Genomic DNA, 63,461 nt, shown 5'->3' on the forward strand with positions numbered 1-63,461 from the left:
TGGTTGTGCAGCAGGAGTGGAGTTGAGGGTGTCAGGGGGACTCTGATAGATTATCACCACTACCCCCTTAGCAGAGGCTCTGTAAGCAGCGCTAGGCAGCGCATAAAGCAAAGCCAGTTATTCTGGATTTTCTGCATGCTGAAGCTTCTCTCTCTCTCTCTCTTTCAGTTTGTTTCTTTCAAATAATGACTTTGATTCCTTTTGCATTATTAAAAGTCAAGGTTTAATATGGAAAATTTAGACAGTATGAGCTCAAAAAGAAGAGAGTAACATTCAGTCATCTTCCAACTACCCAGAGAGTCACTGCTAATAAATACCAGAGGTCCAGACTTCTGTTGTCCCTTCTGCAGCCTTCCTCTGGGCTCTTCCCCAACCCCAGAGGACAGGTCCCGAGTGGTCCAAGCCTCCCAAGCAGTCCTCTTCTCTAGGGATTGGTTGAGCAGTGGATGACACTGGCCAATGATGCCCGAGAAGAGGCTGCTGGGGAACTTCACCCAGGACACGCTGGTCTGTTTTTCCAGGTCTGGGTCTGGTTGTGATGGCAGGAATGCAGCAGCCATCTTGGCACCAGCCTGAGGATGATGCCAACGAGTGGTGGAAAATAGAACAAACAGCAGAGTAGCAGAGCTGAACTCCACACACGGTGTCTGGAGTAGAAACAGACAATCCGGTTCCTTGTTTTTAATCTGGGCCTGGGGAGCAGCAGGGAGAGGGGCACTCTCTGCTCTTGGAACGAACCTGAAGCATTCTCACCATCACATTTTTATATACTGATGGAGATTCTCTCATCGACTGGCCTCTACCTAGGCTCCCCAGCACACTTCCTATGAGGTCTGTGTTCATGTCTGTTTTGTCCAAATTTGGCAAGTATCCTCCTAAGTCAGCTATCGGCCCTTGATAGCACTTGCCCTCCACGTCTGATAGGTTCATCCTCTCGGCTCCCCCCACTCCCCAGGTGATGTCTGGTCATCCTGGTCTGTCTTCAGTAAGAATCTTGTCAGGTTAGGTTAGCCAGGATCCCCCTTACATCTGATTTACATCTTAGTAATATCCCACCTGCTGCCCCCCACCTGCTCCTTGGTTATAAAGTCCTACTTGTCCTTGCTGTGTTCAGAGCTGAATCTAATCCCCCACCCACTCCCCACAAGATCCCGTAGCAATGGCTCTATTGCAACGGCCCCTCCCCTTGAAGAAAGTCTGCCTTATTGTGCTTATAAAGACTCATTAAAGAACTGTTCTCCTTAAAAGTTAGAATACTATTTTTTTCTTTAAGATTCACCCATCCTTGGGGCACCTGGGTGGTTCAGTGGGTAAGCATCTGCCTTCAGCTCAGGTCATGATCCCAGGATCCAGCCCCACGACAGGTTCCCTACTCAGCGGGGAGTCTGCTTCTCCCTCCCCTCCCCACCCATGCTCATGCTCTCTCTCTCTCACAAAAAAATAAATAAATAAAAATCTTCAAAAAAAATTCACCCATCCTTCACTTCATGAATTTAATTGGTTCTTAAAAATTCGGCTCCTAAGAGCTGGGAAACATTTTTTTCTATAAAAATTTTTAAAGTTTTTTTCTCTTATAGTAGTAAAACTAACATATAAAATCAATCATTTTGGGGCACCTGGGTGGCTCAGTGGTTGAGCGTCTGCCTTTGGCTCAGGTCATGATCCTGTGGCCCTGGGATCAAGTCCCGCATGGGGCTCCCTACAGGGAGCCCACTTCGCCCTCTGCCTGTGTCTCTGCCTCTCTCTCTGTATCTCTCATGAATAAATAAATACAATCTTTTAAAAAATTAAAAAAAAAAATTGATCATTTTAACCACATTTATTTTTTGATAATTTTAACCATTATATTATATTATATTACTTATTTGAAACAGAGAGGGAGAGGGAGAGAATCCTCAAGCAGATTCCGTGCTCAGCGTGGAAACCGACACAGGGCTCCATTCACGACCCTGAGATCATGACATGAACCAAAATCAGGAGTCAGACACTCAACGGACTGAGCAACCGACTGAGCCACCCAGGCGCCCCTCATTTTAACCAATTTAAAATGTGCAGCTCAGTGGCATTTAATACATTACAGTGCTGTGCAACCATCACCACTATTTCCAGAACGTTTTTTCAATCGTGCCAAAGAGAATCCTTGAACCCATTAAGCAGTCCTTCACTGTCACCTCCTTCCCTCAGGCCTTGGCCACCACTGATGGCTTTTCTGCCTCTATGGATTTGCCTACGCTGGACATTTCCTGCAAACGGAATCCTACACTATGTAGCCTTTTGAGCATTGGCTCAGAACTCCTTTTCCTCCCAGTAGGAGCAGAGTCAGCTGAGGGAGGGTTTGGGGCTATTTTAGGCTCTCCATCAGACACTGTCCCCTTCCTTCTCCAATATTGATCATCAGGTTTTTTCTCAATTTTATGTGAAGTTTTTCTGACTCCTATACCAAAATTCTGGGTCTGCTCTCCACTCCTGACTCTTGTGGAATTCACAGATGCTCCCCCCACCGAAACCAGTGGTCACATCCATCATTGCCCAGCAGAGAGGCTTCTAGGAAGGACCATTTATAGTATCTATCACAACAGCAGGGGCACATATTCTTTGATTAGCAATTTCACCTCTGGAAGTATGTCCTACACTCATGTGTCAACATGAGCTGGGGTGTGACAGCGCGTAAGGCCACTCATTACAACACTGTAATGGTAAAGGGCCAGAAATACTACAAACGCCTGTCCAGTAGGGGCTTGGTTGAAAAAGTCCTCAGCTACCCAGGTACCCCACTATGTGACTTTTTGTAAAAAGACTAAAGACACTCTCTTAGAATTCCCAGAAACCTTAGTAATAAAAGAAAGGTGCAGAACAAGTGTCTGGGGGTGCCTGGGTGCTCAGTGGGTTAAGCGTCTGCCTTTGGCTCAGGTCATGATCTCAGCATCCTGGGATCCAGCCCCGCATCAGGCCCCTGCTCAGCGGGAAGCCTGCTTCTCCCTCTCCCTCTGTCTGCTGCTCCCCTGCTTGTACTCATGCGCTCTCTCTCTCAAACAAATAAAATCTTGTTGAGGACTTTGAGATAGGGAGCTCAGTCTGGATGACCCGAGTGGGCCTGGTGTGATTACAGGGTTCTATAAAGAGAGAGGCAAGAAATTTGGAGGAGGGAGGTGGGAGCAGGGGGAGGAAAGGCCATAGGATGGGCCATATGAAAAGGGATGCCAGCAGCACTCCTAGAAGCTGGAGAGGCAGGGAATGGATTCTCCCCTGGAGCCTCCAGAGGAGGAGCCTCCAGCCCTGCTAACACCTTGATTTTAGCCTAGTGAGACTCTGGACTTCTGACCTCCAGACTGTGAGAGAAGAATTTTGTGTGTTAAGCCACTAAGTTTGTGGTGATACAATTCCTCCATCCAAAATATGCTATTCAGGGATGCTTGGGTGGCTCAGCGGTTGAGCATCTTCCTTTGGCTCAGGGTGTGATCCTGCAGTCCCAGGATCGAGTCCTACACCGGGCTCCTTGCGGAAAGTCTACTTCTCCCTCTGCCAGTGTCTCTGCCTCTCTCTCTGTGTTTCTCATGAGTAAATAAATAAAATCTTAAAATAAAATGTGCTATTTAGGGGCACCTGGGCGGCTCAGTGGGTTAAGCGTCTGCCTTGGGCTCAGGTCATGATCCTGGGGTTCTGGGATTGAGTCCTGCATCAGTCTCCCTGCTCAGTGGGGAATCTGCTTCTCTCTCCCTCTGCCCTTCCTTTCTGCTTATTCTCTCTCAAATAAATAAATAAATAAATAAATAAAATCTTTAAAAAATGTAGGATCAGACACTTAACCCATTGAGACACCCAAGTGACCCCTTGACTCAGGTTCTTGCTCCCACACCTTTGGTTTTGTTCACACAAAACAGCCTGTCTCCAATTCCTATGAAAGACCTCCCCTGCACACAGACACTTGAGGTGTAATAAATTAACTTTAAGAAAGTATTTGGGGCTGGGGGCTGGACAGGGGTTCATGTAGTAGCAATGTGGCCAACCTCCCATTTATCTCTCCTTGCCATCCCTACCACTTACCCCTTATGGAGGCTGTTCACACTCTCCCTTCTACCCTGAGTGAATCCCAAGAACTTCTTGTTTTCTCTTGTACAGCAGCTCATGCCTCATGCTCCAGTTTAGCATCCTGGCCCGTGGTCTTTCCTGCCAAGTACTTCCCCAACAGGCAGGTCTCACTGTTAGAGGAATTCTGGTGCCTGCCTCCAAGGTCAGAGTCTGTTGTAAAAGAAATGGGTCAGTTGTATCTGAGAAGCTCTGCCTCTGGGATGTTGGGCTGTATCCTCCCTGGTCTGAGGGATTCTGGTGCCTGCCTCCAAGGTCAGAGTCTGTTGTAAAAGAAATGGGTCAGTTGTACCTGAGAAGTTCTCCCTCTGGGATGTTGGGCTGTATCCTCCCTGGTCTGAGGGCCGTCAGTATGGCTTGCACAGATGTGGTTTCTGCTCTCCTAGAACCTTTTCCTCCTTGTTTTTGACATTTTGCTTTCTTTGGTGGGGTACTGGCTCCCCTTCTCTGATGTCCTGTCAACCTCCGATGTCCTGTCAATGCCAGGCCCCAAGTCTTGGCAGAAGGTACCAGGAACTTGCATCCTCCAAGTTTATGTCTACCATTGTTTCTGCTCCTCAGAGTGCCCTGAGCAGCTGAGTTCCAGCCTCGGCTTCTCTTCTGGACAAGGCTGGCAGCTCTTTCTTGTAACCACAGGGATTCCACTGACATGGAGATTCAGAAGTTCAAGGCCAGAGGTCAGATTCTTACAAAACTTTGCTGGCACTTGCAATAGTCTGTGTGGCCCCACAATGACAATGCAGGAAAGGGTTAATCTTGCCCAAAGTGAGATTTAGCCCTTTCCTTTGCCCCTGGCTCTGGGAGGAAGGGAATCTCTAAGCCCCTGGGAGTATCCTGGCTGATAAGAGTCTTATTTTGCCTGGGGCTGTGGGCAGCATCAGTGAGTCTATCCTAACAGTGTGATTTATAGTGAGGCTTTGCCCTAGGGAGGTGCTGGAGACTAAGTCAGTTCCATGGGTGGTCAGCCAGTGTCTGCAATGATGGACTCCCCAATAAAAACCCTGGAAACCAAGGCTCAGCTGAGCTTCTTCGGTTGGCAGGACTCTGTGTTGACACATATCATTGCCAGGAAAAGTCAGTACTGTCAATGCAAGTGAAAGGTGGTGCCAAGACTCTTCTGGATGGTGCCTCATGCAACTTTTCATGCTTCTGATCTTAATCTCATACTTTCGTTGTAGTAAACTGTAACCATGAGCACAACCACTTTCCTGAGTTCTGGGATTCCTTCCGGTGAATAACTGAACCTGAGAGGGAGGGGTCGTGGGGACAGCTGGACTTGCACCTGCCACTGTGGGTCTTGAGGTCTGGCGTGAGAAGGGTGGCCACTCTCTTTGAAGGGAGACTGCATCCACTGGGCCAGGGGTCCAGCTGCAAAGTCCATTCCTCCCCAGCCCCAGTCTCTCTCCAACAGTGGTGACACTGTCACCTTGTCACCTGGTGCTGTTTGTCTGTGGATCCCGGGAGGAGCTGGCATCGGGGTTCACAGCTGTATAGATGACATGCTAGAAGGCAGATATTCAAACTTTAGCCTCAGGGCCCTTCCAAACACTGAAGTTCAGGGTGCAAACAGCTGCAGACCTGTCCCCTCCCATCTCCCTGGAAGCCAGGGCAGTACTTCTTAAGGTATGGTCGTGAGTGGGGAGGGATGGGGCATCTATGGAAATGTAGATCCCCAGGCCCCAGCACAAGCCCACCAGACCAGACTCTCAGAGGGCAGGACATAGGAACCTGCATTTTGGGCAAACTTTTCAGGGAAGTCTGCCCAGTAGGAAAGGTTGGGAACCACTGCTCTAGGTATTTGGAGAAAAGATCCAGGACCTGGCTCCTGACACCATGCTGGCTTTTGGTTAAGTGCTGTGGGTGCCCAGAGGTGTCTGTCCCCTCCTTGGGAATGTCCATGCAGACTCCACACCCTCCTCATCTCCACCACCATACTTACGCCATTAGCAGTGGAGCTGCGTCGGTTCTGACCTAGGGAAAGAAGAGGAGAAGCTGTCAGGAATGAATGACAATGCTGGAAAGCATGGCAAGAGGACACATGTGGGTGTCAGAGCCCCTTGAATTCTCAGCCCCAATTCTGCCATTGACATCGAGGAGCCACTCCCCACAGTGGTTATTCGTAAAACAGGACTGGGGTATATGTCTTACCCAGCTATTCATGTAGTTATTAAGTATAAATAGATATTTATTCAGCATGGGTTCTAGAATACGATAGAAGCCCTCAAATCCCAGCCCTGTTCTTTAGGAGCTGTGTGACCTCAGGCAATTGACTCTCTGTGCCTCGGTTTCCTCAACCATCAAACAGGGATTTATTTAGCAAATAGGAAATGTCTACTTTGTGCCAGGTGCATGCTAGGTGCTGCAGGGACAGCTATGAGCAAAACAGACACAAATCCCTACTCTCATGGAGTTCAGATTAATCATAGTAATAGTATCAGCGGCAATAGTTATTAGAGCCTACCTACAGCCAGCATGTGGCTTATGACGAGCCAAATGCTGTGCCAAGCACTTTACCTGTATGATGAGGTACAGTTACTCCCATTTCACAGAGGAGGAAACGGAGTCAAAGAGAGTCGGTCATTTGCCCTTGATGACACAATTAATAAAGCAGTAGAATGAGGGCCCTGGAGATGCCATACTTCATAAATACTTCCTCAAGTGTCTCCTGTGTGCCCGGCCCCCAGTGGGAGGTGGGGCTGGGGACACAGCCATGACCATGACAGTTCTAGCTCTGCTCTTCTGGGGATCACAGTTCCCTGGAGAGACAGACAAGTCCCCACACAGTGGCATCCCAGAGTGGGCAAGGGCTGGGATGGAGGATGGGGAAGACCAGAAAAGGTGCTAGGCTCACTCTGGGAGATCAGAAAGGGCTTCCTGGAGGAGGCGGCCTCCAGCGGGGCTGTGAGGAGGCAGTTTTGTTTAGCGGTTGAGGGTATAAGCTTTGAGGGCAACAGAACCACCCTCTCTGCCTGACCTTCTGGCTGTGCGCCTGTTGGCAGACCTCATCTTTCCAAGCAAACATTTCCTTGTCTCTACTGTGGGGCTCATGGCAGGACTCACTTTGCAGGGTGGTAGTGAGCATTTGAGAGAGGCATTGCACAGAAAGTCCCTGGCACCACAGGTATAAAGTGCTCTGGAAAATGTAGCTCTTCTTTTGCAGCCAAAGGACTTCACCAGAAGGAGACATGGGGAGGGTGCTCCAGGCAGGGGGACAGCCTGGGTGGATCCCTTGTGTCAAGAGCATCAGGCCTGGGGATCCCTGGGTGGCGCAGCGGTTTTTGGCGCCTGCCTTTGGCCCAGGGCGCGATCCTGTAGACCCGGGATCGAATCCCACATCGGGCTCCCGGTGCATGGAGCCTGCTTCTCCCTCTGCCTGTGTCTCTGCCTCTCTCTCTCTCTCTCTGTGACTATCATAAATAAATAATAAAAAAAAATTAAAAAAAAAAAAAAGCATCAGGCCCTTGGAATGCCTCGGTGGCTCAGCAGTTTAGTGTCTGCCTTTGGCTCCGGTCATGGTCCTGGGTCCGGGAATTGAGCCCCACATGGGTTCCGTGCGAAGGGCCTGCTTCTCCCTCTGCCTGTGTCTTTGCCTCTCTGTGTGTCTCTCATGAATAAACAAATAAAAAATCTTAAAAGAAAAAAAAGAGCATCAGGACCTTCAGAGGTGGGGATCAGAGTGCCAGCTGCTACCCTTACTCCCTAAACATTTGTAAAAGGAATCACCGATCCGATGAACAAGAGCCTCTGAACTTAAGTGTCCTCACGTGTAAAATGGGTGAACCTCATGGTACTGAGAATTCAGCGGGAGGCTGCCATGCATGGGGCTTAGTATAGATCACAATAGGCGGCCAGCCATGGCAGTTGTAATGCTAATTCACTGCTGAGAGGCAGGAGATGTGCCAAAGAGGAGGGACTCACGGGAGAGTCTGCGCAGCAAGAAATATATCAGCAACCCCAGGACCACAATGATCCCGGCCACAGCTCCGCAAATGATGATGGTCACAGTGGACAAGCCGTGCTTGTTGGGAGGTTTTTCTGCAAGAACAAAAGGAAGCAGAGTTAGGTTCAGAGGCTTCTGGGGTCTTCACCTGCCCTTAAACATTACTCCTCATCCTTTAGGGAAGCTACTGCTCTGTCTCTCAGTCTATATGGTTAGGAGGACCTGACCCCACCCCCGGGTTCCTAGGACAGGACTTTTACCCAGGTCTGGCCAGTCAGAGCATTTCATTCTCTGAAGCTATTGTGATTGATTCATAGGGAGGCTGTGACCCCAGTTAAGCCAATGACAGCCAGCCCTGGGGACTTTGGCTAGAGCTACTGGAAGTGGTATATTCTCTCCCCTGGGATTACTAGATGGGTGAGATGGGAGGCTGTAGCTGCCAAGGGACAGCTCACCTCCCTGAGAACACAGAGAAAAGCAGAGACAAGAGATGTAAAGGGAAGTTCCTGGGTTTCACAGTTGGAGCATCTGGATCCAACCGTACCTGAAGGTGCATTTTCAATAAAGTCCCGTTTTTGCTTAGACTGATTTGAGTTGTCCTTCTATCAATTGCAGTTGATAGAGACTCCTGACTAATATACTTGGGAAGGCCTTTCTGAGACCCTGGGGACAAGCCTCCTGCAACTACCCAACCCTGGGTTTGCAGAGGGGGTTATCCAGCAGGCTGTACAATAGTTTCAGTGGTACAGATGTTAACAGAGACTAAAGCTGACTGCATTGGTCCTTTCATGAGGGGGATTTGGGGGGATGGGAATCAGAAAGCATTCTTGTGTCTGAGGACTCTCTTAACCAGGGAGCACTTCCAAACTCCTCCCTCAGAGGGAATCCTGCTGGGACTTCCTCCTTCGGTCCCTCTATTCTTACCACCCAAGGGGCTCCTCACCTCTGACCAGGATGCTCAGTTCTGCCTGGCCAGTCCCTAGGGCGTTGCTGACACGGCAGATGAAAGTCGTGTTGATTGACTCGTCCACGGTATGGATCAGGAGCTGCGAGCCCTGGGCCACAGCAGAGGGCGGCAGGGGACCCACAGTCCTGGGAGAGACAGATGGGTGAAGTGGCAGGTGTGAGCTCTCACTGTGTACTCATGCTGTCTCTGATCAAAGTTGAGAGCAACCCTGGAGTTCCCCGACTCTTCCACTCACACCCACATCCAACCCATCAGCGGGTCCCACCCATCTCACCTCCAAAACCTCTCTAGACTCCAGCCCCTCTGCAGGCCTCCCCGGCCACCACCCCAGTCTGATCCCCCAGCTTCTGGGCCACCTTGGCTACCTTTTCATGGGACTCCCTGCCTCTACCCCACCCCCACCATACTGTCCCCTATGAGCAGCTGGAGAGATCTTGTGAGTACTAACTTTTCACATCCCTTCTTTATTCAGAGCCTTCCTGTGGCTTCCGCCTCACCCTGCATAAACCCAAAGTGCTAACACAGCCACAGACCCCATCCACTGGCTGCAGATACCTCGGACCACACTGTTACTCTCCCCTTTGCTCTGTATCCACAGTGGCCTCCGAGTTCATCTTCCAACACTCCAGTTAGGCTTCCACTGCAGGGTCTTTGCACATGCTGTTCCCTCTGCCTGGAATGCTATTTCCCCAGGTATGTGCACGGCGCATCCTCACTTCCTTCAGGCCTGGGCTCAGACGTCACCTTAGCGACAGCCTTCTTGGCCAGCTTATTGCAACTGCAAACCCCCCCCCCCCCCCCGCCCGCTCTGCTTTACCTCTTCCCAGCATTTATCCCCATCCGACACACTACACCTCACAATGTTATTTTGTTTATTGTTTCCCTCCCCTGCTAGGACGGAACACCAGGAGGGGAAGGAATGTGGCCTGTCTCATTTACCAGGGTGTGTTGGCCAGTGGGATCTGGCACACGGTAAACAGCAGACCCATTTCAGTTTAATGGACAGAGAAGATGCAAGCACGGAGTTCTGGGCGCTTGGCAGAGCTGGGATGGAAACCCAGCCATGTGGGCTCAGCAGCCTGGATCACGGCGCTTTGAGGCAGGATGGGGAGGCGTCAGCCAACACCACTCACTGGAAGACCCGAGGCCACGATTCCTTAGAGGCACAGCTGTGCCCATCCACCGAGCCAGGCAGGTGGGGATGATCACCCCTGCGGCATCTGCATGCTTGCAAGAGGGACGGAGCCCCCTATCTCCCTTGCAGGGGGCGTTAAATAATTGATGGCATGCACATAGGATGGAACGGAATCCCAGCAGCACCGCAAAGGGGGTTGCGGGTACTCTGAAGTGCATAAGAGGTAAAACAAACAAACAAACAAACAAACAAAAACATCCTGATGGATGGAGAGAGGGATGGATTGATGGACATGATTGAGCAGGTCCAGGAAAGTATGAGTGGAAGAAATCCACATGGGGGGTTTCTGAGCGCTCCCTGGCAAAGTCTTACAGCTTTTTTTGTATGTCTACAAATTCTCCCGATGAGATGCTGGGGAGCACGGGGATGCGGCCCTGCGAGCTGACATGGAAAGGCGTTCCCGAGACGGAGGGAGAGAAGCGTAGAGAACAGAAGGCGGGAGGGGTATGGGGTAACGGTGGATGTTTCTGGGCACTTGACTACACATTCTTAGTTTTTTCTTTTTGCTCATAACTGGATTGTCTGAAGTTTCTATAACGGCCATAAATTTGTTTGTAATTAGAACAAAAGCCCAATGCGAATTATGTAAAACTATCGATTCCTTTGCTTTTTGCTTCCCCCACTCTTCCCCCTAGCCTTGGTATGAATCCAAGGAGATCTGAGTGCTCTGAGCCTCAGTTTCCTCATCCAGAGAATGGGGACAGCACCCGCTCTGTCAGAAGTGACTGAGCAGGTTACATGAGGTGACCTGAGAGGTGGCACAGTCCCGAGGTTAGGAGGTTGAGCCAGATGCTGATTTGAGAGCCACTTCTACGCCCTTGTGGCCATGGGACCCATGCAGATGATGGTGGTTACTGGGGCCCGGCTTAAAGAACCCCGGGCGCGGCGATGATGCTGCCTGTGCGCGGAGTGTGGGGAATCACACGGGACGAGGTGGCCACCGGCACACAGCAGGCCACGCAAAAGAGCAGGTGTAACAGCGAACCTGAACCGACCTCTCATAAACTGTTCATACAAGACAGAAAGTTCACTGGGGCCTAAAGTCGACTTCTCTCTTTTTACTTTCTTGTACCCACTTTCTTCCCAAGACCCAGGGGTCCAGGCCCCAAATTCTCCTCCCTCAGACCCAGGAATCCAGGCCCCCAGGCTCTCCTTCCTCAGACCTGAGGGTCCAGGCCCCCAGCCCCCTCCTCCCTCAGACCTGGGGGTCCAGGCCCCAAACTCTCCTCCCTCAGACCCAGGAATCCAGGCCCCAAACTCTCCTCTCTCAGACCCGGGAGTCCATGCTCTCAGCCCCCTCCTCCCTCAGACCCAGGGGTCCAGGCCCCAAACTCTCCTCTCCCAGACCCAGGAATCCAGTTCCCCAGGCTCTCCTCCCTCAGACCTGGGGGTCCAGGCCCCAAACTCTCCTCCCTCAGACCCAGGAATCCAGGCCCCAAACTCTCCTCTCTCAGACCTGGGAGTCCATGCTCCCAGCCCCCTCCTCCCTCAGACCCAGGGGTCCAGGCCCCAAACTCTCCTCCCCCAGACCCAGGAATCCAGGCCCCCAGCCCCCTCCTCCCTCAGACCCAGGGGTCCAGGCCCCCAGCCCCCTCCTCCCTCGGACCCAGGAGTCCAGGCCCACAGCCCCCTCCTCCCTCAGACCCTGGAGCCCAGGTGCACCCAGGACTCACGTGCTCCAGTTATAGCCTGTGGGCTCTGGTTTGCTGCGGACGTCACAGTTCAGAGTGACCTCACTGTGGCCCATGTATAAAGTGCCATCATAGCCGGAGATGGAGACTTCAGGAGGGTCTGAGGGAAATAGACACACAGGTTCAGAGACAGGGACTCCTCAGAGGGGCCTAAAGATACGTGGGGTCATGGCATAATGAGAAAAGGCCTCAATGGGCTTCAGGAATAGCCCAAGACAGAGAGGCCTTTGAGGAGTCTGGGGCAATGGATCTCTTCAGAGAACAGCAGGCCAAAAGTCCTTGGCAGGGTGGGGGGTAGGGGGGTGCTGAGAAGGCTTCTGGGGACCTGCTCCTCTGTACTCATTTTCCTTGGTAGCTAGGTCCTGGTATTCTGTGGGTCTCCTGTGAGAAAAGGCCTCTTAGGTGCCCATAACCCACAGGAACATATATTCAAGGCTCTGACAAGTCCTGCCAGGAAGAATCCTGGATGGCTCTGCTTCAGCTGCTGCTTATCCATCCCAAATGTGATCGACAGGGAGGACTTTTCAAAGTCCCCATGGGCAAGGTCAATGAGACAGAGTGTTTTTTTTTTTTTTTTTTTTTTATGGGGAGGAGCCAGTGTTGATCCCTCTTCCCTCAGACCCAGTGGCAATGTTGCAGGTGTCCAAGGAAGACAGTGCCTGAGGGATTCAGTGTAGCAGCTGCCCAAGAGGGAATATTCAGAAACCCAGTGTAGACAATGGTAAGGCAGTGTAGAAAATGGACAAGGGAGTTGGGGTAGACAGTGCAGTAAACAGTGTAGCAATGCGGGCAAGGTCAGTGTAGACAGTTGCCTAGGGAAGCAGGTGGAGGCAGTGGGCATAGGCCGTGTTCAAGGGAGTTGGGAGAGACTGTGGGGTGTCACTGTAGACAGTGACCAGGAGAGCCAGGGTAGACAAACCAGGGTGCAGTGTGGACTGTCGCCTAAGAAGCTGGTACAGACCATGAAGGATAGTGTTGTTTGTGGCCCAGGGGGCCCCGTGTAGACGATGTAGTGGTCCTTGTGCTTGCTCACGTTTGGGCACACTCACAAGGCACAGCGAGAGTCACGGGCAGCAGGACGGGCTTCTTCAAGCTCTCATGTTCCACTCTGCAGGTGACATTCTTGCCGTCCACCTTGCTCGAGGGGATCAAGGTTAAGAGGCTGATGACGGTGAACGTGCCAGGCAGGTGTCCAGGCACCTGGCTCTCACTGGCCTGGCCGTCCAGGTGTGGCCAGGAGATGCGGGCGGGTGGGCGACCCTCACTGGAGACACAGCGGGCCACGGGCACAGGCTCTGGGCTGAGCGGGCTGAACGGGACCTCCTCGGGCTCTGCCTTGTTCTCGGGCTGGGCTGCGGACAGGAGGGGAAGGGACCGGTCAGTCCTCACCTGCGGTCTTTCAACAAACATCACAGCAGCGGGGGTTGGAGGGTTGGGGGAGAGGGGCAGCTAGCTGAGAGTACAGGCGGGCCAGGTTCAAATCCCAGCTCTGTCCTTGAGCCGCTGGGTGGCTGTGGGCACATGTGCTTCTCCATCTGTCCACGGGAGATAATGACAGGATCATAGGCAATGAGAATATAAAATGGTACTTGGCACCATAAGTGCTCAGTAAACACTATTATTATTAGGAATTGAATACACTGTCTGGCTGTATCACGGGTGATGATAGGACCCAGCCCTGCCTTCAGGGGCTACACCGTCAAAGGGGAAGACAGATTTCCTGAGAGTGTGGCAACCCGCAGTGGGCAAGGCTGGGGTGGGGGAATCCCAAAAGGGGTGCCGCAGCGTTGGTGGAGTGAAGGAGGGCTTCATGGAGGAGAGGAGGGCTGAGCAGTGCTCTGCAGGTTGAGAAGGGAAGACAGGCTTAAGGTCACACAGTTCTATGGGACAGAGCTGGGCTTTCACGTGAGGTCTCACTCTAAACCCTTCATCATTATTCTGGTGATTCCCAAACCTGGAGCTCCACTTGCTTCCTTCCTCATTATTGCTTGTTTTTGTTGCATTATTATGGGTTGGAGATTTCTCTTATTTTTTAAGATTTTATTTATTCATGAGAGAGAGAGAGAGAGAGAGAGAGAGAGAGAGAGAGAGAGAGGCAGAGACAAAGGCAGAGGGAGAAGCAGGCTCCACACAGGTAGCCCAATGTGGGACCCGATCCCAGGACTCCAGGATCACGCCCTGGGCCAAAGGTGGCGCTAAACCGCTGAGCCACCCAGGGATCCCCCTGGAGATTTCTCTTAAATATGACTCATGGTTGTGGGTTTTTTGGTGTGTGTGTGTGTGTGTGTGTGTGTGTGTGTGTTTTCTTTTTGGTAAAATACTGGTACTTTTAATGTTACATAACTTTCCAAAATAAAAGTGACAACAGTATGCAATAGGCATCTGTAACGAACAGGTTATTAAAGGAAATTTTAAATTAAAATCAAGTTGGAAATTTAAATTAGTCATCTCTGGCTAATGCAGAGAAAAAGAAGTCACTGTGCTGGGACTGATCTAGTAGATAATCTAGTTTTCCACATCTGTGAAAGCAAATTCACTCGATCACTTGGGCTGAACGACAATTTGTTTTGCTTTTCCTGACTTGTATTCCACTTAGCACTTCTTCCTCTTTTTTTTTTTTAAGATTTTATTTATTTATTTGACAGAGAGAGAGAGAGAGAGAGAGAGAGAGAGAGAGCACAAGCAGGGGGAGTGCCAGGCAGAGGGAGAGGAAGAAGCAGGCTCTCTGCCAAGCAAGGAACCTGATGTGGGTCTTGATCCCAGGACCCTGGCATCATGACGTGAGCCGGGAGGCAGACACTCCACCGGCTGAGCCACCCAGGTGCCCCACGGGCACGTCTGATAGATTTCACAGCTGAACCCAATATTAAAACTGCAGCCAAATACGCTTTTCAACACATTATCTTCTCATTTACAAAATGCCATGCAAGTTTATTCACAATCTGAACACCGCCCCCTCCCAAAGTACCAGCGAGGAGATGGCCGAGAACACGACTCCTTATGGAACCTCCCTCCCAGCCCTGCCTAACCTGAGGACTATTTTAAAAGGAATGGCCTAAAATCTTAGCTTTCACTTTCTTTGAGTCTCATCATCTTTTACAAAACAGAACAAAAGACATAAGCAAGGCTTAGGGGCTGGCTGCAATGCAACACCTTTTTAATTGACGTACAGTAGAGGAGGGTTGGTCTGCTGGCATGGAGTTAGGGAGGGATTAATTCCACACACGAGAAGCTGTGTTTCCAGTTGCTTCTGATTCACATTAGGGGTCACGATAGACTCTGCCGAATGTGGCCTACAGCCCAAGGGAAGCTCTCACAAAGTTGAGGAGACTGATTAGTATTTTTCTTCATCTGCTGCTTGATATTTCCCAGTTGTTACTAAGACACCCAGTGTGCCGACATTCTGAGCCCCACCAACATCATCCCTGTAATCTTCTATCATGATGGCCTCCTCAGATTCATGGCCAGCACCCTGCAATGCCTCCACAAAGGACATTTTCTCTGGTTTTCCCACTACAGTGGCCTCGGTGTCTGTGGCCTACTCTAAAGCCGTCAGGAACAGGCCAGGCCCGGGGCTAGACCCTCTCTCCTCTTGCAATACTTGGCTTTGTAGATTATTATCAGAGGCACCCCATCCGGGAGTAACCAGGACACCCAATTCAGAATTTGATAATCAAAGTGTTCTGGTGCCAAGCCTATGACCACAGCATTAGGATCACTTGTTCGTATTTCTCTGAAATCAGGTAGGGGCTGATCATCTATTAGTAGGATGTGTCCAACCTGTTTCTGCTCTCCGAAATTTTCTTTTTTTTAGAGACACAGAGAGTGAGTGAGGGCTTGTTCTGAGGGTAGGGGGTGGGGCAGAGGGAGAGGGAGAGAGAGAATCCCAAGCAGATTCCATGCCCAGCATGCAGCCCGACATGGGGTTTGATCTCATGACCCTGAGATCATGACCTGAGCCGAAATCAAGAGTCAGACACTCTATTGACTGAGCCACCCAGGCGCCCCCCTGCTCTACTAAATTTCTGGCTGTAATCAGAGAAGTGAATATTTCATCTTCAGAGATCTCAAACACCAAATTTTTCAATCTTTCCAATAGGTCTTGCTTGCTCTCTCTGGTTGTATTGGTCACACACCTAACCATGACAGAGGTTAACCATATAACCTTTTATGAGCTTCCTCTGCGCCTGACACAGCTGCAATTTGAGCGCGAAGTGTGCCACCGAGATCCACCAAAAGAGCTTTAACCCACAGTGTGGAGCACTTCCCCCAGCTTCGTCCTCAGCAAAGGCCCCTGCTAACAGGAAAGGCAGCATGGTGGTGGTGGTGGTGTCCTTGAATCCAGCCCCAGGGTGCCAGTGACGCAGCTGCTAGAAGCCGGGAACTGGGCCCAGGGCCGCTCACTGGTTCTGTTTTACCCTCATCCCGAACTGTAAGACCTGAAGTCCCAGGTTTGCTGAAATGACAAGCACCACCCATGGTTGGGTGCTGTGTGCCCGGCCCTGGTTCCAAGCACTTGATTGTGCAGGAGTCACTCTTGTAAGGTCTGGATCAGTTCCTGGCCAGCAAACGCTAAGTACATGTCAGCTTTCACTGTGATCCTCGTAGTGATCTCCATTTCACAGAGGCATAGAGACTTCCTACTCAATTTCAAAGAGGAAATATTCTGTATTATTATTCCTAGTGCTCAGGAAAATGAACCACGAGTCTTCTACAATGCCTGGGGATGTCTGGGCCCCTCTGGGGAAAGCCTCCTCTACCGGTGTCAGAGTCACTCTCCTTCTGGTTGGTATAATTCAAATTCCTTATCAAAGGGAGAAACAGGGGGATCCCTGGGTGGCTCAGTGGTTTGGTGCCTGCCTTTGGCCCAGGGTGTGATCCTGGAGTCTTGGGATCGAGTCCCACATCGGGCTCCCTGCATGGAGCCTGCTTCTCCCTCTGCCTGGTCTCTGCCCCTCTCTCTCTGTCTCTCTCATGAATAAATAAATAAAAATCTTTAAGAAAAAAACAAACAAAGGTAGAAACAGTGGTTGACAGCCATCAGGAGCTCACAGCTGGCCTCTGTTCTAAGGTTCAGCTGGATAAACTCCAGAGACTAACAGGACAGCTTTGTGAGGGCAGCACTCTCGTCACAAAGCATATTCTACAGGCGAGGAAAGGGGGAATCTGAGATGAAAGCACTTGCTAAGGGATGCCTGGGTGCCTCAGTGGTTGAGTGTCTTCATGCTCAGGGCATGATCCTGGGGTCTTGGGATCAAGTCCCCCATTGGGCTCCCTGTGGAGAACCAGTTCCTCCCTTGTGTGTGTCTCTGCCTCTCTCTCTGTGTCTCTCATGAATAAATAAATTTAAAAATACGTTTGTTTTTTTAAAGAAAGCACTTGCCCAGCTAGTAGTAGCCAACTGGGAAGCAAGCCCTGGCCTCCCTGCTTCCCAGGCCCCTGCTGGGACTTCCCCGGACTCCCCCTGTTCCCCATTCCTACCCACCCTCCTCCATGCTCTGCCCTCAGCTTGCAAGAGCTTTTAAGATCTTACCCTCCAGGATCCCAACTCTCCTCCTAGCCTCCAGCCCCTTCCCTCTCTGACTTCCCTCGCTGCATCCCCCCCGCCCCCCCCACTCTGGCCCTCCCATCACTGCCTCATCTCCTCCTTTTGTCCCCACAGAATCTGACCCTCCATCCCTGCACCTCCTTCCTCCAGCCCTACCCCCCCTTTAATCCCTGCTCCTCTGCTCACCCAACACCCGGAGCCAGGTATGGGCACCCCTGCTGCCCTCGGGGAACATGGCGAAGCGGCAGGTGTAGTTGGCTTCATCATCTGCGCGCAGTCCCCGCAGGGCCAGTGACCCGTCCCGCAGCTCCTCACCGGGCCTGGCAGCCACAAACTCCAACCGCCCAGGCTCCGGGAAGCTGGGGCCCTGCGTGGGGTGGAAGACCGCCACATTGAAGTCCTCTCCTGCCGCATCCCGCCGGGTCCAGGTCACCTGTGTCACGTGCACCGCATGCTCCAGTGGCGGCAGTTGGCAGGACAGCTCTGCAGTGTCGCCCAGGAGGCCATGTACCTGCGCCGGCGCCAGCACACCCACGGTCACAGGCCCTGCAGGGGAACACAGGGCAGGGTCAGACCCGGCGTTGGGAGGTCTGGATGCCGAGGGGCACCGCCCACTGGCACCCCCACCATCCCAGTCCCTACCCGGGCCTGCAACCATCCCCACAGCTTCACTGTGCTGTTATTACCGTATTTCCCCAATCTCAGCATCATCGATGCTTTAAATTGTGGTCCATATTGTGGTTAAAAACTTAAATCTGCCATTTAAACCATTTTAAGGTGCCCAATTCTGTGGCAATGAGTCATGTACGTAACTATTACTACTATCTAGTTCCAGAACGTTCTCATCGGCTCAGTGTTGTCAATGTCACTGGGATGCTGTCATTTACAGGATGTCCAATTGAGGGGTAGAAAAAAGGAGGCAGAAACTTTAAATCTTAGAATCTATGAAATATGGTAATATTAGTATTAGTATTACTATGCATGGACCCTGATTGGGAGGTTTATAGGGGATCCTGGCACAAGAAGGGAGGCGATTATAACCCAAGGATTTTGGATCCCTTCCAATCTCTGTTGTGAGGCTTCAGGCAGGTTATTTAACCTCTCTGATTCTTTCCCAGCTTGTAATGTGGGACTAATAACAGTTAGCACAGGTTGCTTTACACAGGTCAGGGGCTGTTCTGAGTGCTTCACACATCTCTTAGCATTTAGTCCTTAAACAGCTCTTTGAGGCCAGCACTACTGTCAGCCCCACTTTATAGACGGGGAAACCAAGGCAGAGAGTCGTTTGCTCCAGGTCACAGAGAGGGTAAATGGCAGAAGTGGGATTTGAACCCTGCAGTCTACACTTGGCAGTCTTGACCTTTAACCCACCAGGCTCCCTATTAAAATCTTTCAGCCTCAGCACATAGTAGGTCTTCACTATGTCTTGGCTTTTATTGCTATGAATAAACACGGTGATATACATTCTTATTTTTAATAATAAAGATAATGGAGACAGTGGGAAGGAGTTAAGTTCTTTGAACCCCGGTACTGCTACTCAGCAACTGTGGGTCTGTGTGCAGGTGGTTTCACTCCTCTGAGTCTAGTTTTATCATCTGTAAATTGGGGGATGGTTATAACATCATAGGGTTATTGAATGGACGAGACAGTGAAATCTACGTGGAGGGATTAGCATGTCCCAATGGCTCTATCAAGGTGAATGTTATAATAATTGTGTTATGAGGAAGAAGAAGCTGGGAGGTGATGGACAGGGGTGCTTAGAGCGTGCTGGGTGGAGGAGGGCATGGTTTGGACACAAGCAATTGTGGAGTGGTGAGCATGCTAACATGGGTTTGAATCCCAGCTCTGCCACTGCTGAGCTGCATGGCTCTGGGCACATGGATCTCCTTCTCCGGTACTTTCCTCCAGCAAACAGCAAGTTTCCTCCCTGCCAAGGTGCCATTAAGATTGAGTGAAGTCTAATAACCACACTTTGGTGCCTATCTGTGCCAGACACTGAGCTGCTTTCTGACACGTGGCCTCCTGCAACCCTCTCCATTGCCCCAATGAGATGTGCACTAGTTTTTTCATCCCTACTGGACAGAGAGGTGAGGTGCACCTCTGAGGGTTAAGCCACTTGCCTAGGCTAACGGAGGAGTAGCATAGCCTAGGGCCAACCCCGGGCCTGATCTACCCTGCACCTAGGATCCTGGGCACCAGGCTCTCCTGCCCTGGTCAAGGGGGCCCTGACCACTATTTTCATTTACTCATCGGACCTGCTACTTCTTGCTGGTGCCTTGGGCAAATTACTTCCCCTCTCCATGCCTCAATCTCCTCATCTGTAAATGGAGGTCACAGTGGGACCCATATTGGAAATCTCCTTAAGAGATTTGGGTTGGTGGCCCTCTGTGAACTCCTCAAACTGTGGAGTTCCTCTTTTCTGGAACTGTGCCTGGTGTTCTGGGAGTCACCTTTTTGGTGAGATAAGGGACCGTGGCTTCCCCAAGTCTACATTCAGTATTAAAACTGTTCATACGAATTATCAATATCACTATGCTACCAAGTGCATCCAACTTTGCTCAGCATCCTCCCAAGACACAGTCATAAAAAGTGTCTGCCCCCCACCCCCTCCCAGCTACCCCAATCCCCAACACATTTTATGGAAACACAGAGCTTAGGAAACTCTCCTGAGCTCTCACAGGCATTAAATGCCAAAAGTGGGATGCCTGGGTGGCTCAGGGGTTGAGCGTCTGTCTGCCTTCAGCTCAGGGCATGATCCCTGGGCTCAAGTTCCTCATCTGGCCCCCGGCAGGGAGCCTGCTTCTCCCTCTGCCTATTTCTCTGTGCCTTTCATGAATAAATAAATAAAATCTTTTTTAAAAATGCCAAAAGCTGTTTTGAAACCAGGGCCCGCTGGAGTTCAGAGCTGTATCCCCAGGACTTGGAACACTGACAGACACATAGTAAGCGCTGAATGCATGCACACGTGCATGAATGAATGAATGAATGAATGGCCATGCTCTTAGAGCCATACATTTGGGGTCAGAAGGGGGAAAGGGTTATGTGCCACCGCCCTCTTATCCCCCCTCCCCCATCAAGCATTCTCTGTGGGGATCAGCGGGCCAGGGTTTGGTATCTGGTGGGGGGAAGAACCGGTGAGCAGTCACAGGACTTGAGGTGGCGGCCCGTGAGTCACCCTCCGCAGTAATTTTCCTGGACCCATGGCAGCGAACTCGCTTTCTGGGAGCCTGAGGGCCCGCCGGTTTCCGCAGCCGGGGGCGGGGGGAGGCCGAGCATCCCGCTGGTGGAGAGGGAGAGGGGGACCAGCGGCCGCTGGCCCGCCCGGGGGTGACTCACCGGCTTCCGTGGGTGCCCAGGGCAGCAGCGGCAGCAGCCACAGCAGCGGCGGCGGCCACATAACTGGGTTCCTCCGGGTGCCCCTCCGGCACAGCCTCTTCCCCGGATCTCGGGGTTCGCGCTCCCTCCCCGGCCGCCGCGGACGCCCAGCCACTGCCCAGAGAACCGGGCAGCCTAGTAGCACCGAAACCCCGCGGGCGCTGAAAAGCTCCCACCGACCCGCACCCCGGCTCTCCGGCGCCTGCAGAGTAGGGGCGGGGCGGGGCGGGGCGGGGCGGGGCGGGGCGGGGCGGGGCTGCCCCTGCGCGCCTGCGCAGAAGAGGCCGCAGGCTGGCTGGGGCCGGAGCCGTCGCGTCAGGGCGCTGGAGGTCCTGCCGGGTGCTTTTGTCGTTTCTTGTTGAAGTGTACCTAACAGAGTGTTGTATTAATTTCTGGCTTCCAGTAGAGTGATCCAGCACTTCTGTACCTTTCTCCGAGCTCACCGCAACAAGCACACTTTTTTAAACTGCTATTTTTTTTTTAAGATTTTATTGATTTATTCGTGAGAGACAGAGACAGAGAGGCAGAGACAGAAGCAGCTCCCCGCAAGGAGCCCGATGCGGGACTCGATCCCGCGCCCCGAGATCGCGGCCTGAGCCGAAGACAGATGCTCAATCACTGAGCCGCGCAGGCGTCCCAATTTTTTTTTTTAAGATTCTATTTTTTCATGAGAGAGGCAGAGACATAAGTAAAGGGAGAAGCAGCCTCCCTGCGGGGAAGTCCCCGTGGGGGACTGAATCTCAGGACCTCAGGATGACGACCGGAGCCAGGCAGACGCTCAACCACTGAGCCACCCAGGTGCCCAACAAGTGTACTCTTAAGGCCCCTCGCCTGGTTCCCCCTCTTCCCCTTCCTTCTCTCTATTTAACAACCTGTCCCCCCCTCTCCCTCTGTGTTCTGTTTCTTAAATTCCACCTAAGTGAAATGGTTCATATTTGTCTTTCTCTGACTGACTTACTTCACTTTTTAAAGGTCAAGTTGGCTAAGTGCGAGAGCAGACATTCCGACCTACAATCCAGACAGATCCCACGTTCTCAACCACCAGGCATAAACTCTCTGGATTTTGGAGGCAGACAAGGCCTGGGCTTATATAGGGCAAGCTGCTCCTCCTTGCCCTCCTAATCTGAAAAATGGGCATGATAACAGTACTCACTTCACAGGAGGGTTTATGAGGCTTAAACAAGCAACTGTTTAGCCCAATTCCTGTATTACCCAATAGACAACAGCTATAACAATAACAACTAGTATCAATGTGTTCACAGTTATCATTGAATAATCATGTCGGTGAGAATGATGTTCCACCCATTCTTTGACATAAATTCATTGAATCAGGTACTATTCCTGGCACGGGGAGGCAGCAGAAAATAATACAGACACAAATCTTCGCCTTTGTAAAGCCCGCCTTTTGCTGGAAGGAAACAGATGTTAACAGGTTAATTAATACAGAGAACACAACCCTGTCTGGTGGCGATGATGGTCAGAGAGCAACATACAACAGGGAGAAGGATGAGAGGATGAGAGATTGAGAGAGAGAGAGAGAGAGAGAGAGAGAGCATGATAGAGACAGATGAGAGGAATAGAGACACCTTGCAGAGACAGTGACTGGGAGGTAGGGAGCAAGAAAGAGAGAAACAGATATGAAAAAAAGAGACACAAGATGAGAGGCCAAAAGAGAGGAGAGGCAGACACAAGGACAGACAGCCAGATGAGAGAGAATTAAGAGGTGACAGAGAGACTCAGAGAGCCATGTACTCAGACACAGAGCTTGGGAGACTCCCTGGTCCCCAGCTCTGCCCATCCTGGCTATGGTCCCCACCAGGCCCCCTAGCAGCTCTGACCCTTGTTCTATGACATCCCTATATCTTTCTAGACAATTCCCCTTTTAGGTTTGACCAGTTTGGTGTTTTTGTTTTTTTTTTTTTGTCTCTTGCTGATGTCTTTTACTTGGACCTAGTGCTCCCTCAGGGTGTGTGGCTGTGGGTGGGTGGCTCTGATGCCTGATGTCTCTTGTCCTGGGTGCAGGTAAATTTCTGAATGGAAACATGGAGGCTGGTCTCTGTGAAATCTCTGAATTTTCTCCTCCTCCTCCTCCTTCTTCTTTTAAAGATTTTATTTATTTATTTATTTATTCATGAGAGACACGGAATGAGAGAGGCAGAGACACAGGCAGAGGGAGAAGAAGCAGGCTCCATGCAGGGAGCCTGATGTGGGACTCGATCCCGGGACTCCAGGATCATGCCCTGGGCCAAAGGCGGGCACTAAACCACTGAGCCGCTCAGGGATCCCCTCTTCTTCTTTTTTTAAAATGTAAATCTTATTTTATTTAAATTCAATTAATCACCATATAATATATTATGGGTTTCAGAGGTAGAGGTCAGTGATTCATCAGTCTTATATAACACCCAGTGCTCCTTGTATCATGCTCCCTCCTTAATGTCCATCACCTAGTTACCTCATCCCTCCCCCAGGCTGTGTGAGCAGCCTTCAGTTTGTTTCCTATGATTTAGAGTCTCTTATGGTTTGTCTCCCTCTCTGATTTCATTTTATTTTTTTCCTCTCTTCCTCTATGATCCTCTGTTTTGTTTCTTAAATTCCACATATGAGTGAGATCATATGATAGTTGTCTTTCTCTGACTTCTTTCGCCTAGCATAATATCCTCCAGTTCCGAGACACCTGGGTGGCTCAGTGGTTGAGCATCTGCCTTCAGCTTAGGGCATGATCCCAGGGTCCTGAGATCGAGTCCCACATTGGGCCCCCTGCATGTGGGAGCCCAGCCTGCTCCTCCCTCTGCCTGTGTCTCTGCTTCTATGTCTCTCTCATTAATAAATAAAATCTAAAAAAACCCTCTAGTTCCATCCATGTCATTGCAAATGACAAGATTTCATATTTTGATGGCTGAGTAGTATTCCATTATATATATATAAAATATATGCAAATATATATATATTTATCACATCTTCTTTATCCATTCATCTGTCGATGGACGTCTGGACTTTCTATAGTTTGGCTATTGTGGACATTGCTGCTATAAACATTGGAGTGCAGGTGCCCCTTTGGATCACTACATTTGTATCTTTGGGGTAAATACCCAGTAGTGCAATTGCTAGGTTGTAGGGTAGCTCTATTTTCAACTTCTTGAGGAACCTCCTTACTGTTTTCCAGAGTGGCCTGCATTCCCAGCAACAGTGTGAGAGGGTTCCCCTTTCTCTGTATCCTTACCAACAATTGTCATTTCCTGAACTTGTTAATTTTGCCATTCTTACTGGTGTGAGGTGGTATCTCATTGTAGTTTTGGTTTGTATTTCTCTGATGCCAAGTGATGTGGAACATTTTTTCATGTGTCTGTTGACCATTTGTATATCATCTTTCGAGAAATGTTCATGTCTTCTGCCCATTTCTTGATTGGGGAAATCTCTGAATTTTTTGGCACTCTTGTACTGAGGTGCTGAGTTATCTCTAAATCAGGAACCTGTGGCTGCTTCTACATTCCTCCTCTGGACCATGCTGTCACCCTTCGGGGTTCCCCTTCCTCCAGGGCTCCCCAGCTACTGAACATGGAGAGCCACCTCTCAGAGCTCTGGATGGGAGAGGCTACCCCCTCCTCCGCTGGTGTTTGAGCTTCGGATTTGGGGCCCACCTCACCACATACTCTACCTCTTCCCCACTGGACATCTGACTCCTCTTTGACAAGAATGGAGCCTCTGTCTGAAAACAAGCCATTTGAACCCTGGTCCTAAACAATGTCACATAAAGGGAATGATGCCAGTCCTTAGCCACTGAAGCTTCTCTTCAGTGGGTCAGTGGGGGAGGGGGGTCAAGGGAGAGCTGAGGGTCAGGGATGGGGTGAAGGTTAAGGATGGAGCCAGTGATGGGGTCTAGAAAAATTAGGGTCTCAGGGATGGGGCTAAGGTGAGGGGAGGGTCAGTGGGTAGGGTAGGGCCTTCCATGGCTGGTATTCCTGGCCACCTCCCCCCACCCCCCAAAAAAGTTAAGTCAATAAATACTTGGGAAGGCCAAAAGCACCATGGTGTCAAAATCACTGAATTAAAGCAAATGTCTTATTTCAGGTCTGGATGAGCCTCGTTGAGGATGTGATGGGGGAGAGTGAGTGGTGCCAGTTGGAATGGGTAGGTTGAGACAAGATGTTCTACAGCCCCACCTGCGATCTCTCCCCATCTCTGAGTCCTGAAGGTGGTCTGGCTCCTTGCAACCACTCTCCTTTTGTCAAAGTCTTCCTGTGCATGAACACATCATCAGTTTTGAACCTACTCTCAGTGCACGGGCCTTTTGGGTATTTCCAATGTTCTAATGCTTTGTCCTTGCAGGGCGTGGAGTAACCACGTCCACACTGTTTCCTTGGTGTGTGACGGAATCAGTTCCATGCGTTCCTAGAAGCTGATTGGCTGGGTCCAAGGGCTGGGGCATGTGTGGTTTGGGAGAAGCACTCTTGCCAGCAAGGTAGATGATGGCAGTGCCGTGCTTACTACCCAGAGGCCCTCATAGCAGTAAGCTGGAGCTTCTAAAATTTCAGATGTGGAGCTTGGTCCCAAAGGTCTGATGTAGAAACCTGGAGGCTGGGTAGAGGGGAAGGAGGAAGAAAGAATGGCAGGGGAGAGAGATGGGTGGAGGAGACTGAGCAGGGAAAAGGAGAAGGAGAGGAGGGAGCAGTGGTTTGGAACGTTACTCTTTTGGTTCAAATTCTGGTTTCACCAATTAATAGCTGGTGATCCTAAACCACCTGGATCATTTCTCTTGCCTCCTTTTTCTTATCCATAAAATAGGGGATCAAAAAAACCATATGGTGATGGTTCAATAAGTTATTTTAAAGTAAGTCATACGGTTAAAAAAAGTCATTGGTTTAGGTGCTTCACAAATGGCAGAAACTATTATTGGTGCCCTAGGGCACAATTTTCATCTTCTATACCCTGAGGCTAGACAGGAAAAAGATGGAAAGAAACTCCCAAACCTGCCTGTGCTTGCCCAAGAACTGACTGGCTACCCAGAGTGGGCATTTCCTCTCCGTCATCTCCTGCCAGCTCCAACCCCCACATCCACTGAGCTCCCACCCCCACCCCCACTGGCATGTAGGGTTGTAGTGGTACCTCCCAATGGTGGATGGTCATTCTGTCTTTCCTCCCTTCCAAATCCCACAAGCCTTTCACAACCCAAGGAGGGAAACGAAACCTGCTCTCCCCAGCCGACTTCTATCACTGGTGACTAATCAGAACCATACCCTCTAACAGATAGGTCTCTGCAGTGTGAAGGACAAAGGCCACATTGTAGCTCCTACATGACCTAGCCGCTGATGACAGCTTGATGTCACTTCCTCTTCTGCTTTATAAGTCAGCCAGGCCAAAGCCCTTGCAGTCCCTCTGAATGAATCGTGTTTGCTCATCTCCAGGCTGGGACACATTTCCTCTGTTCTCCACCCGGCAATGGTTACTACTCAGTTCACTACTGAGCCCTTGCCTCCTCCCAGAAGCCTTCCTGGTTTCCCATGCTGGGGAATCCCTCTTCTGGTGTTCCTAAGTCCCCTAAGCTGTAGTAGTAAGTTCCATGGGGGCAGGGTTCAGGGTAGTGAGAATTCAATTTCCTCATTTCTATTTTTTAAAGATTTATTTATTTATTTGAAAGAGAGAGAGAGAGAAGCGCAAGCAAGGGAGGGGTATAGGAAGAGGGAGAGAATCTCAAGCTGACTCCCCGCTGAGCTCAGAGCCCCAGACGCAGGGACAGATCCCACGGCCCTGAGATCCTGCCCTGAACCAAAATCAAGAGGCGCACACTTAACTGAGCCACCCAGGCACCCCAGCTTCCTCATTTCCAACATGGGACTAATAATAGCACCCACTTTCTAGGGTTTGGATTAATAAACAGAGAGGATACATTAAAGCCCATTAGCATAAATATCACCTTCTAGGGACATGGCTGCTCTTGTTAATCATCTTAATGTATTCTTCCGTACAGATGACCCCTTCCTCAGGAAGCCCTCTTGGACTCCCAGGGTGGATCAGAAGCTCCTTATGGGCTCCCGCATCCCAGCATGAACTACTCTGGGTTGTCACTGCTGGAGATGGTTCTCTCTCCCCTATTGGACAGTGAGCCCTGGGGGGGCAGGGCTGCAGCTGCTGTGGTCAGTCCTGTGTCCCCAGTACTGCCCAGTACAGGGTTCTACATGGACCAGGGGCTGGAGGAAGGCATGTTGAATAAATGAATGAATGAATAAGTGAATGAATGAATGGCTTTAGCAATTATTTGATCTGATTTTTATATGTCTATTAGTCATCTTTCCACCTTAGTTCATTGTTGTATTTTCTGTCAATACTGGAATTCAGAAGAAACTTCTTATGAAGTTGTGTGTGTGTGTGTGTGTGTGTGTGTGTGTGAGAGAGAGAGAGAGAGAGAGAGAGAGAGAGAGAGAACAAGCCTGCAAGCTTGAGAGCTTGAGGAAGAGAGTTTGGATGTGTTCTAATAAGGAAGAGATGGGGTGGTAGTGGCAGGAAGCAGGGAGGGCTGAGGACTTGGGAAAAGAATAGGCTGGAGTTTTTTGAATTTTGGAGATGGAATCTGTGAACTCTGTGAGTACAGAGTTCTGAGGGCATGTCTGTCTTATTCTGGGCCATGTGTCTAGCACCTAGTCACACAGAAGGTGCTTGGTAAATATTTGTTGGGTGAATGAACCAGACGTTAAAGTAGCCTAGGAATCTTGCTGTGCCTCTCTAATTGTGGATCATAGTATATTTTGGGCAGGTCTTGAACCAGAGGTTCTTTTAATCTCTTTTAGGAATGAGAGAGTCTGACTCATTGCTGATAAGCAAGGGAGGCAAATATGGGACTGCCATCAACACTCTATTCCAGGCTTCCCGAAACATCGAGCTTTTACTCTATACAGGAGCTCCTTCCTGGCAAGTGTGTGTGGGTTCCCAGAACTCTCAGTACACCACTTAGAGTAGCTACTGCCAATCTATCAAAAATAGTAGTGAAGAAAAAAAATAGTAGTGAAGAGAAATGCACCCTGGCAAAATGGATGCAAAAATGGAGAGGAATTGGGATGCCTGGGTGGCTCAGTGGTTGAGCGTCTGCCTTGGGCTCAGGTCATGATCCCCAGGGTCCTGGGATTGAGTTCTCATCAGGCTCCCTGCAGGAGCCCATTTATTTTCTTATGAATAAATAAATAAAATCTTTTAAAAAAGGAAAATGGGGAGGAATTATGGCCAGAAGTTAGAAATTCTATCTCCTTTCTCCTACTTCTTCCTTCTTGGATTCTGCTTGTGGCCTTCAAGCACCTAACAGATATGGCTGCCTGGGATGTATGGAATGCCTGAACACAAAGTGTGTGACTTTGTGTCTGTCCAGTTACAGAATAAGAAGAACAAGTACGAGATTCTCAATTTTTCTAATCCTGCATCTTCTACCTTTTTCTTTTTTTTAAAAAAAAGATTTTATTTATTTATTCATGAGAGACACACACACACAGAGAGGCAGAGACATAGGCAGAGGGAGAAGCAGACTCCCTGCGGGGAGCCCAGTGGGGCACTGGATCCCAGGACCCCAGGATCACACCCTGGGCTGAAGGCAGACACCCAACCACTGAGCCACCCAGGCGCCTGTGTATCTTCTACTTTTGACAGCACTTTTCACACCCCTGGGGGGATGTTGGGATATGATTTTGTTTTTGGCTCACATTTTCACTGTGGCCTAATTCCTCTGCACCTACCTGTTTTGCCAAGTGTCATTTAAATCTTTGACTTTATGGTTTAAATCTTAGGGTTAGATGTATCCATTGGTATTAGACTGGCTGTAAGGAACAATGAAATTAAAACAGTGGCATAAGTAAGAAAGAGGTGTATTTCTTCTTTCATGTACAAATAATCCAGAGACATTTAAGACAGGGCTAGTTGGATGGCTTCATGGAGTCTCTAGGCACCTGTTTTTCAGTGAGGGTGTTGATAATTGGCTTTCCAAAAAAAAAAAAAAAAAAAGAGAGAGAGAGAGAGAGAGACCCCCAACACCTTTGATTTGTACTGCTTTCCAATTTCCACAGTGTGCATGCTGTAGCATTGAGCACAGACTGTGTAACAGATACAGATCTTGCTATCGTGGAGCTGATAGTCTAATGGTTGATATAAATATTAAATATTCACACCAATAAATATTTAATGACATGATATAGTTAAATGCTATAAAACAGAACAATGCTATGGCAGCATTCAACCAGGGGACTGAATCTGTAACAGGTGTGGTCAGGTGGTCTCTTTGACGAAATCTGCCTTGTTTATTTTTAGTGGTAGGGAGGGACATCACAAAAATTCACAGCTGTTCCAAAGGGCAAGGGAACAGCCTTGCTACAGCCTTGGCCAGAGGACAGCTGGACACAGACTGGTGAGGGCGGTGGCTGCAGTGTCACTGCTGAGACCCAGCCATATTTGGAGCTGCAAGAACCAGTTTCCTTCCTGTCGCCACCCAAAGATTCCTCTTTGGATAGCTAGATAGCTAGCTTCTCTAACAGTGGAGGAAAAAGGGAAGAGTGGGGGGGTACAGCAGGATGTCTCAGGTGACAAAGGAACTGGTTAGATATTAGGGGTTTTCAAGCAAATCTGAGCCTTTGGACAGACCAGGGCAAGGACCCCAGAGTCAGTGATCTACACATATGGCTGCTGGGGGATTTATTTTTAACAACAAGGAGTTAGAGGTGCACCGTCCAATACAATAGCCACTAGCCACAGGTGGCAATATAAGTTAAAATTAAATTGAATTAAAAACAAATAAAAACTGAGTTACACTATTCATATTGCAAGGGTTCAATAGCCACATGTACCTCACCACAGAGAGTTCTGTTGGACAGCACTGGGCTAAAGCACAGGTTTTGGAACTGGGTAGACTTGAGTCGGCATCATGCATGCCTGTGTTACCTCAGGTGAGTGACTTGCCCTCTCTGAGCATCACTTTTATCCTAGGTACACAAGGATAATGACCAATAGCTGACACAGGAGGTAGGACCTCATGAAAGGAGAAGGGGGCTCTGGCCCCAAGGAGAGAGCAACAGGAAAGTGGGCTGATTGGAAACAGGGATTTCAGAGCCAGGTAGCCTAGTTTGGAGAATAGTTCCACCTTGTTCTACCCATGTGACTCTGAGGAAGTGGCATACCCTCTCTCTGAGTCTCCCCTCCTTTGCCAGTAAAATGGGGATGGATTCTCTTTTCCTCAGTAGGTTGAGTGAAGATAATATGATACATGAGGGTAGGAGCTGGCACACAGACAGCCCTCAGCAGACAACATCTGAATTCAGGTCTGTTCCCATTACTGCTAATCATAATGGCACGGTAGGTGGCTTTGTGTCGGTCACAAAACCATTGATGCTCCTCTGCTGTTAGATGCATCCATGCAGGGGCTTCATCCATATTCCTTTCCCCTTGGCCTGCCATCTACCAGGATTCTCCAACAGCTCAAAATCAAGTAGTCAATCTTATATACAAATGGGCCGTGGGTTTCTGGGGGTGGTGACCACCTCCCTCACTTCTCTGCATCCAAGGTTTGTTTGTTTGTTTTTTCTTTTTTGAAAAGGAGCCAAAATAAGTTGCACGTGCAGAAGATATTTTGGGGTGTCTGCCCAGCTTACAAGGCAAAACCTCCCCCACTTTCTGAGCAATGAGCCCCCACAGATAGGGCTGAGCTCCTTGAACTCTGCTTGTACAAATCATTCTGGCTCCCACTGCAGCCACAGGAATGGGACCACAGTTGACACTTGACCCGAGTGAGCCAATCAGATGCCTTCTCTGGGGGTTTCAGGAACAAGGTGAAGGGATTCTGTGGACTTGGAAGTGATGGGATCATGTCTCTCCCCACATGGATAGAGAACCACTGAGCACCCATCTGTGGAGAGAGACACAGAGAGAACTGTGAATCCCATGTGCCCAGAGAAGAGGATGACAAGGGATGAGGGCTGGGGCCTGAGAAGGAGGTTCCAGCAGCGTTCTTACTTTCTGATCATGCACTCTTGTTTTTGGTGGGAACTTGAAAAAATAGCCACGGATTCTTCTCTCCATCAAGAGTTGGTGTTCATTTCCTATTCCTCAAATCTGGGATGGCTATGTAGCTGGCTTTGGCCAGAATGTGGCAGTAACAATGATGTGCCATTCTTTTTTTTTAATTTTTATTTATTTATGATAGTCACACACAGAGAGAGAGAGAGAGAGAGAGGGGCGCAGAGACATAGGCAGAGGGAGAAGCAGGCCCCATGCACCGGGAGCCCGATGTGGGACTCGATCCTGGGTCTCCAGGATCGCGCCCTGGGCCAAAGGCAGGCGCCAAACCGCTGCGCCACCCAGGGATCCCAATGATGTGCCATTCTTAACCTTGGCCCCAAGAGGCAATGCCCCTCTCCTCTCACTCCTGGAATCCTGCCTCTGTCATATGAACAAGCTTGGGTCTGCCTGCTACAGAATGATAGATGATGTGGAGGACAGGTTACTTGTTCCAGACAACTGTCCTAGTCCAGACATCTCCTGGGTAACTGCCAGCTCATCACAGGGGCGTGAGTGGGCCCAGGAGAGATGAGAAGAATGGCCCAGCTGAGACCAGCCCAAACAGATAACCCCACAGAATTCTAAGCTAAATCCATGGCTGTCTTTTTAAGCCATTAAAATGGGGGGATAGTTTGTTACAGAGCAAGTTCTAGCTGGTGCACACTTGGATTTTTAGAAATCTTCCTGGATATTTATATTAAATTTGTCCCCCCCCTTTTTTAGATTTTATTTATTCATTCATGAGAGACACAGAGACATAGGCAGAGGGGGAAGCAGGCTCCCCCCGGGGAGCCCAATGTGGGACTCAATCCCAGGACCCTGGGATCACGACCTGAGCCAAACGCAGATGCTCAACCACTGAGCCTCCCAGGTGCCCCCATCCTTTTGTTTTTATTGGACCACTTAAGTGAGTATCCTTTGCTTTCAGTTCATGAATTTCACGAAATACGGACTGCTTGTATGGGTGGTTTCCAGGGATTTGGGGAGCTGGCCAGGTAGGACGCTGGCAGCTGGGGAGAGGGAGAGTAAAGCAGTCTCTGGGACTCTCAGCAAGATGAGAACATCCCAGAGACAAAAGATCAGGAGGGAGGAGGTCTCATCAGGAGCTCCCAGGAACATCATCTTGTCCCCCAGCCCCAGAATTCTCTTGCTGCCCTTCCTGGCATCACTTTGAGGCTGACAGACAAGTGCCCACTTCAGCAGCACATCCGTATTCTTTGTCTTCTAGCCCTATAATGAGAGAAAGAGAGAGAGAGAGAGAGAGAGAGAGAGAGAGTCATCATCATCATCATCATCATCATCATCACAGATGTGGCTGACATTTATTGAAGGTTTACCATGTGCTGGGCACCATTTGCAGTGCTTTATTCCCGCCGTGTCATGTAATCTGCACATTTTCCCTTTGAGGTACCTATTACCATTAACCTTATTTTACAGATAGGGTAGAGGGTCCCATGGCCTTAACTACAAACAACAGGGATCTCTCCTGGCCATTGGTGGGTGTTGTGGATGTGTGTGGAGCTTCCCTTCAGCCCACACCCCTCTTCCCTAAGAAGTGCTCCTCCTCACTGGGAGGGTCAGGACAGCCACGCCTGTCCTAATGACCTCATTTCCTGAGGCTGGTTCCTTCTGGCTGACGTCAGCATCCATCTGTCATCATACATCTTGGCCAAAATGGTGGGAGGACAGGAAGTGACCCCTCCCACCTGCTCATGAAGGCAGGGACTGGATTTCTCATCTTTCCCCTCCAAGAACATGGTTTTGGGTTAGGATCTGGGTTTGGTTCAGTGTCAGCCATTTGTCAGCTGCGTGTCCTGGGGGAAGGTGAGTTTCTCTGAGCTTTGGTTTACTCGCTTGGAAAATGAGGACAAGAACGTGCCCATCCTTCAGAGTAGCTGTGACTTGAAGGCTCCCAGCACTTACTGAGGGCCTGGGAAGTTGCAACTGCTACAGTGATGATGAGGTAGGGGATTCACGTAGCAGCCTGGCCCTCCCCCACCCCTGGAAGGTTCTACACAGGACTCACAGACTGGAGACCTGGCCCCAGCCTCTCCCAGCTGATCCACAAGGCCTTTGCAAACCATGTCAGCTTGCAGTACACAGGCTACAGAGTCTTGTGTTGTTATGGCAGGAAAAGAGGGAGCGGAGGTTAGGAGTGAGAACTAGGAGTGAGGCCAGGTTCTGGGTTTGAATCCCTCTCCAGCTGTGGGGTTTGGGGCCAGTCACTTCTCTCTGAGACTTAGTTTCCTCTTTGATAAAAACAAGGTCTTTTTCTTATCCACCGCCCCACCTCCCTAACCCCACCTGCTGAGCTCTTGTGGAAATTAGATAGAATAATGTTTAGCAAGCAGATAATAGGTGCTCAGTACATGGTAAGATATTATAGTATTACCATAATAGCTACTACATCTAGCATTGAGATGCAAGTCAGGTGTAAGTCAGATCCCATCCCTCCTCTAAACCCTCCATGGCTTTCATGTCACTTAGAACAAAAGCCAAGTCCTTATATGGCCCACAAGATCTCCGTTCCTTCTCTGATCTCATACCTCATGCCCTGTTTCTCTTCCCACTCCTCACACCACTCCAGCCATGCTGACCTCCTTGCTATTGCTTGAACACGCCAGGTGAAGTCCTACCTCAGGGCCTTTGCACTGGCTGTTTTCCCTGCGGGGTACGCCCTTCTGCCAGACATCCACTGACATCCATCCCTCCTTTGCTCAGTGTCTTTGCTCAGATGTCACTTTCTCGGGGAGGCCTTCACTGACTTAGTTAAACTGTGTCCCACCCCAACCCTGGCCTTACTTCCCAGCCTTACTCTGTGGCTGAGCACTCATCATTATCCAACATGCTCTCTATATTTTACTTGGTCATCACCGGAATTGCTGGTGTCTCAGACTAGAACGCAAGTTTGTGCAGGCCTGGACTTTCTGCTGCTATTCCCAGGGTTTTCCCCAGTGTTAGCAGCGCAGATACTCGATAGATGTGTATAGAAGGGAAGAATATGGGGCTGACCGTATTCCAGGCACAGCTGTAGCCACTTTAGAAATACTAGCTTGTTTCATCCTCACGATAGCCCCTGAGGATGGCATTTTGTATATGGTCAAACTGAGGCACAGATGGGGTATGACTTGCCTCTGCCTTCACTGCAGGTACGGAACAGAGCTGGGATTTGAACTGAGGCAGATGAGCTCCAGAATCCCTTTCTGTCGCTCTGTTCCCCGGTGTTCCACCTTGGGTGGGTGCACCAGGGGTCAATATCATCCTCCCTGAGTCTAAAGCTTCTTGGGAGGAGGCTACCGATTGGGCTTCTGTCTTGCTGCAGAGTGAGTTCTGTGGCTCATGGGGGCCGAGCGGACGTCGGGCAGTGGACAGGGGTGAGGACAGCACGTACTTTAGACTCTGGACGATGGTGAAGCTTATTCCTCCGATCAGCATCGCCGCCCCTACATTTCCAGCCACGAGGAGGCTGATGGCAGCTCCTCCTGACAGGGAGAGAACGGGGTCCGGCTCGATGGGCTCAGCCTCTGTGGGATCCACTTTCTCTTCTGGAGGAACAAGAAAGGGTGAGACTGAAGGAGCCATCCTCCCTCCACCTCCCTGCCTCCCACCATTTCACCTCCTGAATGTGTCTTCATCCCATCCCCCTCCTCTTCATCCTCTGGTCTCCACAGCCTCTTCTTGGCTCTCCTGCCCCAGTCTCTCCTCCCACCAACCTCCCCACCACGCAGAAGCCAGAGGGGTCCGTGGAAAGCTCTAACTTGACCCTGTTCCTTCCCTGCTCAGAATTTTGCTGAGGCTTCCCAGGACCTGGGGAGGAAGCATCTCTCATTTTAATCTTTGAAGCTTTGCTACCTGCAGCCTCAGCTCTCTCTCCTCTCCACCTTTAAAACTCAGTCCCATTGGACTCTTCTCAATTTTCTTTCTTTTTTTCTACTCAATTTTCTAAGCTCACCTCTCTTTCCTACTTCCCAGCCTTTGTGCTCCTAGAATGCCATTTATGCCATTTTCCTTCCCTTGGCCTGGATAACTCCTATGTACTCTAGTACTGGCTCAGATGTCCCCTCCTCCAGGAAGCCCTCCCTGACCCCCTTGTTGGGTCAGGTGGCCTCTTGGGTCCCACATCCCTTGGCTCTCCCACCCAGCCTTGCCCACTCTAGTCACTCTAGTCATTACTATTTGAGGGCAGGGCCAGGGCTGTCTCCAGAATGTCCCCAGCACCACCCAACACGGGCTGGTTATGTAGTAGGCAGTAGGAAATTAACATTTTCAGAAGAGTTGACGAATGAGTAAAGGGGGGTCTCGAAAGTCATTCTCAATGAATAAATCAGAGTCACCAGCTGCTATAAGATTTGCACTTTTTCTCTTGAGAATCACCCCAAAATCAAATCCTGAAGCTCCAATTGGACCCTGGCTGGGAAGAGATGGCAGCTCTCTGGGGCCTACCCCAGCCAGGTTTCCATCACTCCTGCCCTTTCCATGCTCTGGACCTTTGCTCATGTGTTCCCTGCTGCCCACATCCCTCCCTGGCTTCTCTACTGGCCAGGTCCTCTATACTATTCTAGCTCACTCCAAGTCTCTTGTCCTCCATGCATAAATACATGAAAAATATATTCATGAGGATAGCTGCTATCATTCTTCTTTTTAAAATAAAGCTCCACATCCAATGTGGGGCTTGAACTCATGACCCCAAAATCAAGAGTCGCATGCTCCACGAGAGAACAAGCTGGGCAGCCTTAAAGCACCTGCTTTCTAACAGGTGTTCTGCTCACCCCAATCACACATTATTTCTGCTCCTTATGACAATCTTGCAGAAGTGTACATGTTCACCCCCATTACACCCAGGAAGAAACAGAGGCTCAGAGAGGGGAAGTCACTTATCCTAAGTCACCTGGCCAGGGAAGCACAGGGGCAGGAATTGCATCCAGGTTTGACCGGCTCCCAGACTACTTTCCTGATCCCAACTAGCTGTTCTCATTATTGCCACCTGGGGCTCTGCACATTCACTGCATACAGTAGTAGTCACAAAAGTAATAATAATATGGATAATACTAATTGCAGCCACGATACTAGCTCATGCCTTCTGAGCACTCCCTAGTGTTCAGTAGTGCTCAGCACTACTATTTGAAGCTGTTTGCCTGCTTATCTCATTGAATGCTCACAACTACACTTTGGGGTGGGTGCTGTTATTATCCCTATTTATAGACAAGGACACTGAGGCACAGAGAAGTCAAGGCACTGGTCCAAAGTCACACAGCCAGGACGTGGTAGAGCCAGAGTTCAAATTCCAAAGCCGGTGCTCAGAACCACTCATTATCACCTGCATTTTTTTTTTTTTCCTGCAGGTGTGCGCTGAGACCTGAGGGGCCAGGTTCACACAGCCAGGAAACAGTTGGAGCCAGGAACCAGACAGCTGGGTCCAGATTCGGAGCTGAGCTTTTATTAGAGTTCATCTCTTTCAGCTGCAGCCTCTGCAAAATGGGCTAATCACCCCACTCTGCCAGGCAGATGGAAGAATGGGATGGCATCTTGGCTATACAGGGTTTCAGAGTGGGTGGCTTTGTAGAAGGCTCAATGCAACCAAGGATGCAAAAGTCTGGAGTGGGGGTGGGGGACTCACCTGGCAGCGAGATGGTCACAGGGTCAGAGGGATACTGTCCTTGGCTATTCTTGGCCGTGCACACATAGGTGCCCAGATTCTCCCAGGACAACCTCCGGATGATCAGCAGAGCCCCGGTCATGTAGGGCTCCCCATTGAGGGTCCAGTGTAGCACGGGCTTGGGGGTGATATAAGAAGCCAGACAATTCAGGACCACTGAGTAATTGAGGTCACTCTGGATAACGCCATCGATGTTGTAGGGGAATGTGAGCAGACTCACCCCCTTGGAACTGGCTGTGGAAACAAGAGCAAGGCCACATGGATGGAGACCACTCAGAGAGGCTGAGCACTTCTTTTGTCCACTGCAGGGACATTCATTCATTCATTCATTCACTCATCAACAAATGTATTTGGAGTTCCTGATCTGTGTCCAGTCCTGCTCCAGACCCGGGCGTACCGCTCCCCCCAATCCCTCACCTTCATCACTTCTAACTGCCAGCACCTCACCCGTTGCCCCAGTACTTTGGCTGCCAGGGCCTGCTCTGCTCAAGGAGGAAGCAGGACAGAGAATTGGGAAATGAGCACACCCAGGGGCAGGCCTATGCAATGACAGGCATGGGCTGGTATATAAATATCCCAGCAACCCAGCCTTCACTTGGACCAGGGTGAGGCCGAGTTGCTGGGAGGGAGTGGATTCTGGATTATTCTGAAAGCCGAGCCCACAGGACTTGCTGATGCATTGGAGAGAGAGAAAGAGAAGAGTCAAGGGGGGCCTCCAAGGCTTGGTGCTGGCGCCACTGGCTGCTGGGAATGCTCTTTACAGAGATGGGGCATACATAATAGTTCTCTTTCCAATGTTTCTTCCAGGTTAAAGACTTGAGGTCCAGGGGTTCTTAGGCCCAAGCTTCATGGTCAGAGAGAGGCCCAGCGAGTATTTGAACCTGGAAGTCTGATGTCGTGGTGAGTACTGGGAGCCTCCACACAGAGCTGATTTCCAAATTCAATGCAATATGATACAGTGAAAAGAACTTTAGTTCAACCTGAGAACTCATGCAAGGCTTCCTGGAGGAGGTAGTGTCTGAGCTAAGCCTTGCAGGAGGAAAAGGAGCCCACCAGGTGTAGAAACAAGAAGCAATGTAAAGAACCACCTGGATCTGGCTCTTACTAGGAGCCAAACACCATTCCAAACACATGCTAACTCATGGTCAGTTATACTGTGAGTGAGACTGATCCGTGCTTGAGCAAAATTATTTAGAAAGTTGTGATCAGCATTTGAAATGTGACATGAAATATAACAGAAAATACCAGAATGCATTGCTCATAGCAATAATTGTTATTTTATGACACATGTCTTTCAATTACTTGTGGTGTGTGTCTATGTGTACACTCCAGATCTTGAGGTGAAGTCCATTTCTCACTGTGGGTCTTGACTGAAAAAGCTTGAAACCCACTGGATTTATACACTTAAATTCTCAAAACAACCTGATGAGGTAGGATCTACCATGGCTCCATTTTACAGATGGGAACACCCAAGTATACAGATGGGAAGTCACTTTTCAAGGATGCACAGCTGGCCAGAGGCAGAGAAGGTATGTCTGTGCAAGGCCATTCCGGTTTCAGAGGCTCCACGAGCTCAGGGCTGAGAAGGGCATGGGCACAGGGGGGGCTCTCCCCACCCTGGTTCCCTGGAGATGGTGCTGGGCTAGAGAGGCCACAGGGAAGGAGATAAGCTCCAGGATCATAGAGAGTCCTGTAGAATCCCAACATGGCCTCTTGCTTCTAGGTGACCACAGGCCATTGACATCACCTCTCTCTCAGCCTTAGATCCTCACCTGTGCAATGGGGTTGGTGCTTGGAGCATCTGCTTTCGCAGGTTGCTGTGAAATCCCCTATGTTTGGTACAGAGTGAGGGCTCAGTAAGTTGGAGCTGGTCCTTCCTGCTTTTTGGTGTTTACTAGCTGGCCTCTCTGCAGGAGCACTTTCTCCCACTCTTTGTGGGGCAAACTCCTGCTCCACCTACACATCCCAGCTTGGATGGCCCCTCCTCTGGGAAGCCCTACCTCTCGCTGCCTGGGAACATGGTCCGTCTCAGCCCCATTCACCCTTGCCAAGTATCTGCTTTGTCACACTCCTGTGTCCTCTGCTAGTTTCCAGCACCATGTCTTGGGGGTGTCATGTTTCTGATGAGCAGGCTACCTCGGGTGTCCAGTGTCTCCTGGCCTGTGTGGCTGTGCCCCTGGGGCCAAGAAGCAGAGAGAACACCATTCAGGCTTCCAGGAACAGGCAGGCGGGCACCGGCTCCTTCAGTCAAGAGGTCTGGAGACGCAGGGAAGGGCAGCTCCGAGGAGGCAAGGCAGGTGCAGGATGCGATCAGGATGCCTTGGGGGAGGTGGGAAGGGAGAGGAGAGAGCAGAGGGAGCAAATGGGACCAAAGGTGAGATGCTGCCCCAGCAAGTAACCCTTCCTGATTTGGGCGAGGAGTATGGCACATTGAGAGTTGATGATCAGGGCGATAGTGACAGAAATAATGTGGGGTGGGCGAGCCTGGGTGGCTCAGTTGGTTAAGTGTCTGACTCTTGATTTCTGCTCAGGTCATGATCTCTGGGTCCTGGACTTGAGTTCCACACTCAGCAGGGAGTCTGCTTGAGGAGTCTCCTCTCCCTCTTCCTTTGTCCCTCCCCCCACTTGAGAGTGCTCTCTCTCTCTCAAATAAATAAATAAATAAATAAATAAATAAATAAATAAATCTTTAAAAAATAGAAAATGAAAAGGGAGCATTCACTGAGCACCTTCTATCAGCCAGATGCTGTTCTAAACACTGAATACGTATCATCTTACTTACCCCTTACATTGACCCCACCAAGCACACATTACTTAGGGTGTCCTGCAGATCCGTTCTCTAACCTTCTCTGCCCTGTTCTGCTCCCCGATAAAGTCTGACTTCTCTGAGCTGCATTGCTGGGTCCCCTTATCTTTTGCTTCCGGTTAGCTTCTGCCAATGGGAATGACTTTGAGGTAGCTGATCCCACAGCTCTCTCCCTGCTTTGTCAACATGGGCCGGCTGTGTCCCTCTACTAAAGCTGCTGTTGGTGGCCCTCTCCATATACCACTGTCTCTGAGTTTTGGGGTCTGTTCTTCCTCTTACGGCTTCTAGCACAGAGTGGGTAACAGCTTTCTGCTGTGGCTAGCCCTCTGGTGCTGCATGGCCTCAAGGGGGTTTACTTATGCCCTGCTTACATTTCTGCAAATAGTCCCTTTATTAAACTCCCCTCAAGGGGTGCCGGGGTGGCTCAGTTGGTTAAGTGTCTGCCTTCACTTCAGGTCATGACCCCAGGGTTCTGAGATTGAGCCCCAAGTTAGGCCCCTGGGTCAGCGGGGGGTCTGCTCCTCCCTTTCCCCCCTGCTTTTCCCTCTCTCTCCTGCTCATGCGTGTGCGCTCTCTCTCTCCCTCACATAAATCAATAAAAAATTTTAAAAGTCTTTAAACCCCTCTCATTAGTTTTTTGGGTAGACCATTTTTCCTGCTTCAACCCTGAGTGACACAACTATTATACCCTGAGTAGGACTGAGGAAAATGGAAGCTCAAAGAATTGAAGACCATTGTCCAGGATGTCATAGGTGGTAAACAGCAGAATTCTGTAGTAAAGTAGACTGGTGATTGTGTCCCACTGTCCCCAGTTGCTCTCACTTCCTTTAATTACATTTCCATGCGGCTTAGGGTTTAGAGCAGAATCCTTGGAATCTGGCTCCAGACCCTATGAACTTACCCACCCCATTCTACTGCCTCTCACTGGATTGATGGCTGTTGCAATAAGTACACAAGATCCAGTCATAAAAGACTAAAACATTTGAGATGAAAATGTAAAGAACTTTGGCCAAGTGAAAAAAACAAACACCACCCACCAAGTCAAAAGAACAATAACATGCCAGGAAAAATTATTTGCAACAAATTTCATGGTCCAAGAGCTCATTTCGTGAATATGTAAAAAGTTCTGAGATATCAATAAGAAAATAGAAACATATACAAAGGATATGGATAGGCAACTCATAGAAAAGAAAATTCAAATGTCTCTTGACATAAAGAAAATGTTCAGCTGTGCTCCCGGTAAGAGAAATGCAAATTAAAAACACCCCAAGGTAACACCTTTCACCTATCAGGTTGGCAAAGGTCCAAAAGATTGATGACTCGTCTGCTTTGGTGAGACTGAGGGCAATAGGAAAGACCTATTCATGGCTGACACAACCCATGATGAGGGCTGTCTGGTAAAGTCTTTTGGATTAAAAAATTTCCATATCCTTTCCATATCCTTAAAATATCCTTCCATATTTCCATATCCTTTTCCTCCTTTGACTCTGAAATTAAACATCATGGAATGTGTTTTACAGATACATTTTCTCAGTATAAAATGTCTAATGGTCAGGGTCATCTGCTACCCCTTAGTTATAACGGGTAAAGATTGGAAATATCCAAGTGCCTGACAATAGGGAACTGATTTAATAAATTATGGTCCATTCAGACAAGAGAACAATACAGTTATACAAAAGGCTGAAGAAGCACTCCAGAATGCCATCAACTGAGAGGGAAAGATCTCCAGAGTAAGTAGTTAAAAAACCGATTTAATAAATTATGGTCCATTCACACAATAGAACAATACAGTTATTATACAAAAGGCTGAAGAAGCACTCGAGAATGCCATGAACTGAGAGGGAAAGATCTCCAGAGTAAGTAGTTAAGATACAAAGGCATGCTTCTGGATAGTTCTTATGGTGTGCTACTTTTGATGTAAAAACAGAAGAAAAGTAAATATATATATATATATATATATATATATATATATATATATGCATTTCTTATAAACATATAAAGAAACCGTGGGAGGATTCATACATGAAAACAGTGGCTGTCTGTGTGTGACAGCGGGGAGGGAAGGAGAGAACTGGGTGAGTGGATAAGACAGTGACTTCACTCAAGGCCTTTTATTGAGACTCAAACCTTTGAGACTCAAACCATGGGAATGTATAGCCCATTCAAAAATTAAGTAAAATTTTTGGGTGCCTGGGTGGCTCAGTCAGTGAAGCGTCTGTCTTTGGCTCAGGTCATGATCCCAGGATCCTGGGATGGAGCCCTATGTAGGGCTCCCTGCTCAGCGGGGAGCCTGCTTCTCCCTCTCTCTCTGCCCCTTCCCCTGCTTGTGTACTTTCTGTCAAATAAATAAATAAATAAATAAATAAATAATAAATAAATAAATAAAAAAATCTTTTAAAAAATTAAGTAGAATTTGAATAAAGAACATAAGAGAGAGAGAAAAAAAAGAACATAAGAGAGCATAAACTATGTTCTTAATAGTCTTACACACATACCCCAGAATGTAAGCTCCAGAATTGGATGGCCAGTGGGCAAGCCCCAAAACTTATTAGCTCTGGTGACTTTGGGAAAATTAATGATCTTCTCTGAGCTTCAGTTTCCTTACCTATAAAATGGGAATGATAATGCCTCCAGGGATTTTTCAACTGGGGAGGATTTTGGTCCCCCCAGGGGGACATTGGCAATGTCTAGAAATCTTTTTGGTTGTCACGACTTGGGGTGGGGGGTGTGCTACTGGCATCCACTGGGTAGAGGCCAAGGAAGCTGCTCAGCATCCTACCATGTTCAGGACAGCCCCGGCAAGAAGGAAAGCATTGGACCCAAAAGTAAGCAGTGTAGATGTTGAGAAGCCTTGATCGAATGCTTGTAAAGTGCTTAGAACAATGTACCAACAAGGCGACCGCCAAATCAGTGCTTGACATTACAATGATAATTATCATCACTGCTACCATTCTTGCTTCTGCAACTGCAAGTACTAGGTATAGTATAAATATGTCTTTTAAAGATTAAAGAAAAAGCAATACAAGGGAGCCTGGGTGGCTCAGTCGTTGAATATTTGTGTTTGGCTCAGGTTGTGATCCCAGGGTCCTGGGGTTGAGTCCCGCATCGGGCTCCCCCACACGGAACCTGCTTCTCCCTCTGCCTGTGTCTCTGCCTCTCTCTGCGTCTCTCACAAATAAATAAATAAAATCTTTAAAAAAAATTTAAAAAGCAATACGTAAGTGGTTATGTTTTAAGGATCAGAAATACCCACTTACAGAACAAATGTTAAAACATCAGCTTTCTTCATGAATGGGAAGTGGTGGCGAGGGGGTGATGACCCCCAGGGCAGCATCACCAGACACAGACAGTGCTGTGTGTGAAAGGTCTGTGGAAGGGCAGCTGCTGGGAGGGGGGGATCAGCTGAGAACCTCACGCTGGCTCTGCCAGGGTCTCTGCCAGATTCTCCCAACCATTACTCACTGGTTGCCTCCACAACTCTGAGGTCAGCAGCACTAGTCTGTTTTATGTCAGGGAAACTGAGACAGAGCGAACTTGAACCTTAGATCCAAGGTCGTAAGTGGATAGTTGGGAGTTGTCTCATCTTAGGGCCTTCTAGGTGGGTGCGGGGCTCACTGCCCACCACCTACCTCCACTGATTTTATCTCTTAGCTGGCAGCTGGTGTGATTTGTCTTTATTTAAGATTTTATTTATTTATTTATTCATGAGAGACACAGAGAGAGGCAGAGACACGACACAGGCAGAGGGACAAGCAGGCTCCCCACGGAAGCCCGATGTGGGATTCGATCCCAGGACCCCAGGACTCACAACCTGAGCCAAAGGCAGACGCTCAACCACTGAGCCCCCCGGGCGGCCCCTAGTCCTGAATTCTGAATCTACCCTTGCCAGCCAGCCGTCTTGGACTCTGCCCCTCTCTGAGCCTCACTTCCCTTCTCCTAAAAAGGGTCAATAGCACGGCCTTCTGGGGATTTCAAGAGTTCTCGTCCATTTTTCAACTGACTGGAGTCAGAGCTCTGACAGGGGGCAAGTCTGACTTGGAATAGAGATTCCTCTCGCTGGGAGTAGAGGACTGTCCTCTCCCTGTCCCCAACCTGTGGGTGAAGCCATTGTTTCTTACTCACCTGTTAGAAGTAGCCTCTTCCAGGCAGGGCTGCGGCCGGGGCGGGCGTCCAGAGGACACCTCATGCCTCGTTCTGTCCAGGGGCCACACGGGGGAGGTCGCCGCGTCTGGAGTGGGGGCCTCCTACCCTGCGCTATCAGGTCGGCATGCCTCAGCCCCGCCCCCGTCCTGGCCCCACCCCCGCCTCCCTTCCCGGCCCTTGGCTGAGAATTCACCTCCCAGACCTGCACTCTTCTCTAGCATTGTTGGGTTAGTGGGAGTGCTGGGGGGGAGCACACAGGGCAGGATTCTGGAGAAGGGGCTTGGGGGTTTCTCTCCCTTTCCTCTCTGCATCCCTTCCAGCCCTCCTGGCCGGGAGAATGATGAAGATGGAGAGTGGGGTAGAATGGTCCTGCCTCTGTCACTTCACATCAGAGGAGAGGAATGGGCAAAGAGCATCAGGTAGGAGGTGGCCAGGGCGTCGCTTGCCTCCTGACTTTGCTCCAGTCTCTGTGACTGTCAGCTCTGAGCTTCTACTTTTCTCTCCTGTAAAATGTGGATTTTTTTAAAATAGATTTTTATTTATTTTATCATTTATTCATGAGAAAGAGAGAGAAGCAGAGACATAGGCAGAGGGAGAAGCAGGCTCCCTGCAGGGAACCCATGTGGGACTCCATCCCAGGACCCCAGGATCACGCCCTGAGCCAAAGGCACACAGATGCTCAACCACTGAGCCACCCAGGTGCCCCACTGCTCCCTTTTCTTAGTGTCTTACACAAATCATCTCACAGCTGACTGCATCTCATTGCTCCAGTCTCAAATCAAATACTACTTGCTCAAAAGAGCCTTCCCTAATCCTGCTGTGGGTGAGGTCCCAGCTTCTTGCTAGCAAGACACACTGTTTTCTTTTCTTTCCAATATTCACTACTGTCTGAAATTATTCATTTCCTTGTCCACTTGTTTATTATTTGTCTCCCCTCTCCCCCATCTATTTCTCTAGAATGTCAGGAAGGTAGCGATTTTGTCTGGCTGTGTCCAGACAGTGTCTAGACCAGTGGCTAGCATATCATGGGTGCTAATAATTTTTTTTATAGTGAATTAAGAATGAGTAAGCGAGTGAGTGTCATGGTAGGTTGGAATTTGAACTCCACCTGACTCAGCACCTCATACTTTTCACTCCCAGAGAGGTCCAGTTGTTTCCTGGGGCAGAGTTTCACCCATGATCCTTTGAAAATAGTTATTATCAAGTGACTTGGTGATATCTTTATTGGCATTAGCCACATTGCCTTTTTTGATGATTTTTGTGAAGGCCTGCTGGGGCAATTAATCTGGCCAGGAGACCACCAGTGGGTGATAAGCAAATATTTGTAACACGATTAATAATCATCTGTGGATGAGGAGTCTGTGCTTTAGCTTGTTTAGCTTTCAGGCTGTTTTATCAGGATAACAGCACCTGGAGTTTCATTTGAGAAACGAGCCTTCTCACAGTTGCAGGGAGAGGAGGCCCAGGCCTGGCCAATTAGAGCACTTCATCCTCCAACCACAGTGATTGGGGAGAGGGTTGGGCACGTGACCCAAGCCTAGCCACTAAGAGCATTTCAGCACTGTGCGTCAGTGATAGCTGGACACATACCATCCACCCGCACTTTTGTTTATTTACTCAATATTTGACTTAAAAATGACTCATCTAAAGTAAGCTTGACTCGGTTTTAGACAATAACACCCATGAAATGACATACTAATATGCTACTTGCATCGATGCAGATGACAGCAAAAACATAATGATGAAAATAAAACATAACTGTCCACATAACTGCAAAAATTTTGATGTGTCATTGAAAGAACATGAGCCTTGATCCATTGCACAATAATGTGAAGATACTTACTGCTGAACTGTACCTTAAAAATGGTTAAGATTGGGCAGCCCTGGTGGCTCAGCAGTTTAGCACCGCCTTCAGCCCAGGGTGTGATCCTGGACACCTGGGATCGAGTCCCACGTCGGGCTCCCTGTGTGGAGCCTGCTTTTCCCTCTGCCTGTGTCTCTGCCTCTCTCTCTCTCTCTCTCTCTCTGTATCTCTCATGAATAAATAAAAACAAAATCTTGAAAAAAAGAAATAGCTAAGTTACATTTGCAGAGATCATAACAAACCATCATCAAGTCCATACGTAACCTGGGGAAGGGTTAGCTAAGTAGGAAAACAGAATGCAAATGGCAGATATAATGAGTCACTTCTGTTTCATTAGCATCAGCTTAACCAATGGAGCAAGTTCAATCTGGATAGTGATGTCTTGTAGATATTATGTAGGCCCTGAAATGGGATGATAAAAAGAGAGAAGAAAAGAAGGAGAAGGAGAAGAAGAAGAAGAGAAGAAAAGAAGTAGTAGTAGTAGTAGTAGTAGAAGAAGAAGAAGAAGAAGAAGAAGAAGAAGAAGAAGAAGAAGAAACTTCACCTCTATGGTATTTTTCTGCCCTAAAACCCAGAACCCCAGTCTAAGTATGAGAAGAGCTTAGCTCAACTCAAATTGAGGGACATTCTACAAAATACTCTGTGTTCCTTAAAATGGTCACGGTCATGAAAAAACAAGGTAGGACTGAGAAATTGTCACAAAGGAGGCTCGAGACACATGAAAACTAAATGCAGTGTGGGATCTTGGATTGCATCCTGGAACAAAAGAAGGACATTAGTGGAAAAATTGATGAAATTGGAATCATGTCTAGAGTTAAAAAAAAAAAAGAATGAGTCCCTCTTGGAGGAGACAGTAATGACAATTGCTAGCATTTACAAAGAACTTGACACTGAATAAGGGGGCACAGTGCTGTATGGCAGGGGATGCCATCGTCCTATTACAGAGGAGGAGAATGAGGCACAGGTAGCCAACCTATCCAAGGCCATGTCGCTGGTACATGAGTGGCAGACCCAGATGCTGGTTTCCAGAATCTGTGATCTTAAGCATTATATACACCAATCTTTTAGTCCCTTGGACCTCCTAACACTAATAGGTGTTAGATATTGTTTCCGCTTTTTCCGAGACAGGAGGAAACAGAGATATACAATGAGTGTGGTTAAATACATTGTCCAAGGCCAGACTCATAAGGCCAAGCCAGCCTTACTTCCTCTGGTCCTGGGACGATGAGTTTCCTGAGACACAGGGTCAGGTCCTGTTTTCCTGGCTCCTTGAGCCCTTGTAACATCATTCATTTCTCCCAGCCTGTGTGTGCAAGTATGTGCATATACACATTTTCAAGGGCTTGGTGTGTTGGAGGAGAGCAGTAAATCATCATTTAACTAATAACACGACAAATAACCAGTGCTGGGTGGCTCTGGACAAAGCTGAATTGTAGAAGGCAGCTGGAAGGCCAAGAGGATCTTCTGTTCCACCAGGGGCTAGGTTTAGATAGGGAGAAGTCTTAATACACATGTTTCATGTTTCCATGGAAAGACTGGTCAGAGGCAACCCCAGCTCCTTCTACGGGGTTTGGAAATATCTGCCTACATTTTGGTTGTCACCATGCCTGAGGACAGAAGAGTACTGCTGTTTACTGGGCTAAATACCCTGTGATAATAGGCAGGACTGTCCTCTACAACAGAAAATTGTCTCACCTAAAATGCCAGTAGAATCCTAGTTAGAAACCTGGAGTTGGATAGGGCCCTGGTTTTTGTTTAACTTCCCTGTTATGAGATTGATGAGTCTGGGGTGGCTCAGACCCCCTCCCTCTGTTTTTAGATTTACCTATCCCTAGAAAGAGTCCATTTTGGCCTGTTACCTTCTGCTATATGATAAAGGACCTACAGGAAATAAGATGATCTGGAAGAGAAATTAGTGGTGCCCTCACCCCTGATATATTAGGCCCTTCTCTCATAGTTAAAGTAGTTTTACCTGGGCACATGGTTGTCTGGAATAAAGACTATGTTTCCCAGTCTCCCTTTCAGCAAGTGTGGCCCCAAGGCCAGGTTCTGGTCAATGAGATGTGAGCAGAATTGCCCTTTTGGGGTCATGCCCTGAAAGGAATGAGGTCTTTCTTTCTTGGTTTCCCTTCCTTCAGGCAAGAGTGGGGACATGGTGGAGTGGCACCTTGGACCACTGAGATGAGTACAACACCATAGGGATGGCCAAGAACAGGATGGAAGAACCCAGGCTCTGGACACCTTCATAGAGCAGAGCTGTATGCAGAGCTGTAACAGCTTGCACTGTTACAGAAGGGAGAAATACATTTATATGTATTTAGGTGTTATTAGAGCTATTCTTATTTTGAATCTGTTACACACAGCCAAATTTATATCCTAAGTTAAGTTGCTCAATTTAAGGGAGCAGAAAGCAGAGGGAGGTGATGGCAAACCCATTAGGCCGCACAGCTCAGTCATGTTTCCTGATATTCTTTATTGTTTGGTGAATAAAACCAACATGTTGCCCTCTCTTTCTCTTTTACTTCTGGATCTCTCTCTCTCTCTCTCTCTTTCTCTCCTGGTTCTGCCTTTAGGCCAGGATGAAAGGTGATCATTGAGATCTTAAATCTCCGCTCAGTTGCTGGTAGGAAAGTAGGTGCAAAGACACCAGATTGTCTGGAGCTTTTTCTGCAAAGCCCCACTCACACAGGGGAAAGACCAGATATGGGTTTCCCCTGGATGTAGGAAGCTGAAGAGAAAATGTCCCAGGGTTTTAGATTGTGGATTTGCTTGCTCAAGCCTTCTTTCTTCTGGGTGTCTTTTCGTGCTACAGAGGCAGGGAAGCTAAAACCACACTTCCTCACTTCTCTTGAAGCCAGGGTTCTGCCAACCTGACATATTTCGTGAGATTTGGAAAGGGGAAGTGAAATGGTGGCCGTGCTTATGATGCTTCTGCCACAGATGAGCACAGTCGTGGAGAGGCTGGTGTCTTTTTCTGGGCCACCATCAGTGACTGGCTTTGTGCATTTTGAGAAGCTCTTATCTTTATGAATCTAGCAAGCATGGCGTGGTTCTAGAGCCAAGAACTCCAGTAGTAGCAGGTTTTTGATTCCCCAATTTTCTAGGATACTTACTAGTGGTAGCAGCTCCCCCAGTGGGTTAGTTCTGCAGCTTCAGATCTTTAGCCTGTGGGGCCTGATAGAATTGGCTTCCTTTTCCTTCCCATCAGAGAGCACCCAGCTAGCTGTCTTTCTGTGGGCTAGGTCTGTCCCCTTGAGCCTCTCAGAATTGGAATCAATCTAGTCCTAAGTCAAATCAGATGTACTAGAATGTCACAGCCCCAGGTCTACTCTCCCAACATTTAGAAAACACACCAACATTTCCTGCATGAAAGCAATTTTCTCACATTACTGTTTCAGCCATGGTCCATAGATCAATAGAAGGAAAATATGAATTTAAGTGACATGACACTTTGTTTGAATAAGAAGATCTAGCAGAATTATGATATCCTTTTTAGCTCCATGAGGGCAGGAGAAGAGAGAAGGGACAATGAAAACTCCTAAGTCTGGGATGCCTGGGTGGCTCAGCAGTTTAGCGCCTGCCTTCTGCCCAGGGCATGATCCTAGATTACCAGGACTGAGTCCCGCATCAAGTGTCCTCTGCAGGGAGCCTGCTTCTCCCTCTGCCTATGTTTGTGTTTCTCCCTGTGTGTCTCTTGTGAATAAATAAATAGAATCTTAAAAAAAAAAAAACAAAAACCCAAACCTCCCAAGCCTTTGTACTTTTCAGGAAAAGGGAGTGTCAATGTAGATATTATTAGCAAGGACAACAGATTATTAGTTAAGACAAGCAGTCCAGATTTTAGAGGTGTTATGGACTAAATTGTGGTCCACTCCAACCATTCATATGTTGAAGCCCTAAATTCCAATGTGACTGTATTGAAGACACAATTATTAAAGAGATAATTAACTTCTTTTTTTTTTAAAAAAGGTTTTATTCAGTTAGAGAGAGCATATGTATGTGCACACGAGTGATGGGGAGGAGCAAAGGGTGAGGGAGAGAGAAACTCAAACAGACAAGGGACTCCATCTCACAAACCTTTCAGATCACGACTTGAGCTGAAATCAAGAGTCAGACGCTTAGTCGACTGAGCCACCCAGGTGTCCCAAAGAGGTAATTAACTTTAAATGAAGTCATAAGGGTGGAGCCCCAATCCAATGGGACCAGTGTTCTCATAAGACGAAAAGACATCAGGGATATGTGCACACAGGGCAAAGGCCATATGAGGGCACAGCAAGATGATGCCCATCTACAGGCCAAAGAGAGGCCTCAGAAGAAACAAACTCTGCCAGCATTGATCTTGAACTTCCCGCCTCCAGAATCATGAGAAAAAACTCTTGATATTTAAGCCATCAGTGTATCCAGTAATACTTTGTTATGGCAGTTCTAGCAAACTAACACAGGAGTTTGAAGGTGGCTGTCAGAGGATGCAGCAACATCAATCTTTGAAGCCTGGCTGTCTTATAAGACTCCTTTGCTAGGAATAGATTTACAAGGACAGTTTCATTAGGCAAGGTCTGCTTTTCTGAAACTACAGGAGAGTACAGAACATTTTCTCTTTCTTGCCTTGCTGAGGTTTTTGTTACCAGCAGTTAGAACAGCCTAGAGTTTCAAGGCAAAGTCTTGCAATTATATATAAATATATATATTTTAAATATATAATATAAATATATGATATATAATTTTATATATTATAATAAATATAAATGATTTTATATATATATTAAATATATATATATATTTAACACTATAAGAATAAGGAAGCAGCTTTAACATAGTAAAAACTTTCACAAAGTGCAGAAAATGCAAATTTTAGGATTATGGGGGAAATTTTTCAGTTGGTAGTAATCACGCCTCAGATAAACCTCATTGGCTATGATAGTGCAGCTGTGCAAAGCTTATGAATAATGGGATTATTAACAGATAAACACAAGGCATGCGACATTTTTCACCCACCAAGATAAAGAAATAAAGTAGGAGAGAAAAAATAAAAACTTTGGTTTGAATTGTTCCAGATTGGCTTTGAACCTGCGCCATCTTTTAGGCTTAATAATCTGTCACTTTACATCTCATTTGGTGGTTAATGGTGACATTTTACTAGCCCAAATTTTGGAAAATATCTACATTTGCACAATTCCTCACTTCTTAGAGAATTGTATTGGAAAAACTTTTGTCTTCTTGCAAAGCTGAGGGGTCTACAATGGTGACGACTCCAGTCTTGGGGTGGGCTTCTTCCCCTTAATGTCCATCTCGTATTTTAAGACATTTGTCTATTTATTTATTAAGATTTATTTATTTATGAGAGACACACAGAGAGAAGCAGAAACACACAGGCAGAGGGAGAAGCAGGCTCCCCCAGGGGAGCCCCATGCAGGACTCGATCCCGGGACTGGACATCAGGCCCTGAGCCAAAGGCAGGTGCTCAACCACTGAGCCACCCAGGCATCCCTACTTTAAATCATTTTTAATGGACATTTCATCTTGCCACCTGTGTCCCTGCTCTTCACTCCATCCCACGCTTAACTGAGCCTGGGCTATGATCAAATGCGCAAACCAGCCTTCAAAATATCAGTTTGGATGTTTCTGGCTGCATAACATGGGTGTCCTAACTCAAAATGGTTTGAAACTCTGACATGTACTATCCCATGTAGCAGGGGTTCCTATGATGGGGCAGTTCCTGGGCTGCTGAACACGGCTGCTCAGTGATAACTCCGCAACCCCAGGTTCCGCATCTCCCTTCCCAGCTCTCGGCACGCTGCACCCGAGGTCAACTCCCTCCCCGGACGAAGATGACCGCCACGTGCCCGCCAGCAACTGCAGCCCGGCCCCCAAAGATGAGCAGCGCGGATCCCTTCTTAGATCTCCTCAAGAGCCAATAAAATTTTTCCCATCATCCCCCTGGAGACAGCCTCTCACTCGCCATTGGCCAGAGCCAGGTCACATGACCAGTCATGGGCCTGGGAGCATCTGATTGGCTCAGTCTTCGGCCAATCAGGATTTTTGTACTTTCTGAGGGGCTTCGATCCGGAAGCCAGGGCCCAGAAAGAGAGGGAAGGGGCGCTCACGTGGCGCTGGGGCTGGTCCAGCGACGAGGGCAGGGAGGAAGGGGTGCTGCCGAGGCTCCCCAACGGCCTCCGCCAGCGTGTGAGTTCTGCAGCACCCGAGGCGGTTCCCGGCGCCCCCGAGCGCCGGTTCGCAGCCTCCCTTCCTGTGGCCCAGCCTCCAGCGCTTCTGTCCGCAGGACCTCACCCCTAAGAGCAGCCCCATGAAGGTGGAGGGTGGGGTCGGGACTGGGGCCTGGCCCCTCCTGCCGACAGCCACGGGAAGGAGCCATCCTGAAAGTGGGTCTTCTACCCCACGCCCGCTTCCAGTTAAGTTACCTGCAGCTTCGGCCCTCCTCCTGCCTGAAACCTCCAGAGGCGCTGAGCCAACACTGCCCAGGTAAGCAGCCCCAAAGTCCGGACGCACAGAAACTGTGTGTGCACCCTAACTTTTTAAACCATGAATATTCAGAATTACCTGTTACACAGCGGTAGGTACATCCCTACACGAGGACACCAGGCAGTTCAGTGAGGTAGTATGGACGCTTATGTGTGTGGGACACACTCGATTTCAATGCTGTTACTATTTTAATTCTTATCCTCCCACCCCCAATAATTTAAAATCAATCTCTTGCGTGTATACTTAGGCTGAACTGAGAGCCACCTGAGACGTGGGAAGCAACATTGAACAATGGCAGTACAATGTGAGCCATATGTGTTTTAAAATCATCTAGTATGGGTATCCCTGGGTGGCTCAGCGGTTTAGTGCCTGCCCCTTTGGCCCAGGGCATGACCCTGGAGTTCCATGATCCAGTTCCACATCAGGCCTTTGGCTCAGGTCCTGATCCTGAGGTCCTGGGATTGAGTCCCATATCGGGCTCCCCACAGGGAGCCTGCTTCTCCCCCTGCCTGTGTCTCTGCCTTTCTCTGTATGGCTCCCATGAATAAATAAATTCTTTTAAAAAATGAAAAAAAAGTGTAGTAGTTACATTAAAAAGCAAAAAGACAGGATAACAGATTATTTTCACCTGCTTGGCATTCCCTCTATAAAGTCTATTTCAGGTGGTCGTCATTTTGGTGGATTTGGATCAGTAATTGTATTGAAGCTAAATGTAACATGTTGAGTTGTGAGAATCCTTGAAAATTATCTCCTGAAACATGGGTATGAAGAGCTTTTTATTTTATTTTATTTATTTTATTTTATTTATTTTTTAAATAAATTTATTTTTTATTGGTGTTAAATTTACCAACATATAGAATAACACCCAATGCTCATCCCATCAAGTGCCCCCCTCAGTGCCCGTCACCCATTCACCCCCACACCCCGCCCTCCTCCCCTTCCACCACCCCTAGTTTGTTTCCCAGAGTTAGGAAGTCTTTATGTTCTGTCTCCCTTTCTGATATTTCCCACACATTTCTTCTCCCTTCCCTTATATTCCCTTTCACTATTATTTATATTCCCCAAATGAATGAGAACATACACTGTTTGTCCTTCTCCGATTGACTTACTTCACTCAGCATAATACCCTCCAGTTCCATCCACGTTGAAGCAAATGGTGGGTATTTGTCATTTCTAATGGCTGAGTAATATTCCATTGTATACATAAACCACATCTTTATCCATTCATCTTTCGATGGGACACTGAGGCTCCTTCCACAGTTTGGCTATTGTGGCCATTGTTGCTAGAAACATCGGGGTGCAGGTGTCCCGGCATTTCATTGCATCCGTATCTTTGGGGTAAATCCCCAACAGTGCAATTGCTGGGTCGTAGGGCAGGTCTATTTTTAACTCTTTGAGGAACCTCCACACAGTTTTCCAGAGTGGCTGCACCAGTTCACATTCCCACCAACATCCTCTCCAACATTTGTTGTTTCCTGCCTTGTTAATTTTCCCCATTCTCACTGGTGTGAGGTGGTATCTCATTGTGGTTTTGATTTGTATTTCCCTGATGGCAAGTGATGCAGAGCATTTTCTCATGTGCATGTTGGCCATGTCTATGTTTTCCTCTGTGAGATTTCTCTTCATGTCTTTTGCCCATTTCATGATTGGATTGTTTGTTTCTTTGGTGTTGAGTTTAATAAGTTCTTTATAGATGTTGGAAACTAGCCCTTTATCTGATACGTCATTTGCAAATGTCTTCTCCCATTCTGTAGGTTGTCTTTTAGTTTTGTTGACTGTATCCTTTGCTGTGCAAAAGCTGCTTATCTTGATGAAGTCCCAATAGTTCATTTTTGATTTTGTTTCTTTTGCCTTCGTGGATGTATCTTGCAAGAAGTTACTGTGGCTGAGTTCAAAAAGGGTGTTGCCTGTGTTCTCCTCTGAAGAGCTATTAACTAAAGAAAAACTAGATGAGAATATAATATTGTTATATATTTGGAGAGTCACTGATTTTAGTGTTCCTTACCAAAAAGATTGTCTTGACACGCTGTTATTTTTTTAAGTTTTTATTTAAATTCCCATTAGTTAATGTACAGTGTAATATTAGTTTTGGGTGTACAATTTAGTTATTCAACACTTCCATACAGTACGTGATGCTCATCACAACAGGTGCCCTCTTTAACCCAAGTCTCCTATTTCACCCATCCCCCCCCAGCCCACTCCCCTCCTGTAACCATCAGTTCTCTATAGTTAAGAATCTGTGTTTCTTGTTTTTTCTTTCTTTCTTTCTTTCTTTCTTTCTTTCTTTCTTTCTTTCTTTCTTTCTTTCTTTCTTTCTTTCTTTCTTTCTTTCTTTCTTTCTTTCTTCTTTCTTTCTTTCTTTCTTTCTTTCTTTCTTTCTTTCTTTCTTTCTTTCTTTCTTTCTTTCTTTCTTTCTTTCTTTCTTTCTTCTTTCTTATATTTACTTATTCATGAGAGAGACACAGAGAGAGGCAGAGACATAGGCAGAGAGAGAAGCAGGCTCCCTGCGGGGAGCCCGATGTGGGACTCAATCCCAGGACCTCCAGATCAGGACCTGAGCCAAAGGCAGATGCTCAACCATGGAGCCACCCAGATGCTGTTTTTGCCCCTTTCTTTCATTTCCCTTTGCTGGTTGTTTTCTTTCTTAAATTCTACATATGATTGAAATAATATGATATTTGTCTTTCTCTGACATACATTGCATAACATAATACTCTCTAGCTCCATCTATGTCATTGCATAATACTCTAGCTCCATTGCAAGATTTCATTCTTTTTAAAGGCTGACTTACACTCCATTGCATGTATATGTCACGTCTTTTTTTTTTTCCTCTTTTCTAGGATTAGAGTCAAGATGAGGGTGAAGATATGTGTGTAAGTATCTTGCAGTTCACAGCCCTCTCCAGAAAGTTAGGGTCAGAAGTTAGGGGTTTGGAGTAGGAGATAGGGTTAAGGTATTTGCCTCACATCCTGAGGTTTGAGACCTCTCCAGTGAACAAACCCTCAGACTTCCGCTGGTGTGAGTGTATAGGCATGGCTGCTATCTACCCAGCTGAAGCAAGGAAGGGATTTGGGGCTCTAAATACTTTTTATTATTTTATTTTTTTTAAATTTTATTTATTTTAGAGAGAGAAATTGTGAGCGAGGGGAAGGGCAGAGGGAGAGGAGCAGACGCCACGCTGAGTGTGGGGCCCAACCTGAGGCTTGATCTCATCACCCTGAGACTGTGATCTGGGTTGAAATCAAGAGTTGGCTGCTTAAACAACTGAGCCTGCTAGGTGCCCCTCTAAATACTTTTTAAATTGGTATTCAGTTGGTTCTTGTGTTTTTATATCTCTACACCCACACCATTTTCAGAAATATTACCAATTTTTAAATATTTGGGATCTTCTTCAGAATAACTAGGCCTCTCTCTCTCTCTCTCTCTCTCTCTCTCTCTCTCTCTCTGTCTCTCTCATTTAAATCGTGTTTTGAGGAACCTATTTTCTCAGATCTAGGGTGAGTGTGAGTCTGTGTGTTTGATATACTGCAGTTCAAAGATCTCTCCAGACAGGTAGAGTGTAGGGCTTAGGAGTAGAGTTACTGTTAGGGTATGTGACACACTATTAATTTTAATTTTTTAAAAGATTTTCTTTATTTATTTATGAGAGACACAGAGAGGCAGAGGGAGAAGCAGGCTTCTCACAGGGAGCCCGATGCAGGATTGGGACTTGAGCCCAAACCAGGGTGTATATGCTGTATGTGGCCAAAGCCACAATACCCTAATTACTGAGCAGGCAAAAATCCAGTTCTTCTTCAGGGGCTACCTCAACTTCCTCTACGGTCCCTTTGATAATGATCCACCACCCTACCCTGCTTCCAAAGCACTGCACTCATACTGCTTTTGTGGTGTTTATCATGTTTAGTTGAAGGAATGCCTCCAAGCTACTCTGGGCTACCCAGAGTCAGGATGCGGCTGTGTTCTGTGCACCAAAGCCCCCAAGCAAGGGCCCACGGGAAGCACTGAGCACAGACTTACTTGATTGGTATAAGAGGTGCATTCTGTGTCAGAGGGATACTTTCCACTCCTGCATCAGAAACCTCAGCAGAGCTTTGTGAACCTGCAGGTAGCTGGGCTCCATGCCAAACCCGCTAAATCAGTGTCTTGCAGGGGTGAGTCTGGATTGTGCATTTGGGGGCAGAAGCTCCACAGATGATTCTAATATGGGAACAATTGAGTTTGTAAAAAGGTCAGAGTAGACTGAACTTCCAGGGTAAGTTGGTAGAGGAGGGGCCATGTACTACAACGTTTGGGGGAAGAATGTATCAGATCAAGTAAAAAGAAAAAAAAGCTAAAGTACAGACATGAATGTAAGGATGACAGTAAGAAGACCAGTTTTTTGAATAGGTTTATGTGAGAGTAATACTGGGTATCTGAATAAGCATGATAGGCCCTGTTCACAGGGACTTTGAACATCTGTGCACAGTCAGGCAGTCAGCAGAGCCTGAGCATCTTAGAGACAGGCACACGGCTGAATCTTATTGTCACGGCAAGTGGATGCTCAGGAAGAGGATAGCTCACTTAGGGAAAAGAATGAGGACGGCCTCCTTGGCAAGAAAAATATTTCTTTGAAGATCTTTCTTCAGAAATTTACCAGTTAAAATATCATAGAATTTTAGAACTAAAAATACATATTTAGGGGCAGCCTGGGTGGCTCAGTGGTTTAGTGCCGCCTTCAGCCCAGGGCCTGATCCTGGAGACCCGGGATCAAGTCCCACGTTGGGCTCCCTGCATGGAGTCTGCTTCTCCCTCTGCCTGTGTCTCTGCCTCTCTCTCTCTCTCTCTCTATCTCTATCTCTCTATCTCTATCTCATGAATGAATGAATAAATAAAAATCTTTAAAAAATACATATTTATCCTCTGTGCTTAAGTAGAATTCTATAGAATATGAATTCCCCGTTGAAAAAAAAGAAATAGTTTCGTAATTAAATAAATTTTGGGGGCACCCCCGGTGGCGCAGCGGTTTAGCGCCGCCTGCAGCCCGGGGTCTGATCCTGGAGACCCAGGATCGAGTCCCGCGTCAGGCTCCCTGCATGGAGCCCGCTTCTCCCTCTGCCTGTGTCTCTACCTCCCAGTTTCTCTCTCTCTGAATAAATAAATTTAAAAAAAAACTTAAAAAAATAAATTTTGGGATTAAAAAAGCAAAAGAAACAGGTATAATTAATTTTAATAATATATTTTATTTAACCCAGTGTATCCAATATGTTGTCATTTCAACATATAGTCAATATAAAAAATTACTGAAATGCTTTACAGTCTTTTTTTTAATGTAATCATTTTTCATCCCAAATCCCAGTTTATACTTGGCAGCATGTTTCACAGCAGACCACCAGCATTTCAAGTGCTTACTAGCCACACGTGACCACCAGCTAGTGGCTGCTGTTGGTGGACTGTGGCAGGTTCTAAAGTGTGCACAGTAAAGTAGGATCAGAGAGGTTTGGAGTCTGGCTCAAGGGTCACACACAGCAGGGCCCAGCTCTGCACTCTTCTCAGCCCCTGGCTTTCCCTATGAGTTGGGGTCTGCCCCATAGCACAATCCAAGTCAATGGCACTCAAATTCTACATTCAAGAATCATCTGGGGAGCTTGTTAAGATGACAGTTCCAGCCCTACGCCAGACCTATAGTATCAGAACCTCTGGGAATGGAAGCCAGGAATCTGCATGAACAAACTCCTAGTGATTCTGCCGCACATTTGTGGGGTATACTTGGAGGATCACTGCTTCTAGCACATTGGAATCACTTGGAAAGCTTATCAGAATGCCAGTGCCCAGGCTATACCCCTGAGCAACCAGATCATAATCTCTGAGGGTGGACCAGAATATCCATATACTTTAAAAATCAACTTTATTGAAGTATAATTTACATTCATTAAAATGCACCCATTTTATGTGTAAGTTTTGATGTATTTTGACCCATGTAACCCCACTATAGTCAAGATACAGAACATCTTGGGGACCCCAAAGGATTCCTTTGTGACTCTTTGCAGTTAATTCCCCCACCCAAGGCAGCACTGACAGGCCTTTTTAAAAAGATTAGATTTGGGCAGCCAGGGTGGCTCAGCGGTTTAGTGCTGCCTTCGGCCCAGGGCGTGATCCTGGAGACCCAGGACCGAGTTCCGTATCGGGCTCCTTTCACAGAGCCTGCTTCTTCCTCTGCCTGTGTCTTTCCCCCGCCCCCCTCAGTCTCTCATGAATAAATAAATCTTTAAAAAGATTAGATTTGCCTCTCTTAGTATTTCTTACCAGTGGAATCACCAGAATGCACTCTTTTGTACATTTTGAGCACTCATTTCACTCAGCATAATGTTTTTGAAATTCAGCCATGTGCCTTCCAAAAAGACAGTTCTAACCTTGTGCCTGCTGATGGTTTAGGGATACCATGAGACATGTACAGCTGTGCCTTCGTCCCTGTTGTTCCCTTTGCCTGGGGCACCCTTAATCTTTTCTTCAGGTGTCCAAAAGACACCTGATGCTTTCTGCTCTCAACCCCAGTTCCTCCTCCCTAGAGAACACTAACAAATGGATGCCTGGGTGGCTCAGTAGTTGAGCATCTGCCTTCGACTCAGGTCGTGATCCCAGGGTCCTGGGATCAAGTTCTGCATCCGGCTCCCTACAGGGAGCCTGCTTCTCTTCACTCTGCCTGTGTCTCTGCTTCTCTCTCTGTATCTCTCATGAATAAATAAAATCTTAAAAAAAAAAAAACCACTAACAAATGTGGCTAAAGACTAGTTAGTTCTGGTAGCTGAGGAGGCACTGCCTGGGTCAGGGCACCCTCTGTTCTTCTCCCAGAGGCTCTGAGAGGCCTCCAACTCATCTTCCTATCCCTAAATCTCCAGTCCATCCTCCAGGGGCCACCAGATTCTTGTTGCTTGGCTATGACCCTGTTCTTCTGGCTGTAACAGTATCAAGCTTTTGTGACTCCATCCTGCACCATCTTACCAAGCTCTCCCCGGAAGCTGGTATGGGGATACACTGCCTCAATCTAGTAGTTCTTATACCTCCTCTTCTCACCACTTGAAGGTGTGGACCGGGATGCTGCTGCCTCACAGCACCCAATTGGATGTGCTATGTGTAAATGGTGCCTCCTGGTGGTAGAGGTGTGTATTTTGGGGATCACAGGTGGGCTCACTGTGACTGCCGCATGGGGAGACTGGGGTATTAATTAGTGTTGACTCCCAGTCAGGAAGGGACCTTGCCCCGGGTGGGACTGCGATGGTTTCTCTTTTGAGAAGAAGAGAGAAGGCTGGCCTCTAACAGAAGATTAACGAGACAGGAGAGAAGGACGTAGCAGGAGGTCTTAAAGGGCCTTGTGCTAGCTCCCCAGGCCACCACCTGCCCGGGTGAGCTACAACCACTGGCCCACTGGTGGTGATTCCTTTTTGGTGGAATCAGTTCTCCAAACATCTGTCAGGAGAATTCTCAATTTAGAGGGCCTAGGGGCTGAAGGTTCAGGTTGCCCTCCAGCTCTACAGAAGGAATAAGATTTTGTAAGAGATTCCCCTGATATCCGTGCCCTTTTCTTCCTTGATAATACAAACCTTGCTTTGTTAATGGATACATTGGAGCCCAGCAAAAATTACATTTTGTATGTTCCCCTGAGCTAACTATGGCCATGTGACTACATTTTGACCAAAGTAAAAGTGTTGTATGGGACTTCAAGGCAAACATTTTTTGCCCTTAAAAAAAGTTTCTCTAACCCCTTTTCCTTTTCACTACTGACTGGAATGTAGATGTGATGGCTGGAGTTCTAGCAGCCCTATTGGGTCACAACTTCTGGACTGAAGAGGACAGCAATAATATGAAAGGAGACTGGGTCCCCCTGATGATGAAGCGCCACATTAGCTCTGGGTACCCTGTCTCCAGATCCCATTTTTGTAAAAGCAAATTAAACTTCTGTCTTGTTTAAGGTATTTGATTTTGGGTTTTTTATTATTTACTAGCTGAATCTAGTCATGATAGAACACTGTCAGGGAGGAGGAATATATCTTGTCAAGGCAGGTGTATGCCTTGAGATTCTTTTGGGTCCACAGGGCAGGAAGCCACATTGAGGTAGTTTAAGGAAACTGAGGAATTTTTTATTAAGGGAGTTCCAAGGTAAGAGTGGGGCTGTGCCTCAGGGACACCCAGAACCAGAGGCTCAAACTGCTGCAGGATATTTTTTTTTCTCTCTCACATCTGCCTCTGTGCCCTCAATTAATTCGTGTCTTTTACACTTTCTCCACAGAAGCCAAAACATAGCTCCTCACCCTCAGGTTCTCTGGGGCTCATGGTTTTGGGCACTTGGAGGGAGATATGAATCCCAAGTGAGCACAGGTGCAGTCCTTGGTTTCAGCAGGGCCTGTGGTGTGCTGGAGGGGTCCTGGCTGGGGTGGGAGCTTCCCTGCATTGAGGCCTCTGGAGCCACATCCACTGCTACCTCCCCTAGCCTCTATTCCCCCCTTCCCTTTTGCCAATGACCTTTGTCCTGATTGTTCCAACTGGAATAGTCATTCTGCCATTAAAATCTGGGGCTCCTGGATGAATTGAACAGTGTGAGGAAATGTGGGTGATGTAATAGGCACTGAAATAAAAGTTGGATAAAACTCTTTATTCCTGAAACCACTGAGCTCAGGAGTGTGTCTGTCTGTCTGTCTGGGTTTGAATCCCAGACTTTCCACTTGCTGGTTGGTAGCTGTGGCCTTGAGCAAAGCACCACTCAGTCTTCCTTTTGTCCTTTGAGAGGAGGAGATCCTGTTGTGAGGACCAAATGGGACAGCGCATGTGGTGCCCCTGCGACACAGGAGGTACTTGCCAAATGTTAATTATCAGGGTTATTACAGACTTTGTCCCTTTCAGGGGCTCCTGGAGCCTATTCCAACTAGCTTGGTGAGCTGTTAACTATCCCTCTAATGAACACTCCTTTCATAGCTTGAAATTGGCTATAGTGGGAGTATGAATGCCATGGGGCTTCATAAGAATGACAAATGAGGGCTGCCTGCTGCATCCTGTTTCCCGAATGTTCTTCTCTCATGCCCACCTCTCTTCTGAGACCCAGAACAATCCATTCAACTGTCTCCTGCAGGTTGCCACTTGCAGACCACAGGCCCTTGAAATCCCCATGTGGGAATTCAACTTGTCGCCTCTACTCTGTGCACCTCTGTGGTGAACCCTGTCTGCCATTTACCCCGTTATCCTCAGCCCTCCCTATACATTGGGGTGGGAGGGAAGGAAACCTTCTCTATCCTCAGGATCTTCCAGCTGGACTGAGAATTAAGTGCACATTAGACAGGTTCACAAGAGAGGAAAAAAACCCAGAGTTTTAATTATGAGCCCACAGAGGTCCAATAATGAAACTGAGACCTGAAGAAATGACTAATGCACAGTTTTTATATTTTATTTAGACAAAGAGATGGTAAATCTGTGAAGAATTGACAGGACAAAGAAACCTTAGTTTTGGGAGTTTCAGTTAGTAAGGAATCCTAAACAGAATTTGCCCTGGGGTAGTAAATTAATAAAAAGTAACAAGCCTTGTTTAAACAGCCTTCTGGGCCCTGAATTTCCTTTATCTGGTGATAATAAGGATGACTCTTTACCTTCTGGTACAGGGAGGGCACCTTTCACATGGGACATTTATTTCCTGCTATCAGGGGACAGAGGAGGGTCTGAGTATCCTTGTACAGGCTGACTCCTAAGTAACTTTAAAATCAACATGCCAGGGGTGCCTGGGTGGCTCAGTCAGTGAAGTGTTTGACTTTTGCTCAGGTCATGATCCCGGGTCCTGGGATCCAGCTCTGCGTTGGGTTCCCTGCTTAGCAGAGACTCTGCTTCTCCTTCTCCCTCTGCCTCTCCCCCCCGCCTCCCACTCATGCACACACACTGTTTCTCTCAAATAAATAAAATCTTTTTAAAAAATCAGTGTGCCAAAGTGGCGCATTTTAGGGCCACCTGCCCTTCCCTATAGGGTCATCTGCAGCTCATCTCACACCCCCATCCAGTCTATCAAAGATTCCATTAGTTCTCCTCCAGAATTTCTCCAGAATCCCCTATTAGTTCCCTACTCTCTGCCCCCTACCCATCCCCAGGCAACCACTGGTCCACTTTCTGTCACTGTAGGTTAATTTGTATTTTCCCATCTTTTTATATAAATGGATTCACAGAGCAGTACTCTTTGCTTTTGTCTGACTGCTTTTACTCAGCATAATCACTGTGACCTTTTCTCTACATTGCTACATCAGCAGCAGCTCCTTCCTTGTTTTTTCACTGTGTGGTAATCCCTTGTTTGGATACCCCACAGTATGTTTCTCCGTTCTCCTGTTGATGGACATCTGGACTGTCCCAGTTTCAAAAAACTAGGAATAACTTGGTCTGAGCACCGCAACCTATGGTCTGGGTCATGGTGGTCACGGTCTTTCTACTGCTTGTCCTATATTTTCCCCTCTTCGCCGGGCAACTGACACCATACGTAATACTTGCCTTCCTGCACTTATGGCCACTTCGGGCAGCCATGTCATCTCCTGCCATGCCAAACTTTGTTACTCATAAACATAAACCCCAGGGTTTCTCATTCCCCCAACATTACTATGTTTCCCATAGCCGATGTCCCTGATGGGTTTATGATCTAATCATTCTTTTCAAAACTATTAAACCATTTTCACATTAATAAAAACACAACCTCCAATCCTTTAAAACCCTATCTCACCCTCCAAAACAAACCAATAACCAATCCCGTATTCATCATACCATAACAAACCAAATATATTTATTAATTATAATATACAACCGTCTACTGTCCTGCCGGATTTCTTTCAACGTAATACAGTTCCCTCCCTCACAAGCTTATTAAATCCCACTTTTCCTAAATTAAAAAACCCCCCCCCCCCCCCCCCCCCCCCCAAAAAAAACAAAACCCACATATATTATATATATATTAATAACCCCTCCCATTATATATTTTTATTTTTTTTTTTTTAACCCCAATTTTTTTTCCCTTCCCTGGTGATCACAACCTCACCCATCACCACCCAATCCCAGCAAACTCTCCTAAAAGCACCCCTGAGCATCTTGTTGCTGGCACTCCACACTGTTTTTACTCCCATTAAAGCATATTTTTCACACTGTCAAAAGGCAAGCCTCAAGCATTGCCTTGCCAGGTAATCCCAGCCAGTAGAGTATACACGTTTTTCAGTGGCTCAGACTTTCACATCTTGGACTCACCTCTCACTTTCCCTCACGTTCAGCCATGGTGAGTCGCTTTGTGCCTAGGCACTTGCTTCCTCCAGGGAGTCATGATGATGACTCGCACTTCACCCTGTCGTGAGATGATTCAAGGCACATAAAATCCCTCGCATGGAGAAGAAATTTAATAAAAGTCCATTCCCTCTGTGCTGGAGGCCATCCAGATGTGTCAGGCCTGGTATTCGTGTTTGGGAAATTTATGGTTCAGTGAAGGGCAATGCTGTCAGAGCCCTAAGGGAGGGGAACCAGTGTTCTGGGACTCCTGGGGTGGGAGCCTCCTCCTTGGTGTAGAAAGGTGGGTCTGTGTTTCTTCCTTCGTTCATTCATTCATCATCCAACCTTGAAGTGTCAGCTGACTTCCAGCTGGCAGGAGTGGGTGGGGAGTGGTGATGGGGGGAGGGAGTGGCTATGGGAGGAAGAGGTCCCCTGGTGGA

The 63,461-nt window shown here is 48.0% G+C and overlaps 2 protein-coding genes, 1 long non-coding RNA gene and 2 pseudogenes across 3 annotated transcripts; 1 reads left to right on the plus strand and 4 right to left on the minus strand.

Moving 5' to 3' along the window:
* Nucleotides 1-206: 206 nt before the first annotated feature.
* On the minus strand, nucleotides 207-21,011 carry PVR (PVR cell adhesion molecule). Its single transcript, XM_055311339.1, has 8 exons — nucleotides 20,764-21,011; nucleotides 17,614-17,973; nucleotides 12,929-13,231; nucleotides 11,862-11,979; nucleotides 8,970-9,118; nucleotides 8,005-8,121; nucleotides 6,026-6,057; nucleotides 207-5,588 (listed from the first exon to the last, which is right to left on the minus strand). The coding sequence occupies exons 1-8, from the start codon at nucleotides 20,822-20,824 to the stop codon at nucleotides 5,517-5,519; spliced, it is 1,212 nt and encodes a 403-aa protein (XP_055167314.1). The 5' UTR covers nucleotides 20,825-21,011; the 3' UTR covers nucleotides 207-5,516.
* Nucleotides 14,820-16,160, minus strand: LOC129500674 (haloacid dehalogenase-like hydrolase domain-containing protein 2; annotated as a pseudogene).
* A 9,940-nt stretch (nucleotides 21,012-30,951) lies between the features above and the next one.
* IGSF23 (immunoglobulin superfamily member 23) lies at nucleotides 30,952-43,546 on the minus strand. Its single transcript, XM_055311166.1, has 5 exons — nucleotides 43,410-43,546; nucleotides 38,618-38,800; nucleotides 36,443-36,715; nucleotides 34,217-34,370; nucleotides 30,952-32,055 (listed from the first exon to the last, which is right to left on the minus strand). The coding sequence occupies exons 1-5, from the start codon at nucleotides 43,471-43,473 to the stop codon at nucleotides 32,022-32,024; spliced, it is 708 nt and encodes a 235-aa protein (XP_055167141.1). The 5' UTR covers nucleotides 43,474-43,546; the 3' UTR covers nucleotides 30,952-32,021.
* Nucleotides 37,246-38,726, plus strand: LOC129500577 (uncharacterized). Its single transcript, XR_008662571.1, has 3 exons — nucleotides 37,246-37,381; nucleotides 37,941-38,010; nucleotides 38,613-38,726. It is a non-coding gene; the product is annotated as an uncharacterized LOC129500577 (long non-coding RNA).
* A 6,554-nt stretch (nucleotides 43,547-50,100) lies between the features above and the next one.
* Nucleotides 50,101-50,232, minus strand: LOC129501132 (U4 spliceosomal RNA; annotated as a pseudogene).
* Between the last annotated feature and the right edge of the window lie 13,229 nt (nucleotides 50,233-63,461).

This window comes from Nyctereutes procyonoides, unplaced genomic scaffold, assembly GCF_905146905.1.
Source record: "Nyctereutes procyonoides isolate TBG_1078 unplaced genomic scaffold, NYPRO_anot_genome, whole genome shotgun sequence".
Classification (NCBI taxonomy): Eukaryota; Metazoa; Chordata; class Mammalia; order Carnivora; family Canidae; genus Nyctereutes; species Nyctereutes procyonoides.

Excerpts from the sequence above, each read along its gene's own strand:
- PVR (XM_055311339.1), bottom strand. The coding sequence starts at position 20,824 with ATGTGGCCGCCGCCGCTGCTGTGGCTGCTGCCGCTGCTGCCCTGGGCA. Across the intron at positions 11,980-12,928 it reads CGTGACTCTCGCTGTGCCTT|ACCCTCCTGAAGTCTCCATC; the intron begins GTGAGTGTGCCC and ends TATTTCCCTCAG. Across the intron at positions 9,119-11,861 it reads ACAGGCTATAACTGGAGCAC|GACTGTGGGTCCCCTGCCGC; the intron begins GTGAGTCCTGGG and ends TGTCTCTCCCAG.
- IGSF23 (XM_055311166.1), bottom strand. The coding sequence starts at position 43,473 with ATGAGGTGTCCTCTGGACGCCCGCCCCGGCCGCAGCCCTGCCTGGAAG. Across the intron at positions 38,801-43,409 it reads GAAGAGGCTACTTCTAACAG|GCATCCTGATCGCATCCTGC; the intron begins GTGAGTAAGAAA and ends ACCTCCCCCAAG. Across the intron at positions 34,371-36,442 it reads TGTGACCATCTCGCTGCCAG|AAGAGAAAGTGGATCCCACA; the intron begins GTGAGTCCCCCA and ends TTGTTCCTCCAG.